We start from the raw sequence: 69,067 nt of genomic DNA on the forward strand, positions 1-69,067 counted from the left end.
AGTTTCTTTCAGAGGCCAACTAAAACGAGCACAAAAGAGTGACGGGGTGCTGAGAGGAGATAAGGTGCATTCTCGCCATCTCTCCAATTTACAGGCCTTGAGAATCAAAGGGAGGCTGCGGCTCTTATATTAAAGGTTTAAAAATGGAGTGGCGTTTTTATTTCTTTTCCCCGGACCTCATTTTATCTGCTCTGATCCCGATGGTGCAATTGGTTTCAAGTACAAAAGTGTCTCTGCTCTCACTCCACTGCCTCGCTTTGTGTGTGTGTGTGGGTGGGTGGGTGTGCTACTATGCATCTCCACCCTTTGGCGTATGCATGTGCATAAGCTGTTTGTGTGCTGTTTACCACACTGAATAGCCCTTCCTTTGATTTGACAGGACAGTCGTTGCTGTAGGAATACGGGGTCAACTGGGAGGAGAAGGAGGACAACATTGCTTTGAAACCGCTGATACCTTTGAGGAAAGAAAGTCAGAGAGTGTGAGAGAAAGGGCATGTGATAAACATGCCTGATGTTTGAGCCGAAGACATGTCTTCAGGGTTAAAATGAGACACCACGCTCCTGGTGATAGGTGACATTTTATTGATCTGCAGCCAAGTTGGAGCTAAGCAGGACACAAGTGAGGTAGCGTGATTGGACACTTAAACTGTGACAATGATGGACTTTTTCCCACTGGGACTTCATCTCCTCTGTGCATCCGTCTTTCTGTCTGTCTCCTCCCCTTTATTACACTCTCACGTGTCTTTAAAAAAAAGTTCCAGAGTGAGCCAGGGGACCATTGTGCACTCTAATAGAGGCCTTGGATACTCTGCCCCTCCTGTGCCGAAGGGTCAGCCATGTTTATTTCATTCAGAACATGCCCATCTTGTCTCAGAGGCACACACAGGTTCACACAAACACAGATGAGCACAGAAGGAAAAAAAAAGAGAAAGGCGTCCTCTTCTCCCTTAGAGGCAGAGACCTTGAGACAGCTGCTGTGAATGGCAGAAAAACAATGAAGCACTTTTCGTCCTCCAGTGAAGAGGCGTTGCCAGGCAGCAGGAGCATGACGTTGTTACCCACGAGTAATACCCGGGAGGGGCCGGATGGAGGGAGAAGGTGTGTGTGTTTGTGGGTTTATAGGAACTGTACAGTCGGCCTTTGATGATAGTGTGAAGGGGAGGTTCTCTATGTGAAACACATGTATATAAGCCTTTGGGTCCCTGAGCTACATGTGTGAGTGTGTGACTTTAATTTTAAGTGTTGATGGAGGATCTCTCTGTGAATCTGCCCCAGAGTCTGGCATCATTGCTTTTAATAAGCACCTCAATCCGCCATGCATTCCATTTCTAGAAATGGATATTGATCAGGGTGGAGCAGCAAAGTGAGAGAGTGGTGGAGAGACACAGCAAGTAATATGCCTCTCTTATGTAAGGACATACTGAATGGAAGTTTGACATTATTCTTAAATATAGGGCAAGGTATGGAGCCTTAATAATTTATTCATATTGAATGAGATATGCCTGCAGGGAGGGAAGTAGCCATCTAGTAGTAGTAGTAGTAGTAGTAGTCATCTGTATTTTTTCTGGAATGTATAGTAATGATAGTAACTTTACTGCTACTATTCTTTCTCAGCCCTGGAACGAAGGGCATTTTCTGATGCCCCAAAAAATATACATTTAAATAATTTAATTAATACCAGAAACATGCAATGAGTAGTTAACTAATTGCTTCAGCTAACAGCTATTAATTAATATTGCTTTTGCAGGTTATGAGGTCATACACCAAACTACTGCACTGATTGGCCTGATGATGGCACCAGAGGAGCAGGGATCAGCGGTGTTATCACAGTTCATCCTGAGGGGGACATGAACGTCTGTCCCAAACTTCATTTAAATATATACAACTGTTGTAAACACATTTCACTTAGAACCACAGACCTTCCATCTCTTCATCAGTGATCCAGTCTTGTTTTCAGTTATTCAGTGTTTATCAGTGCAGTTTAGAACTGTACTGGGACTGTGAGGTACTCACTAAGTGGCTGTGAGTCACCTCAGAGCAGAGCAGCAGCCTTAGTCACTGTTCTATAATCCTCTAACTCCTCATTGGCTTCTTCACTCTTTTTGTGTGTTGTATATATATATATATATATATATATATATATATATATATATATATATATATATATATATATATATATATATAACATACTGTTTTTTTTATCTCTTAAATCACTAATGACATATAGCTGTTATCAGCCCGTGCAGCAAAACCAATTCAGTGGATTTGGAGTTGTTGCCTCTTAGCTATAGTTCACTGTGGAAGCAAAGACTCACAATGACACTGGATTAATAAGGAGGCTAAATAAAAAACGAGAGCGAGAGACTCAGACAGACAGACATCATGAAAAATTGAAGAAAGGAAGGGATTATGATAATATGTGCTAATTTTGTGTTAATTCTTGAGACTGTAGTTCTCCAGCGTCACAGCACCAACTCAGAGCTGATTTGTGCAGCTGTATCTCCCTCGGTCTCATCTCCTCACCACTCATCCACCTTGTCTGACTTCTTCCAAAAACCTTGTCCCTCCATTGTCTGTGTCTCTGCTTCACTCTCTTTCGCTTCCTCTGGTGCTGCAGAGCCTCATGCATGCATTAAATGCAGCTTCAGCAGGGTAGAGGGGCTGTGACATCACTGGGTTGATATATATTAGGTTGAGCGACCTTCACCCTCAGAGTTGATATGTTTTCCTGAAATGTGATTATGATGCAATTAAGGTAAACCTGAAGTCAAGCTGAGTAAACACTGCACTCTGATGATATCAGTGTGATTATACTTGCAATCAAGGTCTGCACAGTGGCAGCAACGTTTGTGGAATACTAATTTTATTGGCATTAAGTCAACATATGTTTTCCTGCATTTATAACCAAAGGTTGTTCAGTTTTATCAAAAGTTGTTCGGTTTCCATTGTATCCATGCACATAACTATAACGGAACAGCATAATCACATATCAATATTCATGATCCACACTTGGCTGTTACATACAATGTGATTAGTTGGCATTGTTGCCAGGCCTGCCCTCCGTCACTTCACCGCAACAATTGCTATTCTGCTGGAGACAAAACTGCATCTGGCAGTATGAATGAATAACATACTGAATATCATTTGTTTCCAGCGCGATGTCGCATTCAAGGGCAGCTCTGAAATGTTAAAATGCTGCATTCTGTCTCCCATACCGAAACACTGGTGTCATCTTTCACAGGATAATTAGAATACTGTGCTAATGTAATTTCACATTAAATGCATGCTTTTTATAGATATTATTTTGATGCAGTCACCACCAAAAATGATGTTTGGACAATATTCAGTATCTCATTAGGGAAACTTGGGAGTATACAATCACTAAGATGTATTTAGTTAAAGTTATCTGCTTTGTTATTAAGCCCCAAAACTGGCATGGTTAATGAGAAGTCCAACAGCTTGTCAGGCTTTATGATCAGCGTTTCACTGATCAATACAAATGTTTGTTGGGTGGGTTTGTTGGATTTACTACATTTGATGTAGCACCGCACATGACTGCTGTCATATCTGGCATTTCAGGTGTATTTCTGGTATCCAGATTTTATCCTGTGCTGTGTAGCCTTCGTCCAGGACAACGTCACAAACATATGCAAACAGGTGCAAAGTTGCATTACAAAAGGGTTTTGTAATGTTTTCCGGCAGGTTGCTCTATTTCTAAAAGTTGAAAATGTCTAAAGGCCGACTGGCGATCCAAATCACTGAGCTGTTGAGTGAAATGTTGATTCTCAATGAGTTTAGCAGTAGCAATAACCACGTTCACATTGCAGGGCTTCATTTGATTCAGTGTTAATAGCAAAAATATTGATCAAATTTGATATTGATGGCTGCATAGACACCTAGGCTGGACATATTTTATCTTATACCCCCAAATTTGAATCAATGTCTTTTCTCCCCGACCGTTCTCGTTACCTTGTGCGTCTGTTTGAGACGCAGAGGGGCGTGACTAAACCATCAGTATTTGACGACCTGGCAGTGAGAAAGAGTCGGTTCAACTCATTTATCTTGAGCTGAGGTTAGTTACAGTGATCCAAGTTCATCATGTTAAGGCAACTGAAGGGAGGTCATCAAGCGTGTTTGTAGAGTGGAAAGGCAGTTCAGATATTATGGCAGAGCGGAATTCAGTATGTCAGTATATGTATGTAGACTTCTCCTTGATCCCACAGAAAATTTTATAGGCCTTTAATAAAACTCTTTATTCGGAAGATTAAACACAGCTCTCCTGTTTTCGAAAGGATCAGTACAATATGTGATCAAATAGGACCATGGGATAACTCCACCTTTTAATCTGTTTTCAAAGACAGAAATAAATCAAAACCAAGGGCAGAATTTACTCAGAAATAATTTTTTTTTAAAGAGAAGCTTTAAAGCTTTTGACAATCCCTTTAGAGACTACAAGAACCCAAGTAGGAGCCAGATCTGATATTATTTTTAAAAACGTTTTTTCAGTCTGATGAAAGAAATAGATTACAGCTGTGCAGACGTCTTCAGAAATATATTACAAACTGTTTATGACTGAGGCTTAGTCATGTGTAAATAACTGTGTCTAAGCATTTCAGTCCCAAAGGAGCAAAAAGCACATAGTGTCTGTCTTTTCCCACAGTGGCGTACAGCAAGGAGCAGTTTTTGGTGAATAATACTATGTTACCTCCACTCATACACCTCTAGACTTTTGAAACATTTCCAGAATGCGGTGTGATTACAAGCAGGGGTCGCTGAGGTGTGACAAACCGAGTCGAGTTTCACAGCGTTTCTGGGAGAAATTTCAGGTTAGAAGAATACATGCACACACGCACACACACACACAGAATACTGTAATACTACACCGTCCCCCAAAACATTCACACAGCGCAGTAATGGCATGTCATAAAAACTGTAATTGGCTCACCAACAGGACAAGGTGTCACTCAAAGTGTGATAAGTACCGTTTGTTCAGACTGCGGCTGCCAGTTCCTATTAAAGACACAGCTTTTATTTGTTTGATTTCAAGGCGCTGGAGGAGATCAGGCTGGTGATGAATGCAACAGAAACTGCAGAACACTCCTATTATTAAAAGAAATGGCACCGTAACTAAGTTTACACGCTGTTTGATAGACTGACACCTCTTATATTTGTACCTTCTAAAACCTTTTGCATGGTGGAAATGTAAAATGTCATGCAGACTATCCGTTTTCTTTTTTGGGACTTTTTTTTAATCAGAGAGAGTGGGAAAGAGGGGGAGGGAGAGGATGGAGCAAAGGGCCACAGGTTGGATTCAAGCCCGGGCTGCTGCATTTAGGATGCAGCCTTACTTTCTATCAGGTGAGCTATCTGGATGCTAACACTGGCCGTTTTTTGCTTTTTACCTCATTCGATAGTGCTGACTATCTGTTTTCAACTGAATTAATTTCAGTTAAAAGTCAAACTATTTCAGTTTCTCTGGGGAAATAAGGCCAAATTCAGTTTCCCACATTGGGTTTGGAAGATGACTCATCATTTAAGACTAAGATTTAAAGGTGTTGAGGGGCATGAAGGATCCTCCCTAACCAGAGAGTCCCATGTGTAAAAACTTTCTCTAGCAGGATGATATCAATTAAAAGAACTTCTCGAGCATTATTGTTCGAGATCTTTGCTGCAGAGGACCATCTGTTTTTGTCCAGCCCTGCAGAGACTCCAGAACCCTGAAAAGGTGCTACGTAGCATTGTCCTCTGACTGCTAATGCGTGCTGCTGACTGACACGATATATTAGAAGCATTAGGCGAGCTCTCCGCAAGGTTGAGGGAATTTGCTCAAAAGGCTTTGTGTTTTTCTTCGCCTGGGTGAGCGGTGGAGTTATCCTCCGCTCGTGATTAGAGGCATCTCAGACCTCCTCGGGAAGGCTTTAAGAAACCAAAGATTTCTTCAATATAGCTGCCTTCATTCCTGTCTCTGGGATTCTAAAACATTTTCAGGTCACAAGGTCCTGGAAATAAAACCTCTTTCGTTTTGTTAAAGCCACCTTGCAGAGACAAGCCCTGGTCCTGGAAGAAAACGCTGGCAATGAATCCACTGAATTCCTTCGAGACGGGTTAAGTTAGCGGTGAGACCTGCTGAAAATAAATCGCAGGGATGACAGGGCAAAATGCTTTTTTGAGACACTGCGGATGATAAGTCCTCTTTGCTGTAGGTGTCTTAAGGTTGGAAAAATACAGCGCAGTGTGGTCACTGCTGGGGACACCATACATCATGGTAAGCACAGTATTTGATTAAAAGTTGCTCTTCTTCTAATATGAAAAGCTCTGCGCAGCTTGACTGAGATCAGGTTTGTTGATTTTAGAATTCAGTGTTGTGCTTTGCAATTTTCAGAGACTTTAAACAAGTCTTACTGCTCCGCTAATGAAAAAACGAAGGAAAGGAGAAGAATCTGCCATGACATATCAACAACATAAAGGGGCAGTGTGTGCCACATGGCAAACAGCAACCGAGAGGATATTGGTATCAAATAATTTAGTCTGTTTTGTGCTGTAAACTTGACTCCTGGTAATGTAGAAATATCTGAAGTCAGCCTGTATCAATTGTGAAATATAAATGTAACGTTGTATCATTTGGTATTTCACATCACCACCAGTCACACGAGTCCTGGCAGTATAAAAGTGTCGTCTCTCCATGGAAACGACCAAAATTTTTTATCTAAAATCAGTTTCAAGAGTGGGAACATTCGCCACTCAAATGTAGTGGTGTAATTGTAGCGCACGACGGAAAAAAGAAAAAGGTCTCAGCCTCTTTTTTGAATCAGAAAACGCTTTCAGAAAGCCCGGCGTTGTGTTCCTCCCCCTGTGACTGTTAGAAACCTTGACTCAAAGCTGTTCCTCTCTGCTGCACATCACCAACTCCCCCTGGACGCTCCCACCACTCCACTGTCACCACATGCTCTATTTCCCCTTCAAATGCGAATACTCCCAATACCTCTGTCTTCTGTACCGCTTAGTGACACGTGCTTCTGTGTCTGTGTGCCTGTACATACAGTAAGTGTATTTGTGTGTGTTTGTGTGTGTGTGTTCTGCTCCTGTCGGCATGAATGAATGGATGTGTGTGTAGTGTGTCGTCTGCAATTACATAGACTCCCACAGAATTCCACTAGTATCCGTTTCAGTTAGAGCTTGACTTTTTGGGGGATGCTGGGGGGGGGGGGCATTCAGCTCAGCTCTCAAGAGTTTTACTTTTTCCGCCATCTTTGCAAGTACTTGTTGATGCGTGTGTGTGTGTGTGTGTGTACACGTTGTGACCGGGGCTTTCTCTGGGGGAGCAGGGAGAACAGTGGGACTGGATGTCGGATATTTTGGATGGCTTCCAATCCGATACAGTGCAATACCTCGCTCCCCTCAGGCTTGGTTGACATTTAATTTCTCTATCCTGGTGACCAACGCATAAAAGAAAAGCTCCTTCTGCAATTACAGCCAAGGTCAGCGCAGTGGAGTGTAGTGTGCTGTGCTGTTAAGATGTTGAATGGAAGATTTCATGGCATCAATATTCTGTCATGTACACACAGAAACACACACCAGTATGCACACATGGGCAAAAGGGAAAGGCAGTCTTCCTTTCACTCGAACAAAGACATTATTTTTACCCAGTGGAAATACATCGCACAGGCCAAGACCTTCTGTGAAATTGCAAATGTAATGCAGCCTTCCTTCTACGTCAGTCAGGATGTTTGCATACTTAATTTAATCCATTTACAGCTATTTCAGTCAACTGGCATGAAACCATGCATGTCATGAATTCAGCCTCCTGCTAATGGTTTTAACATAATGGTTTGGCTTTTCTCTGCCAGCTTGATAAATATGTGGGATTTCGCGTTCATTAATGACCTGTCAGTCAAGGGGAAGCGGCACCAAGGCAACCACGGCCCTGTACACTCCGGCAAACAAACATGAGCTAAACACACACACATACAAAGACATGCATCTTACATGGACATACTCATACAGTGCATGCAGGTACAAAGGCAAACAAGGGCATATGTGCATTCACTTGTCCGTCCATCTCTGCATGGTCATTAGCATGGTGTCTCTCGGCGTGCACTCTCTAATCCTGCCAACGCGTTACATAGCAGCCTAGCTTAACCTAGCCGACTGAAGCAACAGAGCAACACCTTGTTACTCCCACCCCCCCATGACTGCAGCTCTCTACCCCGCCAACTTTGTCTCTCTCTCTCTCTCCATTTCACTCTCTCTCTTCTTTCAGCTCTTCTTATCCTCTGTTCCTCTCCTCTCTCATTTTGCTCCCTACTGGATGCTCATTAAGAGCTTATCCTGGACTCACGCCTGGCCAGAGAGGCCGCCAGTCAAACTGGTAGGTGAGATGTAGTGGCGTTGAGCTACCACCAGGGGTCGGTAGTGTGCCACAAATTATTTGCATTTTCAATCAAGTGCTACTCCCATGCTCAAAATGTCCACAGAATAACTTGAACTCTCGTGTTTCAGCAGCAAATAGACTGACTGAATTAATAGGTGGGGATCACATTTTGTGGAAAAAAAGGTTTTCCTGTACTCTCTTGCAAATCCTGACAGTCAAACTCTACCTGTAGCAGCACAAACAGGAGTGACAAAGCAAGTGAGGCGGCTGTGGGTGAAATCAAACGGTACGTGAGGCAAAATGAGAGCGAGGAAGTTAGAGGGATGGAGCAGATGGCAGACAGATGGAGGCGGGAGGGCAGAGAAGAGACGTAGAAAGAGAGGAGAAAGGGCAGGATCCAGGGTGAATCCATCAGCGTCTTCCTGTGAGGCGTGGCAGAGCGCCGGACAGCTCGATGGATGCCTGTAGGTGTGCTCAGTGTGGGGCACAGCAGCTGGTTGTTCACTCCTCTATCTTTTGTTGGATTCACCTGGATGCCTCATTGACACATACGCTGACACGGCACCAGCACCACACACACATACACTCACACGTCCAGCCTCAGCTTGTCACAAACACACTTTAAATTCACAGTAAGTCCTGCAGAGCACAGAGCACTGGGGCAGACGACCACGGCATTGTTTACAATAGGATAAATATCAAGGCAGTGGCAATTTCAGGGCTTCACTCGATCAGCTATTGTAAATTGAAGTTTGCGTAACTGTAGCTTTTACCTGGCAGCAATCAGTCTGGAGAACAGCCCAATGGGTGAAACCTGGGTGAATACGCAATGCTAATAACGCCATGGTCACTCAGCTGGGAGGGTACAGCGACAGAAAGAGACAGAGGGAGATAAGTTGGTGAAGAAGTCGAATGCTGAGCAGGTCCTGCCTGAGGGCGGTGAGCCAATATCCGTCACCGTGGCATTAATTATATTCTCTATTCATTAGAGCACACCCTGGGGACTGCAGTTATTAGACACAGCCCAATTAGGCCTGTGGTGAGCTAACGATGCCTGGCCGGGGCGAGGGGCAGTGGGACGAACAAGGAAACCTAGAGGCTTGCAGCGGTGCCCCCATCACCCCCTTTTCTGGGGGTGGGAGGACTCAGAGCAGATGGAAAAGGATGATGTAAGAGAACGTGTAATCTTACAGGCCATATCCTCAAAGAAATCTATTTTTTGTTATTTTCTCTGCACATACACAAGAAAAAATGAGCAGGATTTGTCTTCTGTGGAATATTCATAGGAATGAAGGCGAGCGTCAGAGGATAAGGAGAAAGAATGCATTAAAGAAAACCCATCTCCCACACTGGCATTGAAATTTGCACCAGAAATAAACCTCTTCAGCAACAAAAGCTCGGTGACAGATTGTGAAAGCATGATGTTGATATGATGGACATGTGAATGTGTGTCTTAGTGTAGATTGTTTCGTGTCATCCTGTAAACCCTGGTGAATCTTCGTACTTCAGAGATTTCAATACTCTAAGTGCTAAAAGAAAGCTGCTTGGGAAAAGTTACTGTCCCATGAAAGACAATGACATCTTCTATTGCTCATTTTTAAGGTCCCTCAAGGATACAGTGGAAGCGAGACAGAGCCCTTGTATTGAGGAGATAATATCTCATCTTTATGATTTTGGTGAAGAGCTTCCAAATCGAGCAGCATTAGCAGATGAGGGGATCCGTGCAGTCAGCGTCGCAGGCTGGCTGTGGCACTTTTTAACGTCACATTTTTATATTAATTCGTGTTTCACGGAGACCGCAATTTCAGGACAAAGCTGCTGTTTGAAATTAGGAGCCCGGACTGCACAGGAGGTCCAGATCAATTCCATCCTGTTCTGCTGACAGAACACAGCAGTGCTTCAACACCTTATTGATCTTCTAGCAGCAACATCTTTTCCTGCTTAATATATTCTCTTTCAGGTTATCTCTCTGTCATGACAACTGTATGTGAGCACGTGGCTGCCCCGGATCAGGCAGAGTAGATAGGCTGTTATGGCTGGAGGTGAGGTGAGTCAATGTATCAGCACTTCTTTGATGCAGAGCCTGTTTCCCTATAGCGTGTCTCTGGTTGATTAAACACATCGACTGGCCTGTCAGCGGGCTGGAGGGATGGCCCACTGCAGCACTCCATGGCACCGCTTCTCCACCATCTCTGAGCCTTGGCTGGAGGCTAAAAGGTAACACTGGATGAAAGGTGATGTCAGCGCTATAAATTTGACAACACAGGAAAGCGTGTCTTCATCTCCTCTGTTTTCCCTCTGCTCGCCTTCTTTCTGCTTGCACAAAATCTTCATCTTTTTTTCCTCCCCTTCACATCCTGCAGCCTTCTCCAAGCTCCAAGGCTAAACAATCTCACTCTCCATGGCAATAGCAGTGCCATTTGAATGCTAAATAGATGGTCATATTCTATAATTGCTTTGGTCTGCTCTCTGTCTATTACCGAATTAATGGTTTTAGACTTCCCTCTTTCTCTCTCTTTTGTGTCTGTCTCTGCCTCTGTCTCTCTGAGGGAGAACTGACGTGATGATATCGATGACTCCCAGACTACTGTGCATCCATGGGCTGATTATACACTTTTCCCTCCAATCTAATCCAGCTAATGATCCAGGGATTTCATATTTATTAGGCATCACAGCATCATTTATCATTTCACAGGCCCACACATAAATAGCCATATTGGCTTTGAATAAATGAGAAGCAGGCAAAGGCAGACGCTAACTGTCTGGAACCTGAGAGGGATAATGCCATGATGTACTGTAACAGGCCCAAAGCAGGTATTTGTCTCAAAGAATCATTGTCTGATTTCCTTGCATGCGTGACAGGCTGGAAGGTGTTGTCGCATCAACACATCTGGTCCCTCTGGAAAGGGTAAGCACAGGCAGACCATAAGGTTTCATTTAAACTGGCACTCTCATTTTACAGAGTCAAAGTTCATTTATTCGTGACAGGGAGTGCTGCTTGGCCTGTGAAAATGGTCGTATAATGTCTTCTGGAGGAGCTTTGTCATGTCTGAGAAAATAACTCCTACTGATTTCATCTGGGTTTTCTGCAGATTGGTTTTGGAGACGGCATTTTCATAACAAACAGTACAAACTTGGCCTTGAAAGACAAAGGCATTTATCAGTCAGAGAGGTCCTAAACCCGACACGTCGAAGGGCGCCCACCCGGAGCCAGGTTCTGCTTGAGGTTTCTGCCTGTTATGAGGGAGTTTTTTTTGCTTGCCACTGTCACCATGTGCTTGCTCAGGGTGGGAACTGCTGGGTCCCTGTAAGTAATATTATAAAGAGTACGGTCTAGACCTGCTCTTTATGACCACTGAGCCTGGTCTCATTCGCAGATCCTCAAAAACTTTGTCACTGCACAGCGTCTCAAGCACACCCACAGCAGTATTAGATGCTCACAACAAGTTGGCATAGTATAAAGAGCAAGCAAGTGCGCAAATGGACGTTCGGTATGTCATGGGGACGAGAACGTGGAAAGCCAGACCATGTCCTTGTCCATATGTATGTATGTATGAGACGCTGAGGGTGTAATAAATAAAAAAGCTGCAGTGGGGAATATAAATAAGGCTTGAAACAGCATGAACATGTACAATACACCTGTTTGGTGCTGTGGTGGTGCTCGAAATCCAGCTTCAAAATCAGGATATTTCTGTCTATGCAGCTTCTTTAAAAGCATTCTTTTAAAACTCTCTCAGTCCTGAGTGTCTCCACCATATGGAAGTGCAATGCTAAATTGGTGGAGTACCCTTTTAACACCAGCCCAGTGATGCTAGAGTCCCTCATTGCTCTCTCGAACATTCATAATGGTTGTCCTATAGGATTGTTGGCTTGTTTTTTCTTCTGCTGACTGGACTTCTTTTTCTTTATCACATTTCATCTGCTCAGGCTGGTCTTCTGTCAGTGAAGGGAAATTACCATCTATTTTTCACTGCATACCGGATGCTGATCTGAAGTATGCACATGCGCCTGTACAAACATGCACACCCACACACGTAGTGGATTACAGATGGATTTGATATAGTGTTTGCTTTCACTCGGGCCCCATGTTAATTGATCCCATTGATTCTGTCAGGCTGATCCAGAGCCTGCAGGCTTGAAGCCACCCCGCCCCCTTCGCCTCACATCCCCATAGACCTCCGATTCCTTCAGCCAACACACATCCACAAACACAGCATTTCATACAAATACATATTTCACAGGTCATGGAACTTCTATTTACTTTACTCGTGCCCCATAATGGCCACACACTGTTCTGTAATGGGAATTTCTGTAGGCTCATCAAGTATGTGCAGCTCTATGCGTTCATTCATATGCCTGAGCAGTTGTAATGCAATAAGGGGCTGGCCAGGAAATATGGCATGTCACATACGCTAACCTCACACCGCTGGAGAGATTAGCTCTGCAGAAGCAGCAGAATAGAGTTATGAGAGTGCTTATTGTCATGGTCTGTGTGAAATCTGCTGGATCAATACTTCATAAGGTCGCATCCTGGTCAGAGAGATCAGCACATGAATGACACTCACTGGTTGACTGGCTCATTATCAGCTGGCGTTCAAGCTGTCAGTGTCGGACGGCAGCTCCGCTCATTGTGCCCAGGACAAACTTCTCAGAGGAAGTAAAAACAAAAGGTAAAAACTACAGCGGGTGGGGTCACATACGAATGCATAAGTTTGTGTGGGGAAATCAGATTTTGTTAGTATGCAGCAAATGTGGTGACTGATCCATATTTTGTGTAGCCATTCTAGTAATATTCTGTAGTAAGCAAAGAGCAAAAGGGGTCAAATGTGCCCTGTGGTGCTGAAATTCTACATCTCACAGTGACCATTTTGCGTTGATTCTTTGCTCCGACATCTTTTCAGGTATGCTTTGCGTGTTGCACACAACCCTTCCCTCTCTCCCATTCAGTCCGACTCTCCACCTCTAAGCCGGCACACAGATTAGGGTGCAGGGAGATGTGGAAAATGAAATCTTTCGGATGCAGTCTGCTGTGATATTGCAAACTCCCGCTACCCTCACACCTAGACACATCCTTTTACCTGTACGATATTCATCATACACACACGCAAAAGCAGATTCGTGTGCTGATGGATGTTCCCTCCTCCCCAGCTCAACACCACCAGAAATGCATTGCTTGTACGTACACTGCAGGCTACAATTGTGATATTGTTGCATTTTTTACAATGGAAAGCTGATACTTTAGCAAGCTAACTAAGCTAGCCACCGGCACCTACCTGTCCAACAGTAAAGACACCAACTTTGCATTGCTTTTCATACCCATCCTGTGGCCCACACCCGCAGTCCTCGCCTGCAGGTAAAAGCAAACCCCAGATTCACTCTCATTTTCAAATGAGCTTTGTCCGCATGGGATTTCACTACAACTGTGTTTTTTTCAGCACTGTGTCCGCCATTTTTTTCCTCTTTCTCCTTGTTTACTGTCTGGCACCTGGTCATTACCTTATTATAAAGTCCCAACCTCATCTTTGTGCTGTTAGCTGGGACCGACACACACACACACACACACGCACACACACACACACACACACACACACACTCACTGCCCAATGGTTGAAGCCCAGCATTTCCCTGAACACAGAAAAAGACAAATGTAAGAAATACAGGCATAGAGCAGAGTCTCAGCAGATAAATACATGATTTAGAGGGATTGTTTTGGATGAGTCTATACATTTTTTATGGAAAATTATGTGTAGTATACCTTTAAATGAAAAGATGTAGGCAGCATTTCAGTTGAGTTCTCTCATTTCACTGTGACTGTGACTAACAGTGTAAGCAGAAGAAGAACACAGTGCTGCTCTATCTTTTGGTGACCTGTTATAATTTCTACCACTGATAAATAGCTGTCCTAACTACTCTACGGAGGTCCAGGCCAGATATGCAAAGTGTTTGGCTCATGTCCCGCTATCCTGCTAGAGAAACAGATGAGGAAGGAAAAAAGGAAGGACAGAGGGAAGGACGAAAGGAGGCAGAGAAAGAAGGACAGAAGGAGTAAGGAAAAAGGTAAGGTAAGGAAATGTATGCCACTTGCAGTGGAGAGCTAGATTACAGGAGATAATGATGGACCTGGCTGGGTTGTAGATTCAAGGGGACCAGGTTAGATTTACTCCCCAGCAATATAATCTAGACAGTGAACCAGGGTCTTGATGTATCGAGTCATGGCCGGACAGAGAAGAGCCATTCAGAGATTGTCTGTAATGAGCTCACCCATGTTGAAGTGCAAAGTAGGGTGACGTTAATTTTTAATGGGAGCATTAAAAGCTTAGTTAATGGAGAATAGTGAGCAGTTGTGATTAACTGGCCTAATTAATAGCTTCACATTAAAATTAGCTGAACTCAATCTGCCTTCCTGTCCGCAACACAGGGCTTTCCAGATGCAATTAGAAGGGACTCTGAGTGTAGAGTTGGAAATTCCTCCTTAGAAAACAGAAGCACAACTCGACTGCTCACAGGATAAAGATGCCATTATTCTAATTATTCATTACTGTCAAGAAATTACATGAAAGACCAAAAGCAACAGTTCATTTTTCCACTTCTCGTTTTTTCCAACTTCCCCACCCCGTCGCGACTCCCTTCCCCTGGCCCATTGGTTCCTACTGGAGAGTGACACAAAGGAGAGGGTCAAGTCATTTTCTGAAACAGCAGGGCACTGTAGTTTTTAGCACATGTTAATCAATCAAGAGGTAATCGTGCATTTGTTTGGGACTATTTTTATCTGAGGATTAATACATGTTTTATGCTCAAGTAAATATTCAAAGCAGCAGGATGCTGTATGCGATTGACTTGTGTTCTTTTTGTCAAAACCTGGCACCTACATTACCCACAATGCAACCCAACTGCCAGCAGTTCAGTCGCAAATGTGGTCGTGCTGTGCTAGTAGCAGCTAATGTAGCCATGAGCCGCTAGCCCCATGCAGGGATGAGGAGTGGGCTGCGGAGGTCAGCTCAGCTCTCTTCTTTCTAGCTCTTGTAGTCCTCAGTCTCTGAAGCTGACTCATGTGACATCACTTGAGATGGTTTATGAGATTTTGCATAGCTCCCTCCCTTCATTCAACGTTTTTCACATATGCAGTGGTACTCCCCAAGAGCAGCAAATACTCCTGATGTGTCAAATCAAGTTCCCCTTTAAAGCTGTTGTGCTCTTAATGTGTCTTTTTTTGTGCAAGAAAACTGGAGCGGCTTGATCGGTTTGAGAGCTCTGAAGTTAGCAGATTTCTAAATTCAACCTTCATTGTTCTGAATAGTACACAACACAATAGCTGATCCCTCCCTGTCAGCCGTTGTACCTGCCTGCCTGCCTGCCTGTCGACACTTCAAGCTTTATCTCCAACAGACAAGACGTTTCATGGCCTCCTTTGTCTCGAACTCTGCAGCAATCTTTTTCATGCCTGCAAATCTGCAAAAGTCTGGAATTGTGTTGTTGTGGGGCAGTGCCTTTAGAAATGTTACACAGAAGAGTGGTGCATCATTACAGGTGATCAATATCAATTTAGAAGTGCTGTTTTCTTTATCAGTACAAAGCTTTTATTTTCCAAAGACACTGGCCGTTTAATAGATTCCCTGTTTGCTTTCCTCCTGTTTATGCCACCCGGTGCAGAACAGTTCTGATGAAATGCTGCATGCAGCTGAGCCACCCTGACCTCACTCAAAAGAATTTCAAAGCTGGAAGCAGCACGAGTTCGCTTCATGCTTTTAAACAGCTTCTTTCGTGCTAATATTACCAACCTAAGGGGAAGGTTGTGCATGCCATCAGATGCTTAATTAAAGAGTCTTTTATATTATTGACATTACCGGTCTGCATGCTAACACATTATTCCTCTTTCTCACCACGTCTTGCATTCTTACGTGATGCACGCAAACAAGAACATGTTTTATATGTTCCAAGTATAATCAGTGTGACAGTGTCCCATGTTTAGGAATATTTTTTAATACATAGAATTTCTCCCTGTGGATCTATAAGGAATTCACTCTCAGTATTTACTTGATTTGCTAGTCAGAGCAGTCAAAGATAAGCAATCCCACTGCACAGGTCCGATAAGAGTAGTAGTGCATGCATTAAGCTCCTGTAAGTACTTGGAGATTGTGTTTGTGTGTATGCATGTGGTTGTGAGCGAATGCAAACTTGCATGCATACTGCCCTGTGTGTCACTTCCATTTGCGGTGAACCAGGAGACGACAAGTTAATGCATTGTTGAGTTTAGACAGAGATTCTCCAGAGCCTACGCTTTCACTTGCACACTCAACAAACAAGCAAACAGCAACTGAGGCACACACACACACAAACCAACACACACACACACACACACACAAGTACTTGTTAGATCGTAGTTGAGGCATACTGAGAAAACGCACTGCGACCCTGAACCTGGAACAGTTGGTCAAATTCAATTATTGACCCTGGATGAATTGGTCAAACTATTGCAGCTGGAGACTTAACAGGTAGCAACTGTGGATCTGCAGCGAGACCAAGCGCTTCAGAGCATAATTCGGTCGCAGTCCCGTTCAAAAACCTAGACTTTCTCCGTTTAGCTGCTGCTGAAAAACTCAGATCAGGCACGTACAGGAGCGACAGTAACCCAGGAGAACTATCCACCTCTCAGTCGTCCTCACTCCATGGGACACTCTCTATTCCTCTCCACGATCTCCTCTTAGACTGAAAATCAATCCCCTCGTGGAGCAGCGGCCCATTTGTCCTTGGCTTTGACAGAGGCTTGGGTCAATAAAGGCACTGCATCACTACTCCCTCGTTGGGCCTCCCAGCAAAGCCTCTGCTTGGCACAGCAATACTCTGACTGGCGTCCATGATAGATGGCACAGGCATGTGAATGGAATCACTGGACCCAGTCGGACCTATTGGACTGCTCTGACACATTTTGTTGCCTCTCCTGCTTTTATCTCATGCTGGTGCATCAGATGGTAAAATGACAGTGAGTTTGACTCAGTCCTCTGGACAGCACAGCAGATAACAACACTCTAAATCTTTTCCACCGGTGTAAAAGCTGTCTGCAGTCATTTACTGTTGTTGTCTGTACTGAGGAACCAGGGGCAGTAATTTAATGGAAACAATTCATTTGTTTCATTTAAAGGTTAAAATGCTCAACGCAGTTGTGCTTTGGCTCAGATGTACTTTTGTTAAGAGCTATTTAGCATTAGTACACTAACACACTCAATTAAGACGCTAAATGTGGCTAGCATCATACCTGCTAAACACTGGTATGTTAGCAATGTCACTCAGGGCATGTTTATATGCTGATGTAAGCATTCAGCTAACAGCACTGCTGTGCCTAAGCACAACCTTACAAAGCCACTAGCATAGCTGGAGACTTTTGTCATGGCAAACCTTTCACCCATCCCACCTGGGATTACAAGACACATGAAACATCAAAACAACACTTCTTCCATTAACATATACACATATATAAAACAAAAAAACATGAATTATATCATTACAGTGTGTGTACTTTTATATACTTTTACAGGTGAATTTGCAAAGTTTCACTGAATAAATACAAAAATACAAGCCTAAAATTCATCCTGAGAAATGTTTTTATCTCATCTCCCAGGCCGTCTTCTTCAATGTAATTGTGTCGCATGTAAACAGCTAACTCCATTTTTGTGCACCAACCACCTTTTAAAAAATCTCTTTCTGTTCTTATCTTATTAAATATGTATTCTGTACAGATTGTAAAGCCCCCTGAGGCACACTGTGATCTGCGATATCAGGCTATATAAATAAAATTGGCTTGACTCGACAGAATACTGCCCGCAGGTTCCCGTTGAAAAAGACATAGTGCAGTGACGCTGACGGGTTTCGCTGATAAAGGTGCAGCAGATTTGTTCCTATTTACCCTTGAACCCTGAACATAAACTATGAGAGAGAGCAGGATGTTTACATCTGAGCCACCGATCTGCAGCTCTTCTTTCTGCCATGTGGCAGGCAAATCCTTTACCACAAGTGGCCTCGAATCTCGTGGACGTTGGGGGAGGAGAACGTGTAGCAAACAAGGTCAGCAAATTAATTTTCTTAGCGTTAATAAAAGACAGCTTAGCCTGACTAAGAGAACATAATTAACAAAAATCCTTTAATTTCCTCGATTTTTCCCCGGATGAACATGTGATTTCCCAATTAACCTGCTGCAGCCCACTTCCCTCGATCCCAGTAATGAGCAGACTGGTGAATGCAATCAGCCTGACCCTATCATTATTTGTCAGGAATAAATGTATGCGGAACCATTATTATCAATTACATGTCCTGCAATATATAATCATGCAAAAATTATGCATATCTATTCCACTCTCCCGCTCTTTCGTGAATGGCTCATTTAAAAAACATAAGATAACAGCTCAGCTAACAGGTAACAGTCTAACAACACACACACACACACACACAGAGTCATGTTTCTGTCATTTTGGGGACATTACACAGACTTACATTCATTTCTTAGAGACTTACCCTTACCCTTACCCTAACCATAACCACAATTTGCCTACCCTTACCCAAACCTTAACCAAAGTCTTCACCCTAAAATTTCATTATTTGCATGATGGGGACTTGCATGCACTCAAACATACTGAATGGGGTTTCGTAGATTTTCCAGATGATGTCAAACCAAAACAACATGTCAATTCAGTAAACATTCTGAGTACTGTACAGTCAGACTGCGTAAGGTCTAAAACTGTTCACCGCAGTGGGGCTGACCCTCTTCAACATAAAGCTGCATAAAACGGTTGCCAGTGTCACTTCCTATTCTCATAAGTTAGCATCATGTGGCTCTTGGTCCCGGCTACTTCCTCTTTTGCTACGTATCAATACTGACGACACTATTTACTTTCCACCACATGCTTGGCGGAGCCTTTAGGAAGAGAAACGTCGGCCTGCGTTTTAATTTTCTTTCAGACTTTATGAAGATTTGATCTATCATGGACGGGGATGTGCTCTCTTTGTCATCTTGCTCATCATTGCCATCAGCAGCAGCAGGAACGCAGAAAGATACGTCACCGAAGAATGACAGCAGCCTCCCTGAGAACCAGCAGGAACAAAAATCAGATCAGGAATTATGGTACGTACAGCATGTTCCACATCGCCACAAACAGAGGTGGACACAAAACAGGAATACATAATAGTAGGATATAAAAAATTACAATATGAAAGTTCACCAATTATATCAACACATGTTAAACGTCAAGTAATAAGGTAGTATTAATTGTTATTGTTGTATTATACTGTGATACAGTGATTCTTGTAGTTGTGTCTACCCCATGTTTGACCAAGCTTCCTGAAATGTACAGTTTGAGACTAATCCGGCCGATGTGACCGATTGGAAGGTTTCATTTTGACTGTGGCAACTGGTTGAAACCTACAGTATATATGAATTCTGTTTCTTCATTTCTTATCACCGTGTCAGAGACGCCCAGACGGTTCAATGAAGAATTTCACTTCAATGATCAGAGCAGCAAAGAGAGATTACGGAGTTTCCCGTGAGGTCATAGAGATGTAGGCTTCAGATCATTATTTCACAACACTGAGACCCCGTCATGTTGTTACAAAAATGCGAGTAAAATTATTTCTGTTACATAATATCAAGCCATCAACCTGAAATAGCTTTAGTGTAAGATCACTTCCTTTATATACGAGTGACGAATAGTCATGCTTCTTAATGCAGGCACACTTGGTAAATGACGTGCACCACCTACAGAAATGATTAGTCTGCCTGAAAAGTAACCGTGTTGAAAGTCCACACTTCTCTGTAAGGGGATCTGACTGTGGCCATCGACCGTTTGCACACAGAGACAAATCTAGAGTGATATTTGTCAGGGTTGCCACCAGCAAGAAGGAAAGATATTATCTCCCTCTTCATCATATGCCATGGCAGTGAATTACCATATTGCTGCGGGAAGCAGTGGCATTTTGGTGTCCTTCCAAGACGGATTGAAAACTTTGTGAAAGTGGGTCACGCAGTGTGTATCGGCTGTCAGAAAAGCGGAAAGAGAAAAGGCTCTGGATCGGGGGGAGATGTGGAGCATGGTGTGGTCCCAACAGGATGGCTGAATACACAGTGCTGACTTGCCAAGACAGGGTATTGGACATGGGTATGGAAGCATTTTGTGCTCATACTGGCCACTAAAATTAGACTTAATTTCATCCGTTTCAGCTTCTGCCTTCATCCTACACTTCCCAAACTGCAGAGCTGTTGGTTCTGTGTGGATGATTCACTCATTAGTGGCCACAAACTGCCTTCACTGAAGCTCAGTCCTGCCTTGTTGAACCCAGAGGAATGACAGATGGTGCAGAGCGTAGATTCAGACAAATATTTTGACTCTGTCCTTTCATGTAATAGCCCTTTTGGATTATCTGATGAGGCCATGTGAGTTTCATACACATAGTAATGCATTTTGTGGGCAACGTGACCTTAGGCCTCAGCACGGCATCTTTTCTGAAAATGTCACCTCTTCAGGAAATAAAGAAAATGCCCTTGTTTCGAGCTCAATAACAATACAGTTATTCAGAGACTTTGAGAAGCTTTCTTAAAGAAATAGTTCAACATTTTAGCGAGTGTGTTAATTCCCTTTCTTGCCGCGAGTTAGATGGTAAGACTGATACTGCACTCATGCCTGTACATAAAAGATGTGAAGCTACAGGCAGCAGCCAGTTAGCCGAGTATGAAGACTGGAAACAAGGGGAAACCGTTAGGTACCAAAATCCACCGCCATCAGCACCTCTGACTAACTGACGCTTTGGATAGTAATTGTTAAAACTTCAAAAATCCAAGTGGATTTTGCGATTTTTTCGGGGGGTTGTCGCTGTAAGGTTGCCAGGCAGTCAGCAAAAACCCCCGGTAGTCCCACACATAATCCCCTGTAAAACCACGACTTGTTGGGGGGTTTTGTGTGTTTGTTGGTTGGTTTTTGTTTGAGCCAGTCGTTTGAGCTGTTTCCCCCTATTTCCTGGCATGCTAAGCTAAGCCAACCCGCTGCTGGCTGTAGCCTTACATTGAACACACAGGCAAGAGGGTGGAATCAAGCTTCTCATTTAAATATGCAAATCAGCATGTTTCCTAAAAACTTTTCCTTTAAGCTTGAGAGAACAAGGTATTCCATATTTTCATATTCTCATGATCCCCCCAGGGACTATATGTTGTGAACAGCTAATCCTGACTTTTAAAAAGATTTGTCAGGAATATGTAACGAAAGAGGAACTTTTTGTACATCATTTTGGCATTAAAATAAACCCGCATCTTCCTATTTGCACTGCCTTGACCCGACGATACGGCACTCTAAAATTGTGTAATACTGGTTTTCACATAGCAGGACACCGTGCGTAAGTGGATGAAAGCATGTGTTTGCGGGGGTGTTCAGCCTTCAGGGGGTTGAGAGGTGATCGCAGATTGTGATTCTTCATAGTACCCAGCTCTCTCAGGTTGCAGTGGTTCTACAGTGTGTTTGTGTGAAGAAGCCCTGGGGGCTACATGCCGAGTTGTGTGTTCTTCCCTGAGCAGATTCCCCCTGGGCTTTAGATCTCTGCTGCCTGCCTGTCAGCTACTCCTTTTAGACAAGACCGCACAGCAGAGCTGCTGCAAAGAGAGCTAGTTTGGCTAATTAATCTTTGCAAATATTTCTCTCCAAGTGGCTCAATAGAAATCAACATTTTCCAGGGATCATCACCCACATTGTTTCCAGAGGCTATCAATATGCAAACACATTTGATAGTAAACAGAGATTTTGATTGCCTTGGAATGGATGCAGAGATACAGTGTGCACCGCGCTGTGTGTGTCTGTGTGTGTCTGAGTGTCTTGAGTGCATAATGTGACTGTGCATGCATGTGTGTGCGTGGGTGTGCATAATAGCCCCGATTCAGTTCTCTGTAAGTGCACTCTGTGCGAGTGGGTGTTCAAAAGTACTCTGACGTTCTTTTGTGTGCACATGTATTTGCTTATAAATGGAAATCCTCGGCTAATGTTCTTCATCATGACTTTATTTCTGGCACATGTTCTCCGTCTATACTGTATTTGCGCGTCGGTGTGTGTGCAGGACAGAGGATGTGAGTCCCGTGGGCGACCGGCTGCTGTCCACGGAGGAGCAGGTCACGCTGATCACTGAGAGCATGACCGTCACCTCCACCGACCAGGAGAAACTGCTGCTGCTCAACAAGAACACCGAGCTCCGCAGAGTCAACAAAGAGGTACAACTGGTGCAGATTCTCCACAGGGCCGCGTTTGTATTGCTGATGTTGGCAATTACATTTAGTTCTCTCTGAAAACCAGAGGAGGACTGTGGGCGTTGTGTGAAAACTGCTGCTAAGCTGTGAGGAATCATCATTAAAGTTGCATTTTTCACAATTATACATCCCTCACTTCTTGATTTTAATTAGGTGCTGCTCAATAAAAAGACAAAGAGACGTGGGAAAATGATTCCCTCAACTGCTGTAAACTGTTATGTATTTAGAGAGCGCACAAGTAGAGAGTGAAGAGTGAGGAGTCTTACCACACTGACCTAAAATCACTTCCGGGTGCTCGTGTTGTTGTGGGGACAGACTGAGGAAGGCGGCGGCAGTGATGGCATGCGTGATGCTATTGATGGGCGCGGTACAGGATAGGGGCTAATGATTATGTGACAGTGACGATGGTGTGTTACAGCTGATGAAGCTGAATGAGGACTGGGACCAGGTGTACCGCAGCGCCACGTTCAGTCTGCAGCACAGAATGGAGGCTTTGGAGCTGGAGAACACTGCCATCAAACAGCTCAACGGCAGGCTGCTGCTCAAAGTCGAGCACCAACAGGTAAACTCACAACAAAGCTTCGGCCTGTAAATGTTCACACACGACCGAGAGCGCGTGCATAAAGTTCACTGCTCTGGTATGAGCGCTGAAATGTGGACATGGATACAGTGTGTGGGGGGATTCCTAAACTGTGGGTTGGGGTTAGCAGGTGGGTGATGGATGTGGTTTACATGTCTGAGGTTAACTGCTCTTTTTGGGGTTGCAGAGTGCAAAGGAGTACTACGAGCAGGCGCTGATGCAGGAGCTGAAGAAGAACCAGGAGCTGCAAGAATACATACGACTGCTGGAGAGCAGGATGCACCACCCAGACAAAGACTGCACACCTGCCAAACAGGTATTAAGCCTGTCACCTGCCTGTACACCTGATTAGTTACTAATCCTGTTTGTGCTCAACTGAAAACACTGCAACGACAATATATTTACTGTTTTATCTCATCAGCTTCATTGAGTTTTAAATCTCTGTTTATTCTAAATTTGATGCAACAAAATATTTCAAACAAGTCGGGACAGGAGCAACAACATACTGGGAAAGTTGTGAAATGTTCCAAAAACACCTGTTTGGATCATTCCACAGGTAAACAGGTTGATTGGTAACAGGTGATAGTGTCATGATTGGGTATGAAAGGAGCATCCTGGAAAGGCTCAGTGGTTCACAGGCGAGGATGGAGCGAGGTTCACCACTTTGTGATCACATGATTGGATAAAGGATGTTACTGCATGGACTAAAACTGTTGTCAGTAAACACATGTTGTTTGCCAATGATTGTATTCTCTTTTATCATTATTATTATCAGCTTTCTGGGCTACAGGGGTTGTGTTCTTTCATCTCTGTCGGTATTCTCTGATGGTCAGTATCGCTCATCAGTTTGTCTTATGTCTTTACTAAAGGGCAGCTTCAGTGCTGTGACACACAGTCCCGTGCCATGCCCCGCCACTAATCATCCCGGACGTCCCAACCTGTCACCCAGTCACGTCTCTGGGTACAACCCCTCATCCTCCTTTTTCCCAGCTTCTTCCTGCCCAGAGGCAGGGCGGCAGGGAAAAAGCCAGAGCAGCAGTGCCCTGCCGGGAGCACTGGGAGACCCCCAGCAAGAAGTGCAGGATCTAAAGGAGCAGCTGGAGGCGCTGAGATGTCAGGTGGGCTTCTCTCCTCAGCACAGCATCAAAAAATGTTCCAATTTCAGACGTGATGAGAACAGCACGGATGTCAACTCACTGTTGCCAGGGGAAGATTTGCTTAATGCTTAAATCTGAATTAGGTGGTGAACTGCGCCACCAAGTGGCGGCTCTGTGCTGTTCTGAAAAACGTGCTCACCGTGCAATGAGAAGTATCTGCATGTCACAAGATAGGGCTCTGATATTGGCTCACCGCCATACTGATGTCTTCTGTGAGCAGACCCAGATTTACGAAGCAGAATATGAGACAGAGCACAACGACCACAAGCACACGCTGCAGGAGAACCGCAGGCTGAAGAAGAAGAGGGAGGAGATGCGCCAACAGGTGGCACTACTGCAAGAGCAGGTAGTGTTTTAATTGTCTGTACAAGCATGCATTCACACTTAGACCTTGTTAATCATGTCAAACTAGACACTTCAGTGCCTTGTTCGATTGGTGGAAAGTATGAGTTAAATATGAAGTGTGTAGGTAGTGCAGTTGCAGTTTAAACATACTGTAGTTGTGGTCTAAAGTGAAGCTAAAACAAAGGCCTTTCTGACAAAATGTGGAGGCGACTCCACTGTGAGCTGCTCTGTGAATTTGTTAACCATGTGTTTGTCGCTGAAATGTAACACTTTCATCCCTGATTTTACTGTCTGCGGCAGCTCAAGGTGTATGAGGATGACTTCCGACGGGAGCGGTCTGACAAGCAGATGCTGCAGCGGCTGCTGTTGAAGAAAACGCCTCCCAACAAGGACCCCGTGCTCATCCACCGCTGCAATAATGAGCAGCAGCCACTAGGAGGAGACAAGAGGACACAAAGTGCAGAGAAAAGGAGTCAGCACCACCCACTCTGCCCCAAGCACCCAAACAGGGACAAAGAGTCAGACTGAGGAGGGAAAACAAAAACAAGCACAAGCACACAATAACATGAGGTTTTAAATAATGTATGAGTTTAACATGAAGCAATATAGCATCATTACACAGATGCTCCATGGAATTCACACCACAGGTGAAATTGGACAATTTTAGCACTCTGTCACACTCACAAACAGCACTTTTATCTGAGCAAAATGCACCGTTTGCTCTTTCAGGGTTCTGCTTGTTGCCCTTCTTCATAAAGAAAGGTTACACATAAAGATTATAGTCTGCATTGTTTTTCTGTGTGTTGCTTTACAGAAACAGTCACCACATTTTGTATCTATACATATTTAATATATCTAATATAGCTCTTTCTAATATATCTCTTTCTCTAAAGTTTGTCGTTTGCTTACTCTTATTATCATACATTAACAACTATGAGTACTGAAAATAATAAGACAAATAAAGCGTGCTAAGTCTGCTGGTGTTTTTTTTTACCTGCCTCACCGTCTATGTGGCGGAGGAGGTTACCCACAGCTGACAGCTTGTTAATGATGATTGTTTAATTACTTCTAAGTAATTTCTTCCCAGAGTGTCTTGGCTCATTAAAACAGCCGACTGCATGATAATTCTCAAGAAAGTGTGTTTGCAATGACATCAGAAAGTCAGACAAGGAAGTTGTATTCCAGTTGGTGTCCCCCACCCGACCAGCTGTCAAGGCGCGGACGATGACTCTGGAGGGTGCTGCCGAGTTGATGTTTCCTCCTGCTTCTTGGTCACTGGTCCACATCTGAGCTGGCACACTGACACATATCATCACACAATAAAGAAGGGACCAAAAGGTTATCTGGGGGGTTTCTTCTGTGAATTATTTTTCAAGGACTAATGCACACCCACTGGTTTCTGGTCACTGTGAAGGAAGTTAAAATATGGATACTGCCGATTCTTCTGCGGTTTCCTCAAACCTGGCTCCCACAGTTTTCTCAAAAAGAAACTGGCAACTTGTGCGCACACTGTGAAGTATCTTCCCCTTTCACATCTACAAAACAAAATAAAAGGAACTGGTCAATAAGTAGACAGAGATAATAAGTGATTGCATGAAAATGATTACTGGGAAGGGAATGAGAGGTTTATGTGTTTTTCGTTTTTGCTCATCCACACGTGTTGGGAGAGCAGGTGGTGTTTTATAGTTTTTCTCATTTCTACATTTTTTTGTTTTTAATTCATTCTGGGGCAAAAATATTGTGATGCTCAAGTTTTAAAAAAGAGTTGCTGCATTTTCATTATTTTGTTGTTTTCCATTAATATGTGTTTTGAGATATTGTGGTTGGGTTGTTTTAGATAAGTCAGTAAGAGGATCCAAAGGAAATACTGGAAGGCCTTTTTTTTAATTGAATAAAATGTAAGGTTCAGTTCTCCTTCCAAATCTGCTTTTTTGTGACTAACCTTTTATTTACTTTTTATACCATTTATGCAGAATGGCATCAAAAATGCCTGATTTTCAACATAATGTGGTGTCACATCTACACAATCACTCACATAAACCAAAAATCTTTGAATACTTGAAATGAAAATAACCCATCATCATATTTACTTGTTGGCCAAAATGTCATGTGAAAGGATTTTCTCTCCTGTTAATCATTCTTCACCTTGCCCCCGTTCACACACCTACACATCCATCATCGTTCCTCCACTAATTCCTGGCAAGGAACAGAAAAGTTGAATATGAGGTTGCGATGACTTGGAATGCTGAGTGAAAATGAGTTCCTGTCAGATAAGAATGTTTCTGTCACATCAGTGTGGGCCACTGTCAAAATGACAAAAAAAACAGCCCTCATGTCTATAAATATTTGAGTATCTGTTTCCTGGTGGTGAAACATGATGTTAGTCATGTCAGTAGAGATAAAACATAGCCTCTGAAAAAGGTGTCATGTTACATTAGTTGCTAAATATCCTAAAATGCCACACCACACCTGGACCGCACAACAATGCATGTCAGACTGCATCACTGTGTCACGGGTTTTCCCTCTCAGTTATCTTCCTTCGAAACGTTAAATCACATGTGACATGATTCTAGGGAACTGTGAGGTGCGGACAAAGGAAGAGGAGTTTCCAGAAGGTGCTCTGTGCAGTATATAACCTCTGCCACAGAAGAGCTCGACAGTATCCAGAGCCCAGACTCACAGAGAGAGAAGAAGGCTGAACAGCGGACAGGTATGGAGACAACACAATACTACATTTTTTTTTTACTGAATAGTAGTATAATATATATATATATATATATATAAAAGGCTTTACGTCACTTTTGCATCACTGTGGGTGGAGTGTGTGTATATGGCTCACAGGGTCATGGAGGCCGAAGGACAGTTTTCACTCTTTGTCCACTATAATGAGTGAGCTGCTCTCTCCCTGACCTGTGTGTCAACAGATCTCATACCTTAACAAAGAGACTCAAACATAGACAGTAGAATGGTTCACACAGGCACTGAGGTGTAGTCGCCAGGGTTATATTGGTCTTATAGGGCAGGTGGAACACGACCCACCTAAATGTGGTTAGATGTTTTCCCCATCAGGTGAGCTGGGCAGGGCACACCTTCTTTTTATGTCTGCATAAACAACTAAAATTCAACTAGGTGGAAAACACAGTCTTAGAATATGTTTAAACGTCGCTTTCTCTCTGTTCTTCCCCCTGACCTCCACCACAAACAGTTCGTACCTTATAAATTTTACAAGCAGACGGCCCGAGGCATCAGCAGAGAAGCAGTCTAATGGAGATGATTACACCCATGGATGAACTGCAAGAGATCTACAACCAGCAGGGCTTCCTCTCAGCGCTGCCTGTGTTGGATGAGATGCAGCTGAGGGAGGCCAGGAACGCCTTTTCTGAGCTGGAGAGGGAATTTGGTTAGTGCCGCTGGAAGAGGAAGGAGGATGAGGAGGGGAGGGATGAAAAGGGACACGAGTTAGTCAGTAAAAAAGGGAGAGCAAGCAGAAGTAATTGAAAATGATAACTAATTAGATCCCATTTGGTTATCAGGAAAGTGGTTGTGTGTCTGTGTGTTGTTGTAATCCTCAAAATTAATCCTCACTCACCATTTAGTGTCTGTCTTGCTTTTAGTTCCACATAAAACTTAATGTAACAGGATCATTTGCCTGTGAATGGGTTTATATTATATGTTTGCATGTTTCCAGGTGAAGCGTACACCCAGTACAGCCTCCACAATGTTCACCTTCAGTACCCATGGGTAAGCAACCTGACCAAACACCCTCAAATCTTGCGAGTGGTCAAGGCCATCCTGGGCCCTGACGTCATCCTGCTGGACTCCCGCTTCATCTGTAAATACCCGGCGCTCAAACCGGACATCGAGGAGAATGATGCACAAACCAAAGCTGATGGGAGCGGAGGAGAGAATGGACTTCCGTATGTGGCCTGGCATCAGGACATGAGGTAGATTCACACGCTGAAAACACGCTGTAAGGTTTTGTTTTGCTTTGTGTTGGTTTCGTCTCACTGTAGCTGTTTTGCTCGCAGGTATTGGGGGATCGATGGTGGGCCTGTTCTCTCTGTGTGGCTCGCTTTTGATGACTCGCTGGAGGAGAACGGTGCCCTTCGAGTCATCCCAGGTACCCTTGGCCACTATTTTTTTCTTCTCCTGCAAGTTTATGCCTTCAGCCACTGTCCTGGTTGGACCTCAGATAAATAAAAGCAGACCTGTCTCATGAAAATGACTCTCACCACAGACTATAAAAACATTTTGGACTTTTTTTGTCCTGTAGGTAGCCACTGCGCTGGCATGTTGCCCCATCACCAAGCCATCCGCCCTGGAAACATGCTGTCAGTCAATCAGGAGATCCCAGAGGAGCTGGTGAAGGCTGATGAGTCTGTGCTTTGCCCTCTGCTAGCCGGCCAGATGTCTGTGAGTGGTTTCCTGTTAATCATGGCAGGTTTTATGAAGAAGTTTGAGCGCGATGCAGGTTGAGTTAATTATTTATTTGTGTTGATAGATTCATGATGGATTCCTCGTCCATGCCAGCGACCCCAACACATCCCAGAAGAGGCGCTGCGGGTTTGTGATCCGCTATGTTCCCACCCGTGCATACCCGATACATGTGAGACAAACCCAAATGTGTTCATTTTTACTTTCAGTGTCAGATTTGCTCCATTTATTGATCCTGATTCTCTCTGCAGGATCCTGATCGTCCCAGGAAATTTCATGCGACACAGTTGGCCTGTGGAAGTGATCAGTTCCATCACTTCTCCAGCAAAACCATATGAATACTGCCCTCACTCCTCACACTTACTTCTGCACTTTACAGGAATATTTCTGACTTAGGTCAAATATCTACTTTATGTTATGAATAATACAATTAATCAAAAATAGGTGTAAATTTCTACGGCATCATTGGTACTATACTGTATTGAAATGTCTCAGCTGTGAATAGATGATTGATAAAATGTTCTTCCAAAGTTCGGAATGTGTGGGCATTGTATTGTGCCATATATGGATGCAACTGTACTGTTTTAAACTGCTTTAAAATAAACTGGCAAAATAATCTGACACTGTTGAGTCTCAGTGTTTCTGTTTACTCAGTTTGCTTAAGTTAGCAAATTATCTAGGACTTGTACAGCTTTACCAATGGCAATGAAAAGCTGATTTATGATATGAACACTTCAGTCACTGAAGCCCAAACAGCTTGTTGTGATGGAAAATCTGTAAAATATCTGCATATAAAAGAGTTAATGAAGTTGATTAGGAGTTCATTAACTTACTCTAAGGGACTGCGATTTGCACAGCAACTCAAAATCAGAACAAAAAATGGACGATATGACATCAGGTGAAAAAACAAGTGTTATAGCTTGATATAAACACCTGCTTGTATGAATTCAAGGTGTGTTTTAAGTAAATAAACTTTAGTATTTTGGATCCATGATTCACTCAGCAGTCATGAATTCAGACCAGACTCAGTGAAAGTGTTCTTGCACAAAGCACTGTTCCATTCCAAGCTTGCCTTTTTGCACATTTAATGCACAAAATTTGTCCAAATGTAGCATAGTGTACTGTATAATTTCAGATATTGAATGTTTTGAGTTTTCCTGTTCTGAGCTGCAGTCATTTATTGACTCTTTTGAGGAAATCTTGTTTCACTTCCTGCAAGAGGATTTCAGAAATATGGAGGAAACGTTTTAACACTACCGGAAGCTACAACTGCACTTGAACCATCGGTTCGAAGATTGTGGGTTGTAGCAAACTAGCAGACAAGCAAACGGAAAGGTGGTGCTGTCCCGAAGTTAAATATGTAAATCACCTATACACGAAAGCCACGTATGGGTCCAAAGGTTAAAAATATTGAATTGCTTCATTGTATTCATCTCTATGCTGGGTCCTTCTTGGTTAACATACAGGTGCCTGGAAAGGTCCTGAAACTGCATCATAAACCCCTCCATGTTAAGTTTCCTCCATGACAAGTACAAGACCATATAAAGAATATAGAAGAATATGAGAATATCATAACTATATTCATGCTGTGGATTTTCTGTGATTTTCATTGTTTGATTTGAATTAAAAAAAAGGAAACAGCAGATTTGTAACTTGTAGTGTGACCTTTATTGAAAATCTTAAAACAACACAGTGAGGATATAACATCAGATGAGTGCTGAGAGATAAGTGTTATAACTTGATATAAACGCCACACTTACACAGAAATCACAATTTGTTTTAAAGCAGATGAATACCCAGTGTGTGATTGGAGACCTCTCAAGCTAGTTTCAGTGTCTCTTTAACCATGACTCCTATTCCATCATAAACCTGATGAATGGGAGCGTTGCACATGAACGCACAAGTGGTGACCAGCTTATTTTTGACATCAACGTGCGCTTTCAGCACATCCGTGTTGACGTGTTTGCAGCCCAGCTCCTTCACGGCGCCTGCCGTCTGAGCGTACGGCCACCTGACGACCAAAAGAGAGGGAAGGTTAGAGCTGCAGATTGAGACGTGCTTGTAACCATAGACAATCTGATGATGGGAAGCTATTTCACACACATTTCACACTCTTTGTCCTGCCCCACAGTGAGCTCGCAGCTGGGCAGGATTTTGGCAGCGAGGACGGGAGAGATGCAGCACATGCCCAGCGGCTTTCCGGCTTTGTGGAAAGCCTTGATGAGCTTCTCGACTTGTGGCTGGATGGTGCAGTCCTTGTTCTTCACTGCCCAGTCGCTCAGGTTCTTAGCCACACCAAAGCCCCCTGAATGAGAACACGTGGTGCAGGTGAGAAAAACGGGAAGAGGTGTGAAATACTTTGTTTCTCTGTGTTCATTTATTCATCTAACCTGGGAAGATGACGGCATCAAATGCTGAAACATCTAACTTAGCCAGATCGGCGACGTCTCCCCTGGCGATGCGAGCACTTTCCTGCAGGACGTTTCTTTTCTCCTCCGTAGGCTTCCCCTCACAGTGATTCACAACATGCATCTGATCTACATTTGGAGCAAACATCTGCACCTGAAATGAAACATGTGACGCTTTTAATGACAGTGCTCTTGCATTGCTGAAGAAGTCCACAGAAACACAGATGTGAAAGCTGCAAGGTCCCTCTAAATAGGGCTGGATGCAGAGGTTTGATAACAGATAAATACACTGTGGTACATTTACTTATCTTACTTTTGCATCAGCCCGACTCAGATGGACGAGGACGGCGGAGGCCTCGTGGACCTCTGTGCCATCATAGACCCCACAGCCGGAGAGAATGACTGCAACACGCTTCACCATGGTTCCTATGAAACACAAATGAAGCACATACGTTTGGTGTCATATCGTGTTTATCCCCCACCAGACATGCAGAGCGCTGCTCCTGAGCCACCTGTTGCACCTGAGCCAGGCGACAGAGGGGTAGCAGGAGAGCTTCTGCTGCTGCCAGGCAACACATCTGACACCAGTAACCACCAGTTACTGGAAGTGTCTGGAGCCTGCAGTGCTCCTTTAATCAAACAATCAAGTCTGAAATCAACATGTGCTTGTTCCTAGAATATCAGGAGGAAGCACTGGTTCAGTCTGGATAAAAGGAGAGAAGACAGCGTAGGTAGATCTCACCTTGTTTTGGGGCTGCTGGCCTGGCTTTAGACTCTGTGTGATGGAGCTGTTCGGCAGCGGTGTGCTGGCTGAGCTCTGAGGCAGACTCTTTATAGTCCTGCCCGCCTCTCTGTCTCCTCCTCCCACAACCTGCAGTCCTAAACACTGACATCACCAGACAGGTAACCAGGAACTCGGCGGTGGGGAAATGCTGAATCATTCTTGGTTATCGATTAACAATAAGAGTAATGTAACGAGGGAACTGAACAATCACACTATTTGTTTAGTTTTTTTTTCACATTTGAATGTACATGCTCTAATTTTTGAATGTTGAAGGCAGATAAAGATTTAGAATTCATTCATTTATGACTAAAGTGAATAAATGTATAACTGGTGCTTTATGTAGGATATGAATGTCAGTCTTGTCCTTATTTACGTTTTATTGAGCACAGCTGGAGGAAAAATATTCACCTATAAAGATAATAAGATTATGAATGGAGTTATGATCGCATTTGCATCACCCGAGGCTACAGGTGTGTCAGGTGCGTTTACTGTGATATGAAATTGACAGCGATAGTCTCCTCGGACCGTGACGGTACTTTCCCCCGGCCAGGTGCAGCTCCTCCTCCTCTCAAGTTACTCCTGCGTGCTGACGTCACGCGGCTATATAAAGCGCTGCCTCGCGACCTCAGACATGTACTCCCGCTATGGCTCAGCGCTCGCTGCACGTGTCCGTCGGCATCCTGGGCATCGCTGGAGGTAAGCTTCTGTTTTAATGTTTTTTTATTTTTAAGTTCAGTCGTGCCAAGCACGCATAAGCTGCTTCCTGCTGTTATTCTATGTTTTTATGGTTGTTTTATTTCAATATTCTAAAAAATAATGTCTGGGCTTCACATTTTTAAAAATGATGCTGTGCTGTGTGCGTTTTGGAATCTAACACGTACAAAACTAAAGCAGCTGCTTCCACCATTAGAGCAGGCAAAAATGCACCATCTTTTTGACCAGCTGTTTTTAATGTTAAAATGAAAGTGCTGTAACGTAGTAATTTTCAGTTTGTTTTCAGTTAGTTGGCTCGAGGTAACAGGGTTTTGTTCTGCCTCATAGGTTCTCTCCTGCTTTTGGTGAACGACTATGGCAGCACACCTGAAAAAAACCTAATCCCCTATACTGCACTGGGGATTCTGCTCCTCATCATTGCCGCCCTCTTGGCTTATACAGGTTGGTTTTGCGCATCAATCCGCTCCTTTCTCATCTTGACTGATTTGTGTTTGTGTATAGGAATCCTAATCCGCCCTCTCTGTTTCCTCTTTGTCTCTCAGGTGTCTGTCGCAGTCTGTCCCATGCCCAGCTGTTTTCCTCTCTGTGTCTGACCGTCTCTGCCCTGTGGTGTGGTTCAGGTCTGGTGTACATCCTGGTGGGGCAGGGGGTGCTGCAGCCCACAGAGCTGAGATCATCACTGGTCCCGGGCCTGGCGGCGTTCACCTTAGCCCTGCTAATAATAGCCAGCGTAGCAGTCGTAGCGAGGAAAATAGTTCTTTTTCTCTTAGCTCTTGGCATTAGCTTAGCATGTGCCCATCAAATCGCCGGTTTGTCAGCTGCAGGTTTTGGTCAGTCTGCCACGGCTGCTAACTACTTTATCGTGTGTCTGGTGGGTCTTTACTTCGGGTCTGGACGCCTGCTGTCCACCATCACTCAAGGTAAAGTGGAGCCTCCGGGAACAGGCCTGAAGAGCAAAGCTGACCTGAAAACAGAGCAGAGTCGGAGCTGCGTTGATGCAGTGTCAGTAGGTCTGGTGATGAACTTGCTGTCCGCCTCTGTGCTAGCCTGTCCACTGTTAGGTGTGGTCCCCCAGCTCTCCGTCGGTCACGTCCCCTGGCTGTGGACAGCTGGAGTCTTCCAGCTTGCCATGTGTGTCCTCTTCTACCGCGCCATGGACACACTAGCTGCCACCTTCTATGGCTTCACTGCTGTGCTGAAGTTTGCAGAGGGCTACAGTGCTCTCCTATCATTTTACTCAATTGAGCCTTACTCCCCTGTCCCCTTCCCTGTTGTCTTCTCTGTGCTTTTCTCCGTCCTGGCTCTGTTCAGTTGCCAGAAGAGCTTACTGGAGGGGCTCTACCAGTTATTCTTTGTAGCTTATTGTATCTCCATCGCAGCCCAGCCTCAAGGCTTCTTCCAAGGAGGCACACAGGGTGTGCAGGCGGCTATATTTGTCGTCTCTGCCTGCATGCTTTTAATTACCACATTCAATATGGTCTCAACTATGATGATTCCAACAGGGCAGGGCTACTTCAAGGCTTTAGTAACAAGGGTGCAGGGTCTCACTCTCAGAGTTCATGACAAAGAGCTCCATGCGCCTCACCTGGGCTACTCCAAGTATGCAGACGCAGAGGTGTTAGGCCACGCCTGCAGCGTGCTGGCTGCTTTTGCCATCACAGCCACAGTTGGTGACAGAAACCCTCTGTCTGTGCTGGTTCTGCCCTGGGTGGTGGTGGCTGGAGGGGCACTCCAGCTGCTCTGCGGTTCAGTAGCTTTTGCTCGGGGCAAAACCTTTGAGAGCACAGTGTTCATTCTCTACGGGATGATGTGGACAGTGTGGGGGCTGACACGATACGGCGGCCTCTACGGTGAGAGCAGGGGCTTTGATCTGGCGGTCGGGATCATTAGCTTTATGCTGTTTAACGTTTTAGTGACAATCGCGGCGCTGTTCCTAAGTGTCGCCTGGTTTGCTTACTCCTTCACCTTCCAGCTCATACTTATTAGCTTCCTGCTGCACGCGGTAAATGCACTGCCTTACGGCTACGACATAGGAGTCACCATCATCTTTGGTCTCGTCAGTTTTTATTGTTTCCTGGCGCACATTTTCAACAGCACTTTCCAGTCCCCCCAGATCCCCTTAGGAAGACCTTTAATCAAGATGAGTGGGGTCGGGGGAGGCGCAGATATCTGTCCGCATGTACCAGCCCGCAAGGCCACGTCTGTCCAGCAGATTGCAGGTGAGAGTCTGTTAAAGAAATCAGTGCTGATTAAAAAAAAAACACACACATTTGTTACATACTTGATGTATCATTTTTCTTCATCCTCCATCTGCAGAGATCATGAAAAATGGGGGCATATGTGGAATGCCTACCGACACCGTCTATGTGCTGGTGGCAGCTTGCAACAGGCCCGACGCAGTCATCAAAGCATACAAGTGAGTTTCCATTTTATGAGCGTGTGCCCTTTTCTGCATTCATTTATTGATTCAGTCTCATTTACTCTCTAATTGCTGTGTTTGGCTTCAGGGTGAAGAAGCAGGCAGAGGACAGACCCATGTCTCTGTGGATCTCCTCCATCAAGCAGCTGGAGCCGGTGCGACACCTGCTGAGCCCTCTGCTCCTGGACTTCATGGAGGCTGCCTGGCCCTCCTCCATTAGCATGGTTATACCTAGAGGTAAGCATGCCTTTGTGGGTGCACATTTGCATGTGTACCATTGCATACTTGTGTGGGTTTTCTGAGCATCATATTGGTCTCTTGTCTCACACAGGCCCGTGGATGGACCCCTTTGGGTTAGGAGATGCGGCCAAACACATAGGGACTCCACAAAGCATTGCCATCAGAAACCCAGACTGTTCTGTGGCCACACACCTCATTAATCTGGTAAAAGCTGTGGAAAATAATCTTAAAGTGAGTGAAACCAATTATCACTCCTTTTAAAGTAAACACAACAACCTTTTTCTTGCAGGTGGGGCCCATCGCTGTAACCTCAGCCAACCCTACAGGCGAGGCAGACACAACTCACCACAACCAAGTTTATGCCAAGCTGGGCAGCAAGGTGAGGACAATATGTCAGTTTTATTAAACACAAGAGGTACTGGTGTTTAGATTTTTTTCTTGCAGAAAACCATATGTGCATTTTGTTTGGTTAGGTGGATGGAGTGTTATGTGATGGAGCCTCCCCAGAGAACATTGCATCTACTGTGGTTGACTGCACTAAGATTGAAACAGGGCATATTGGTTTCTTCAGAGTGGGTCTCATTCCTAAATCTAAGGTAAAAAAATATATATATTTATATCTCTTCTGGTTGTATTCACTCTGAATGAAGCATTTCAGCTCAGTGTATGCGTAGACTAACAGCTTCGGCTTTGTTTGGGTGTTCTGAAGGTTCTTCAGATCTTCGAGGAGGTTCAGCAGCGGCACAGACATGGGCACACGAATGATGCTTTTGAGTTTGATGTGCATCTGCCAGACACACAGAGGGACAGAAGTTCAGGAGGATCGGAGTCAGGAAGAGGATCTGGAGACTCAGCGCCATCCACAGTGTCATCTGAACAAAGTCCTGTCCTCAGAAATGAGTCATAGTATCAGCACACTACTTGAAGATTCTGCCAAATGTAACCTTAATTCAGATGACGTGTACACAAAAGGCTGTTATTAAATGAAAAATCCACATGGACATTGGATAGTTGCCACACTGTTGTTTGTACCGCCACAAGCTGTTCGTCTCAGTGTTTTATGGTGGACAAACTGATGTTTTTATCATGTTTGTCTGTTTATCTGAATGTTTTTTGCAAGAGAAAACTTTGTATTGGTATAAAATTTGTATGATGCTTTATATGCACATGGACCTAATGCACTCTTATCAGTTGTAATATGACTAACTGAACAACATTATTGTATGTCGCGTGCTATATGTAATATATTTTAATTGTTATTTTTTGCACTGTCTTCCCTTTTGTCTGGAAATACGTGACTGTACTGTATATAATTTTCATGATAAAATATACATTAAATTATTTCCAAAAGCAGTTGCAATTACTTATATAAAGTTGTTTTCATATATAATTGACCATGTGATTGTTATTATTTTATCACCGCCTAATATGAACGGGCAATATTACTTATTAACTCAGCTGAAAAGAGCAGATGCATCGCCAAATAAAGTATGTTCGATTAAAGTGTCAATTTCAATACACTCACAAGTAACCCAAAGACAAAATAAATATGATAGAATTACACTGTATTATTACTACTAATGAGCAAGAGTAAGTGTGTGGGGGTGCGGAGCTTTAACGTAGAAACCCTGAAATCACATACATCTAATTTCATGAAAGCACAAAACAGTTTTGCACAGAATTCCTCCACTTACAAAAGTGATATTTCATTATATTTATTAGTAGAAATGTGACCATTTTAAAGGTAAAATGTCAGTTTATCCAGCACTTGTCCGAGACAACTTGAGCTTAAATTGTGTGTTAACTGTCCAAACAAGAATCAGCTTCTGCCCCCCTGATATGAGTTGCATTAAGGAATACATTTAAAGACCATTGTGAAGCTGGACACCTTTATTAAAATTTGTTCCCCATTATTTTCACTTCAAACAGTCTCTCTTCTGCCACTTACAAAATGTGTACAATATATAATTTGTTTTGAGGTAATAATGTAGCTATAAAAACCACTTTAGTGACAAAAACCACAATACAAGCCAGAAAACCAGCTGACCTTTTATGTGAGACGTGTCAAGACGTTGAGAGTGTGTAAAAAGGCCACATGAGGTGATAGACGTACTCCACAATCTTTAGATTACGAGGCAGGCTCAAACACAAACATGCACACATATCAGTGCACACACTGAGTCAGACACAGCAGCCGTTAAACCAATATACACACACGTACACACACGAACGCAAACACAAACACACACACACAGTGTCCTTTGAGGGTAGTGCTTGTGATCTATCTAGCGCGCTGATGCTCCAGTGGAGACGCCTAAGGATTATTTTAACACGTGCTGCCCAGTTCGTCTCTTCTCGGACACTGTGAAATATGTTTGCTCGACAAAGCGCAACATGAGTAAGATCACCTGACACACTGTCCTGTGACTGCAGTGCCGAGCTCACAATAATGGGGAGTGTAATCTATAGAAAATCTGTAAGCAAAACGTGTTCAAGTGTTCATATGGACACCTGACTGTTATTTTAAGACAGGCTTGAAGAACCTGTTTATCCCATGACACTGCTGGCCTGTTCTGGAGTTCCCCAACAGCACCCCAGTCTTTCTTCTTCTTCTTATTATTATTATTATTATAATTATTATTATTATTATTATTATTATTATTATTATTGCTGTTGTTAGTAGGAGCATTAGTGGCAGCAAAGGTAGGATTAGTATGAGTGTTTGTGTACATTTTAATTTTTTATTTAATTCAAGCCTTTTTTTAATGTATATCCCTTAGTTTTCCTTCTTTCATCTATTCACCCTATAGACTGACACACACACACACACACACACACACTCACACACACACACTATCACTCTGTTCTGTTGTTACCTGTTAACTGGCCTGCGTTCTCTGTTCTTGTCTTCCTCGTGTGGTTTTGTCAGTGTTTCATCTTTTGTCTTGCAATCAAAGAAAAAAAAGACATAAAATAAATGTGAAAGTATCCTGTGAGCTCAGGAATCTGAATTCAGGACGTCTGTGTTACAGCTGTTCATAAATTGGCTTTAAGGTGGTGAGACAGATCTTGACAAGCTGTGGAGTGAAGTGATGTAGTGATAAAGTATGAAGAGTAAAAAAAGTTCATATGGACACCTGACTGTTATTTTAAGACAGGCTTGAAGAACCTTGTTTATCCCATGACACTGCTGGCCTGTTCTGGAGTTCCCCAACAGCACCCCAGTCTTTCTTCTTCTTCTTCTTCTTCTTCTTCTTCTTCTTATTATTATTATTGCTGTTGTTAGCATTAGTGGCAGCAAAGGTAGGATTAGTATGAGTGTTTGTGTACACTTTTAATATTTTATTTAATTCAAGCCTTTTTTTGTATAAACTATATAAATAGTTATTTAAACTATTTAAACTATAGTGAAGTGATGTAGTGATAAAGTATAAAGAGTAAAAACAGTTCTTAGAAGAAAAGTTTCTTTCTAAAAGAAAGCTTTCCTTTAGAGAACTAAGTAAGTTTGATACCTAAACCCAACATTAACAATGTGTTAGAAAGGTATTCCTGCAGGAATGAGAGAAACAATGTGTGCTACTGATGCTGCTCTGGACGTCTAACATCGCTGATGGGTTCGCTGTCAGTGACGCTGTGGCAATGAGAACAGGTTGCATATTTCTACAAACGGCCTCATATGCACAGAACACTTTGTCGCCCTCAGAGACAAACGATTATTCTTTAATTAACACAAGGCTTTTCTTTGTTCTGTGGGGGATTTCTGCACCTGCCTCTTATCAGCTTCACTTAGACAGTGCACACAATCATTAAACGATAAGAGGTGTCACTTAGAGATGCAGAAAATGCTTCTCATTCTGTGCCACTATTTGCTCAACTAAATACTTCCTACATCTTGCTGCATTTTCTGTCATTGCTGGCAGCCTGGGGTTTTTCCTTTTCGTAAGCCAGCAATTCCATCCGTCAGGCTGTCTGAACAGAAGACTGCAGTGTGTCTTCTGTTAACCCACTGACAACCTGAGGGCATCAGCACCCAGAGCCTCAGACTGCAACTTCTCACAGTGGGGATGCTGTCAGGAAGGGTTTGGGCATTTACCGCATGCAGACATGTGTTAGGTCATGATGCATGTATAAATATTTGCACATATGTTGACAGTCCAACCAGCTGTAACATTTTCAGGCTCATTGCGGTGTTTTTCTCTGCCACCAAAACATCAGCAACCATCCTCGCAACCGCATGACTTCACGCTGGGCCTTACTCTCATGCCTGTGCTTGCCCTCCTTCAGGAAGCGCATGAAGAAAGCACATTAATGTGAAAGGAGATGTTCTTTCTAAGTAATCTATCTATCATTTAATGCCGCTTGAAGGAATGGAAGGGGTTAATATGTCACCATACAGACCTTGAATTGCTCCAAAATATTTTCACCTGAACACCTTTTCCTCCTGATGAGTTACTCATTAACTGGTGTCTGATCATCGTGAGCCTATAATTGTTGTTCAGACAGGTAAAATCCCAAGGATATGTTCATCAGTGCAGCTTTGAGATACTTTCTGGGTGACGTACACTACCAGTCAAATGTCTGGACACACCTTCTCACTCCGTGGTTTTTCTTTATTTTTATTGCTTTCTACATTGTAGATTCATACTAAAGATATCAAAACTATAAAGGAACACATATGGAATTATGTAGTAAACAAAAAAGAATATGTTTTATATTTTAGATTCTTTGAAGTAGCTACCTTTTGCTTTGATGACAGCTTTGCACATTCTTAGTTTTCTCTCAATAAACTTCATGACACAGTCACCTGAAAGGGTTTTCAGTTGTGCCAGGCAAAAGTTCATTTGTGGATTTTTTTTGCCTTCTGAATGTGTGTGAGACCATCAGTTGTGTTGTGCAGAAGTAGAGTTGGTAGACAGTTAACAGCCCTGTTTGACTACTGTTATAATCCATATGATGGCAAGAACCACTCAGCTAAAACAAGAGAAATGACAGTCAGTCTTTACTCTAAGACATGAAGGTCAGTCGATCCGGAAAGGAAGACCAGGTGTTACCTCTGCTGCAGAGAAGAAGTTCATTGGCCTTAGATTAGAGCCCACAGAAATGTTTCAGAGTTCAAGTAGCAGGCACATCTCAACATCAGCTGCTCAGAGGAGACGACGTGAATCAGGCCTTCGTGGTCGAATAGCTGCAAAGAAACCACGACTAAGGAAGAACAACAAGACAAAGAGACTCGTTTGGGCCAAGAAACACAATAATGCACATTAGACCGGTGGAACTCTGTACTCTGGTCTGATGAGTCCAAATTTGCCCGCCATGTCTTTGTGAGACGCGTGCTGGTGACACCGTTGGTGATTTATTCAAAATTCAAAGCACACTTAACCAGCATGGCGACCACAGCATTCTGCAGCGACATGCCATCCTATCCGGTTTGCGTTTAGTTGGACTATCATTTGATTTGCAACAGGACAATGACCCCAAACACACCTACAAGCTATGTAAGGGCTATTTGACCAAGAAGGAGAGCGATGGAGTGCGATAAGCTGGCCTCCACCATCACCTCACCTAAACCCAACCTAGAAAGGTGTGAGATGTGTTGGACCGCAGAGGGAAGGTGAAAGAGCAAACAAGTGCTCAGCACCTTCAGTATGAATCAACAATGCAAAAACTAATAAAAATAAAGAAAAACCACTGAGTGAGAAGGTGTGTCCAGACTTTTGACTGGTAGTGTACGTGAAAAACAACAAGGAAAATTCACAGATATTTCCTTATTGTTACAGAATCCCGTTATCAGGAAAATGATAAACCTCAATAAGAGGTTTCTGTGCTCCGATTAGATTTTAAGGATCCAGGATCCTTATCATTACGTACAGGATAGCCCCACCTTTCAAGCAGTCTTAGCCTGATCTATCAGGAAAATAAGATTTCTTCCTGTAAAGATTACTTTGTGATGAACTTTAGAAATGATATGATTTCTGTCATTAAAACAATTACATAAGGCAGCACATATAACGATGACCACACAGAAAGTAGGGAGACATTTTTCTCCCTCGTTAAGTTCAAAATGAGACTATTTGCTGACATGTTGAGCTGTTAAACCTCAATAAGAGGTTTCTGTGCTCCGATTAGATTTTAAGGATCCAGGATCCTTATCATTACGTACAGGATAGCCCCACCTTTCAAGCAGTCTCAGAGTGATCTCTCAGGAAAATAAGATTTCTTCCTGTAAAGATTACTTTGTGATGAACTTTAGAAATGATATGATTTCTGTCATTAAAACAATTACATAATGCAGCACAAATAACCATGACCACGCAGAAAGCGGAGTATGTAGTCACGTGACGTAAACAAATTTACTTGGATTTATTTATTTATTTATTTATTGCATTTTTCACATAACCCAATCAATTACATGTAGACATATGGGTCTATGTTAATTATGAAAGACAATTTATTTGGAAGCAGTTTGTGTTGTGTGGCCTGGCGGCATCAGTCTATCCCCCTCCACTCTCAGGAGCAAGTTGACGTGACAACGAGAGCACCCAAGCGCCCTCTCAGCTAACTTGACATGGAAATAAGCGGTAGTCTAGAAAACCAGTGAGTTTTGTTTTGACTTTAGTTTATTTGTTTTGTTTTGTTTTTTTGACGGCGCTCGGGCGCGGCGCCCTCATACGCCCTCACATAGATTGTGCCCGGGCGCTCGCCCACATTGCCCATAGCAAAAACCGGCCCTGCAGAGGTGTGTCATTAAATCTGCCGCACCATCGTGCCAGAAACGCTGGATGCACCGGAAGAAGCCTAAAAAATAAGTTTCCTTTGTTTGCAATCACACCTTAAAAATGAAACGCAGTGACTCTAAGCTGTCTTTCTGGATTTCTTAACTGATATGTGCCTTATAATAAAAGACATAACACTTCATTATAGCATGATCACCAAAATGGCATCACACATGAATAAACATTGATTGAAATTTATGTCAGCTCTCGTCAGGGTGTTAACGTCCTGAACTTTGTGAAATCAGCATGAGCTGGTTCACTGCACTTGTGTGGCTCCAGGGATGGAGACGCGAGTCTGTCAGTCCTCCATCACTGTAGTTTCAGACGCCTCCATCAGCTTCAGCTGCGCCTCGTGTTTGGTGTCAATCAACAAATGTTGGCATGATAACGTACTAAACTAAAGACGGTGAACATGGTGAACATCATACCTGCTAAACCTGACTTTGTTAGCATTGTCATTGTGAGCATGTTAGCCTGCTGATGTTAGCATTCATTTCCAAGCACTGCTGTGTCTACAGCTGTAAGCAGAGTGTGGCTGTTTGGTAGTTTTTCATTTAAAATGACAGTATGGGTTCAGTCACATTATTGTCACATGTAAGTCTTTCTTGTTTGTTTAATAAAGCTCTTCGCCCGTCTCTAAAATGCCTTCAATAGCTTTTTAAGCTCTTTTCCACCTGATTCAATGCTTCTTGGTAATGAGTTACTCAGTAAGAGCAGTGGCTCTGGGAAACAACAAGGAAAATTCACAGATATTTCCTTATTGTTACAGAATCCCGTTATCAGGACAGTGATTAACTAAATAAATAAGAGGTTTCTGTGCTCCGATTAGATTTTAAGGATCCAGGATCCTTATCATTACGTACAGGATAGCCCCACCTTTCAAGCAGTCTTAGCCTGATCTCTCAGGAAAATAAGATTTCTTCCTGTAAAGATTACTTTGTGATGAACTTTAGAAATGATATGATTTCTGTCATTAAAACAATTACATAATGCAGCACAAATAACCATGACCACGCAGAAAGTAGGGAGACATTTTTCTCCCTCGTTAAGTTCAAAATGAGACTATTTGCTGACATGTTGAGCTGTAGTCTACAATGTGCAAAGTCGGCTCTTTTTCTGCAGTGTAGTGCATGCTTCTCTGCTTTCTTTTTAGTTTTTATCAGTAACATCTTGTAATTTTTAGTAACATAATACATTATTTTGATATTATATATCTATGCATATATATATATATATATATATATATATATATATATATATATATATATTACAAGAGGTGTGTAATTTAATCTGCCGCACCATCGTGCCAGAAATGCTGGATGTCCCAGAAGAAGCCTGAAATTGAGTTTCCTTTACAAACGAATAACTATTCATAGAATTTATGGCATCACAACTGATTCAAACTCGTTATTTGTTTCCACAGATTTATTCAGCGCCAAAATGCACAGTGAGCTTAAAAACATGCAGTAAAAGGAGAGAAGTTTTCTGTTCCACCCTCAAATTAGCATTAAATTAGCAGTAAATTACAGTAGAATTTAAATCTATCAATGAAGGTTTAAAGAATGATTAAACATTTACAATTGTCATTTCATAAAGACATTGGGATATTATCTTAACTTATTTGAATCAAAGTTCTTACAGTTTTATTTCTGCCAGAATCAAACAGCTCAGAAACAAACTGTTAATTCATTTTTCAGAGTGCACGCTTCCTCTGTTTTCATTTTTTGTTTTTATCAGTGACATCTTGTTATTTTCAGTTGCGAAACAAATTCATGAGAAACGTCTTGTTAAGTTACTCAGCTTTGCTGACAAACCACAACAATCAGAGGTGCAGAGGCGGTTCTGCCTAGACTAGCGCCCTGGGCAAACCATCGCTAGACCCCCCCCGTGGTAGACATGTTATTCACAGCATTTATAGTGTTTACAAAAGTAAAAAAAAATTGCAAAAATGCACACATAACACCACCCACCCACACACAGTCATGCACACACACACACACACCTGAGGACTCCTGCAACGAACATGTTGCTGAGGAGGTAGATGGCTCCTCATCAGACTCCAGGACCATGTCTGTGGCTGCTGTGCAAGCGTCTGAGCCTCATTTTGGCCAGTGGGTGCTCCAGCCCCAAAATATTGCAGAATTGCCCCTGAATTTACAATTAAGATACAAAATGCAAGTTAGATCACACTGACATCACACATGCATCAGTTACCCAATTAAAATGACCATAATGCACATTTTATTAACATTTGTTAACATTCTATTAACTAAGCATAACATACTACAAATTATTTATAAGCTATATCACATGTAGCTTACAAAATGCCATGTCAATGTATGTTAGAAGTTATTAGCATATAGCGTATAGGAATAATAAAGTCCACAGTCAGGACGGCTGTGTGAATTTGCACTTGTTGTGTTGCAAACACAAACTGGACTAGGTTGCTCATGGGTGAAATTAGTTGCATGACATGATGCCTCAGTTCTAATAGTTGCTAGTTCAGCAAAACTAAATATCAAATACAGTCGTCTTCTGTAGCTTAGCAACATATTGCTAAGCTACATACTGCATACCTTTTTCTTTTGCCCGTTTCTCCTCTTCTTCTTTTTTTCTTCTTCGAAACTGGGCACCTGATGACTTCTTTGGTCTTTTAGTTTGATCCATGATCTTCATTTAAGGCACAACTCCATAACATGACCTTTCACATTACCTTTTGCCAACACTGTCAGTCAACCGGAGTATGTAGTCACGTGACGTAAACAAATTTACTTGGATTTATTTATTTATTGCATTTTTCACATAACCCAATCAATTACATGTAGACATATGGGTCTATGTTAATTATGAAATACAATTTATTTGGAAGCAGTTTGTGTTGTGTGGCCTGGCGGCATCAGTCTATCCCCCTCCCCCCTCCCCCCTCCCCCTTGCCTCTTCGGACAGTGTCCGAAAGACACACACAACCTGTATAACTCTCAGGAGCAAGTTGACGTGACAACGAGAGCACCCAAGCGCCCTCTCAGCTAACTTGACATGGAAATAAGCGGTAGTCTAGAAAACCGGTGAGTTTTGTTTTGACTTTAGTTTATTTGTTTTGTTTTGTCTTTTTGACGGCGCTCGGGCGCGGCGCCCTCATACGCCCTCACATAGATTGTGCCCGGGCGCTCGCCCACATTGCCCATAGCAACAACCGGCCCTACAGAGGTGTGTCATTAAATCTGCCGCACCATCGTGCCAGAAGCGCCGGATGCACCGGAAGAAGCCTGAAAACTGAGTTTCCTCAGTATAGCCCCACCTTTCAAGCAGTCTTAGCCTGATCGATCAGTGACATCTTGTTATTTTAGTTACATAACAAATTACTTGAGAAACTTGTAAAGTTACTCAGCTTTAATGACAAACCACAACAATCGGAGGTGTGTCATTAAATCTGCCGCACCATCGTGCCAGAAATGCTGGATGTCCCAGAAGAAGCCTGAAAACTGAGTTTCCTTTACAAACAAATAACTATTTCTAGAATTTCTGCAGTCACAACTGATTCAAACTCGTTATTTGTTTCCACAGATTTATTCAGCACCAAAATGCACAGCGAGCTTAAAAACATGCAGTAAAAGGAGAGAAGTTTTCTGTTCCACCCTCAAATTAGCATTAAATTAGCAGTAAATTACAGTAGAATTTAAATCTATCAATGAAGGTTTAAAGAATGATTAAACATTTACAATTGTCATTTCATAAAGACATTGGGATATTATCTTAACTTATTTGAATCAAAGTTCTTACAGTTTTATTTCTGCCAGAATCAAACAGCTCAGAAACAAATGGTTAGTTCGTTTTTCAGAGTGCACGCTTCCTCTGTTTTCATTTTTTGTTTTTATCAGTGACATCTTGTTATTTTCAGTTGCCAAACAAATTCATGAGAAACGTCTTGTAAAGTTACTCAACTTTGATGACAAACCACAACAATCTGACGTGTGTCATTAAATCTGCCGCACCATCGTGCCAGAAACGCTGGATGCACCGGAAGAAGCCTGAAAACTGAGTTTCCTCAGTATAGCCCCACCTTTCAAGCAGTCTTAGCCTGATCTATCAAGAATTTTTTTGTTTTGTTTTCATCAATGACATCTTGTTATTTTTAGTTACATAGCAAATTACTTGAGAAACGTCTTGTAAAGTTACTCAGCTTTAATGACAAACCACAACAATCAGAGGTGTGTAATTTAATCTGCCGCACCGTCATGCCAGAAACGCTGGATGTCCCGGAAGAAGCCTAAAAAATAAGTTTCCTTTGTTTGCAATCACACCTTAAAAATGAAACGCAGTGACTCTAAGCTGTCTTTCTGGATTTCTTAACTGATATGTGCCTTATAATAAAAGACATAACACTTCATTATAGCATGATCACCAAAATGGCATCACACATGAATAAACATTGATTGAAATTTATGTCAGCTCTCGACAGGGTGTTAACGTCCTGAACTTTGTGAAATCAGCATGAGCTGGTTCACTGCACTTGTGTGGCTCCAGGGATGGAGACGCGAGTCTGTCAGTCCTCCATCACTGTAGTTTCAGACGCCTCCATCAGCTTCAGCTGCGCCTCGTGTTTGGTGTCAATCAACAAATGTTGGCATGATAACGTACTAAACTAAAGACGGTGAACATGGTGAACATCATACCTGCTAAACCTGACTTTGTTAGCATTGTCATTGTGAGCATGTTAGCCTGCTGATGTTAGCATTCATTTCCAAGCACCGCTGTGTCTACAGCTGTAAGCAGAGTGTGGCTGTTTGGTAGTTTTTCATTTAAAATGACAGTATGGGTTCAGTCACATTATTGTCACATGTAAGTCTTTCTTGTTTGTTTAATAAAGCTCTTCGCCCGTCTCTAAAATGCCTTCAATAGCTTTTTAAGCTCTTTTCCACCTGATTCAATGCTTCTTGGTAATGAGTTACTCAGTAAGAGCAGTGGCTCTGGGAAACAACAAGGAAAATTCACAGATATTTCCTTATTGTTACAGAATCCTGTTATCAGGACAGTGATTAACTAAATAAATAAGAGGTTTCTGTGCTCCGATTAGATTTTAAGGATCCAGGATCCTTATCATTACGTACAGGATAGCCCCACCTTTCAAGCAGTCTTAGCCTGATCTATCAGGAAAATAAGATTTCTTCCTGTAAAGATTACTTTGTGATGAACTTTAGAAATGATATGATTTCTGTCATTAAAACAATTACATAAGGCAGCACATATAACGATGACCACGCAGAAAGTAGGGAGACATTTTTCTCCCTCGTTAAGCTCAAAATGAGACTATTTGCTGACATGTTGAGCTGTAGTCTACAATGTGCAAAGTCGGCTCTTTTTCTGCAGTGTAGCGCATGCTTCTCTGCTTTCTTTTTAGTTTTTATCAGTAACATCTTGTAATTTTTAGTAACATAATACATTATTTTGATATTTGTGTATATATATATATATGTATGTATATATATATATATAAGAGGTGTGTAATTTAATCTGCCGCACCATCGTGCCAGAAATGCTGGATGTCCCAGAAGAAGCCTGAAAACTGAGTTTCCTTTACAAACAAATAACTATTTCTAGAATTTCTGCAGTCACAACTGATTCAAACTCGTTATTTATTTCCACAGATTTATTCAGCACCAAAATGCACAGCGAGCTTAAAAACATGCAGTAAAAGGAGAGAAGTTTTCTGTTCCACCCTCAAATTAGCATTAAATTAGCAAGTGTGAAAGTCATGTCCATGTACAGTAGAATTTACATCTATCAATGAAGGTTTAAAGAGTGATTAAACATTTACAATTGTCATTTCATAAAGATTATGTGATATTATCTTCACTTATTTAAATTAAAGTTCTTACAGTTTTATTTCGGCCAGAATTAAGCAGCTCAGAAACAAACAGTTATTTTATTGTAACATACACATTTAAATAAATATACAACCAGCAACACTCTGTCTCTCACTCAGTGTTTCTCATATTGTTCATAACGTGTGTCTGAGATTGTTGGAGTTGGGGAGCTGAGTAAGCCGATCTAATATGGAACCAGGCATGAGGAGGCTCACTGAAGGAGAGGAGCAAGGTACAGGACAATCACACCATGGTGCTTTTCACTCTGTCAAAGATCTGTCGGACTTTTACTGCAGGGACGCAGCCTTCCCTCACGATGGTGATGGTCCCTGTGAAAACAGTTTGACAGGCCTGAGTTAGAAAGTTCCTGTTAAAACACACAAAAAAGAGGGAATGTTGTGGGAATGTTTTGCATTTTACCTTCGTCGATCTTCAGGCAGTTGACCACAGTGGATGCAACCACTTCATTTGAGTCCCCGTCACACAGAACCCCTTGGATCTTGTGTCCCAGTCGACTGTGGCAAACAAGACGGCAGGAAAGTGTGTGAGTGTGTGAGTGAATGCGCATGTAGTCGCCACCCATGAGCAATGTATTGTGATAGACAATGAATGACACTTTTGTCCCACAGCTACACAAGATTAATCTGCTGTAAATGGACACTGAAGATGACACATGAGACTTGAGTACAGTAGAGTTCTGTTAGGCGACACTTACTTGATGACCATGCTGTGGTGGGTGCTGTCTGCTTCTCCGCTGGGATTGGCTGAGGTGATAGCAAGGGGTCCAGTGATGTCACACAGGTGGCCGGTGACGGTGTGGTCAGGGACGCGGATCATGATGCTGTCCTTGGTACCGACACGGTCAAAAGCTGGTCCCACTCCTACATGAGAATGATGGAAAGGTGAGGTAAATACTGATCATTGATATTAATTTAAGATAAGCTGAAACAGTTGTAAATTGAATCCAGTAACGCGGCATTTAAACTGGTTTGAAGAGTTTACCTAGTCTGAACAGCCAGTCCCCTTTGCTGACGATGCAGCTGATGCCTCCGGGATACACATTTCTCATAAACTCCCACAGCAGAGGACTGAAGGGAGGCTTGGCTGCCACCAGCTGCTCCACATTAGAGATGCAAATGCAGATGGGCTTCTCTGCCGGTCTGTCCTGGATCAGGTCACAGATAACAGGTTGATGAGGTTCACATCAAAGACAAAATGTTGAAATTGGATTTAATGATCAGGCTCATATTACGTGCTTCCAGCTTATTCTCACTTTAATGTTGTAGATTTTCTCTATAGCTTGAGGATTCTTGCAGGAGGCGGCCAGCGCATACACAGTGTCTGTGGGAATACCACATACTCCTCCTTCCTCCAGGATGCCAGCGATCTTCAGGAGACCGCTGGTGAGCCGTGAATTAACCGCAGGACAGGGTAGCACTGAAGCAGACTCCTGCTTCACCTCCTCCTGAGACAGGCCACAGAGAGAGTGACATTTTCACAAAATGAAAATGGACCACTACAAATTTAGAGGAATGTAAATGAGTCTCTTAATTGATTACCTTTATTAGAGGAGGGCCCATAGGCAGCAGTCTCTGTGAGAAGATGCAGTTCACCAGTGACGCCAGAGCTCCATATATGCAAATTGTTGAAAGTATTGCAAGCATGGCTACTGTAAAGACAATGTCAAAATGTTTCAATTAGCAGATGTCTTTTTCAAAAGATTCAAATTTAAGCCTATTTCTAGATTTAAAAACCGTTAAAAAAATGTGCTCACAACAAGGCTTTGTCTTTACTTACTCTCGAGCCCATATGGCAGTCGCTGCAGAGTGGAAAGGAGGAAACAGACCAGAACAACCTCCATGATGGTCGTTAGAAACAGCAAAACTAGGTTCCTATAGGCAGCTGACATAAACAATGGAAGGATGAAAACAAGCTCAAAAATGAACAAATTGATGAATTCATCTACAAAACAATAATCTTGTTAACCTTACCAATCAGCATTAGGAAAGCATTAATGACCAGGAGAGCAATGGCTCCTGCTGTGAAACCGTAGGCTGCCTCTGTGGAAAGCTGAAGCAGTTCACCTAGAAAAGAAAAACTTGGGATCAGAATTTTGTGCAGTTCACTCAGAACAAATCTTAATTTTAAACATGTTTGTACTGACATACCTGCAAACCTAAACCAGGTCCAGGTGGCCCACACTACTACATAGATGGATGAGATGACTGACCCAAAACGGCCCCCTCCTGTGACTTGCAGCCGGCTGACATAGGCCTGGATGATGGCTCCAGAGATAAGGACCCAAGGGACAGTCAGATGAAGGAATGCAGGATTTGTGCTGGATGATCTTGTGTGAAGAGCTGAGAGAGCTGCAACCCCATTGGAAAGGTAGAACATGGCGTCTGAACCCTGGTCGGTATGGGCCCGTGCCTCCTGGACTCCCTGTTTGGCCCTGCCGCAGCTCAAAGCCTTCTTCAACTGGTCTGTGGAGACGGGCTGTGGTCCTATAGGGATTAGAGACTTCTCTGCTATGGTGTTGATGAGACGTGAGAAAGTGCTATACAGGGAGGCCGCGGTGAACAGGGAGCAAGCTACGCCAAAGAAGATGTAGTATCCCCGTGGAGGGATCTGGGGGACTGTTGAGACTGTGATCACAACAAACAGCATGTTGTGGATCAGTTCCAGAACATCTGTGTTCAGGCTTGCCACACAGAGCACCAAGCCCGCTGCCACAAAAAACCAATTCCCCACCATTGCTTCCCTCCCTGAGACCACTCTAGTGTTCTCCACAACCAGAACAGATACCACAAACTCATCCCAAGCCTGGATCAGCCAATATGTGGCATGAAGACCAAACTTAGTAGTGTGGTAGCAATCTTGACGTAGATAGGCGTAGTAGCTGGACAACAGCTGGCCAAATATGGTGATTGAGACCCATGCAGCCCCCAACCCAAAGGCCTTCATGTACCCAAAGCTGTAGAACGCAAAGATGAAGGAGGCAACAGTGTCACAGAAGACACCCAGGGCCATGGGCTCTGCGTATTTCGTGTTCTTCTTCTTCTCTTGGCCAATGCTCTGGGCACTTGTTGAGTTGGTGGTCCCTAGCAGGAGAACATTAAAGAGGGGGGTCCCGAAGCCTTTGAGGGCTAGACGTTGAGTCAGACCTTTGGCGAGCAGTGCAGCTGCTCCGTAGATGGCAAAAATCAGAATGAGTAACTCTAGAACCCCAGAGACCACGAGAGCCCAGGGGCTTGCTACTAGACTCACTGCTTCAAAAATTAAGGTGGCTGTGAGGGCCCCAAAGACAAAGGGCATGATGTAGTTGACTGTGGCAGAGCAGAAGGCTATGAGAAAGGACAGAAGGATATAGGGCACCAGACCAGCGATCGCTGACTCTTTCAGTGACAGGAAAATTGGGATCTCTGTAGTGGCATTCGACAACACGTTGCTCAAATTTGCAGACAAATGTGCAGGAGGATCAGCTGTGGCACCAAAGAAGATTCTGGTGGCACCATAACTGCCCCAAAGAGCAGCATAGCCAATGAAGGCAGTGCCACTCAGATGATCGTATTTTCTAAAGGAAAGCAGTCCAGCCACCAGTTGGCATAAACCACCAATCAGGATGAGGTGAACACCTATGAAAAATAAAACTGAAATTACTAAGACAATTTTGTGTGAAGTTTTATTACATTATTTTAGCAGATGTTCTAAAAGTCTAACCTGCAAGTATGTTCTCCACTCCCACTGGTGCATTGCCGGTGTGTGCTGTATTGAAGTTCTGTAGAAGCACGAGGAATGCACTGATCCCATTGGATAATATGCCTAACACTCCTGGCTCACCATAGAAACTGGCTGGAAACCCATCTGGTGTTGCCATAATGTTGTTGTTGTCAATCTACAGTTTCACTGAAACAGTGAAGCAAAAAACACAGACAGCATATTCATGAATATATATACATATATACTGTACATCTATGTACATTTTCTTTGAATTAAAGATGATGAGCACTAACAAATGCAGGAATCAACCAAAAAGACAAATGGAGACTTTACAAATACTTTCTCAGTCTTAATTATTTTCCTGTAAATAATAACTTGCCATAGTGGTAGAGAACTATAAGTATTACTGTGGTGCTAAAATGTACATGCAATACCTCATGCAAATTGTATGCACAGAGAGAGAGGTCCCTGTTGTTTTTTAATGAAAAGCAACACTTGACACTCTTAAAACCCCAGAAAAGCCGACCACATGGAGCTAAACTGCATCATACAAAAGTAACATAATTAGCTAAGGCTAAAAGCAAATTATGATACCTTTAAGGAACATAACTATACCATAAAGCAGCAATGACAAACTGTAAAGTCCTAAATTTTAAGTTCTGCTCTCTCTGGCTCTTTTCTGTCTTTTTTCCTTTACGCTCACAGAAACCTGAGAGTATTTGACCCCACCCAGTCGTAAATGGGCTAATCTAAGGTAAAACAGCCGAGTAGCTGTGTTCAACTTTCCTGCTCTGTGACAACAAAGCAGCAGGTGTCTGCTTCAGTGAGCATTTAATCCATAACTAACAGAGTAATATTTACCCAAAAGACGTGAGGTTTTTTAAGTTGCCAACTATTTCAGAGTTGTAATTTTGGTATTCTTTTTGTCAATCTTATAAATAACTTTACATTGTGATACTTGTTCCTCTTTCAACTAACTAACAGATATTTGTATAGTCTTTGTGCCGGCTGGTAACAAAGCAAATGAAAATAAAGTCTTACCTGGTGAAGACGCTCAAACACTGCTGAGTTGTTCTGAAGCAGGGATGAAAGTTTGTCATAAATAAGGGTGGGTGGAGGAGGAGTTCATGAAAATTCCCCCACTCGATCTCACAGCCTGCTACCTGACAGGTGACCTCACTGCTCCTTAACCAGATGATTACATACCACTCCTCCTCTTTGAGGAAGGTGATGATTGTTATGACGGTGATGATGATGGTTACTGTGGAAATTCCTTCTCTTAATCTGATATGTATTGTTTTGTTTTTTTTCAAGGATTCGTCTGAGCTTCCCTGTTCCTCCCATGTCAGGATCAGCAGCCTGGTCTATATAAGGGCAGGTACTCCCTCAATCCGAAAAGCATCAGCATCCTTGACAAGCTGTTGACTGCAAACCTGCTGCATCAAAGACAAAGAGAGAAATAGAAGAGCAACAAGAGAAACAACTGACTGGGACCATGATCTCCACATTACAGGTAAAGATTTAAAGATATTTTTGTGATATTAATGGAGATCTATCTACCCCAGACTGGTATTAAGGGCATGAATCTTGTTCTTGCTTGAGAAAATCAAGTAAACTTGCTGCCATGCTTAAAACTTCATCCAGCCTGGTGTAGAATGTGTCACTGAGCTCTAAAATCATAATTAAGCTTGCACTGCGTGCCACACCTGTTGCAGCTCCGTCTCAGCAGCAGCTCTTTTACAAGAGACACACAGTAATATTCATTATGGTGATCCCAGAGTCAACTGAAAGGTTCATTTAACTGCATCTGATATGTAAAAAAAAACAAAAAAAAAACTTATACTACTATTTAAAGAAAAATACACCAAATGTTAGTGGTTTACAGGTGTCAGTAAAGATATTCTGTACACTTTGTCCTGCAGAAAACCATTAGACCAGTGTGGGCTGTCAGAGGGCTGCATAAGTCTGCAGTGGAAGGTAAACCTAACTTTTGGTACACTCTACTTTACTCTAACTTCTTGTCAAACAACAAGATGTATTTCACATGAACTAAGTACTTACCCCTGACATTTTTCCGTCTCTCTGCTCACCTCTCACTCTTTCCCCCGTGCAGTCTTGAAGCTGCCAGCCTCTGAGGACACAGTCACAGCCAGCTATGGGAGGTTCATCAGTGAAGTAAAGCCTCAGCACTTGTCCTCTGTGGTGCTCCACCGCAGCAAAAGAATGGTGCTGGACAGCATTGGAGTTGGTTTGATTGGCAGCACGACAGATGTGTTTGAATTGGCCCTGCAGCACTGCCAGGTGAGGCAGCACGGGTGAAAGGAAAAAAAAGAAAGACATATCTCAGGTGTCTACGAGGCAACAAGACAGATGAAAGCAATTGTGTGACCTTATAAAAAGTGTAGCTGTATGCCAGTGCAACAGCTGTGTGCGGACAGATTAGAAAAAAAATCAGAGGTTATCATTATAGCTGCTGGATTTCATCATATAACTTGGGAACAGGCAGGAGTTTTATGTGCGGTGACCTTTGTCTCCAAATTTCTGTTTGACGTATGACTTACAAAGAAACTTATTCAGCTTTCAACTGAGGAGTGATACACCAGAGCTTTTTAAAGTTCACTTTATGCACGCGATGACACAATCTGCGACCACAAAATGTATTAAAAAAGTCTTTGTGACAACACCCTGTGTTTACCTGTCTCCGTCTTTTCCCCTTCAGCACATGTATGCTCCTGATGACATCAGCTCTGTGTACGGACGCAGGGGCACGAGGCTCTCGCCGACACTGGCAGCTTTCGTTAATGGAGTGGCGGTGAGTATAAATAGGTGGAATAGATGTGTCACAGCTGTCCACTAGTAGTAATTTCAGACGCACTAAACCCATTACAGCTGTGTTATACTCTGCTGTCTGGGCATGCAACCACAGGAGGGGTTGATGAAAATACTGAATTGACCCCACATTACCCTTCTGCAGAAATGACCGTTATGTCTGCAAACATTATTTTCCTTCCATTCCTAAAGAAACCATCATGATGTCAAGCTCATTTCTAGAACCTGCAGCGGTTGAGGCCTGTTATGGCAATTAAAGGAATTTTCCAGTTTGCTGAAAAAGGAGATGGGTGTAGAGAGCCAAATTGCAGCTAATTATAAATATTGTTTACAGCTAGTTAGTGTGTTATTGCACGAAGCACAGCAGCATCGTGTTTGTAACACTATGTACTATTCACAATCATTTAATTGTTGAAAATTTTTTTTTTAATGGTCTGGTTTTTTTTGCTGCAGACTCACTCCATGGACTTTGATGATACATGGCACCCTGCCACTCATCCCTCAGGAGCGGTCCTTCCTGCTGTGTTAGCACTCAGTGACATGATGCCTGCTAAAAGTAAACCGAGCGGCCAGGACTTCCTGCTGGCATTCAACGTCGGCCTTGAGATCCAGGGCCGACTGATGAGGTTCTCTAACGAAGCCCACAACATCCCCAAGAGGTGAGCGCCTCAGAGCACGAGTCAAACTGGATGCTGTCATTTACAGGCTAATAGCAACATTGCAGTAGGTTTTGCACTTTGCTGGGTCTCCCTTGGTGATCACACGTATAAAGCCAGCTCCTTGTTTAGGGGTTGCTTTTTGTATTCTGCATGGAAAAGCAGCCTCCACATGAGTCTTCAGGGATCCATATTTGACTCTGCTGATCTCTGCAGTGTGGTTTACAAGGAGGCTGGTGCAGTGTAATCTGCAGTCTCTTAGAGTTGTCAGTGAGCTGTGACAGGTGTGCGCATGTTATTATGTTAATCGCAGGGACAGCAGAGGCTCTGTGGGTAGTGTTTGCACAATTAGCCATGTCAAGGTAAATATCACACAAGGCTCCTTTTGGCAAGTGTTTACACCAAGTCAAGTGACCCACCAAATTATTTGTTTGTTTATTCAGAAATACTAAGAAGGCTTAAAAACAATTTCCTCCTACAGGCCTGAAATAAGCTGCATGTGGAGAGTCACATAAAAGAGTAGCTGTTTGTGCAAGGAGACACCTTCGCACACAGGAGTTCTGCTGGAGTCATAATGACAGAGTTGCATGAGTAAATTGTTCCAAAACACCTCACCAAAGTCTCTTTGTCTCTTTCTTTCTGTCTTCCCCGTCGGCAGGTTTCACCCTCCCAGTGTGGTGGGGACCATGGGAAGTGCAGCCGCCTGTGCTCGGCTCTTGTCTTTGGATCACTCCCGGTGCAGTCATGCCTTGGCTATAGCTGCTTCCCTGGCTGGGGCCCCAATGGCTAATGCTGCCACTCAGTCTAAACCCCTCCACATCGGTAATGCCTCACGTCTGGGGCTGGAGGCTGCTCTGCTGGCCTCACGTGGCCTAGAAGCGAGTCCTCTGGTCCTGGATGCTGTTGCTGGGGTGGCTGGCTTCAATGCATTTTATGAAGACTATGTGCCACAGCCTTTAGAATCACCAAATGACAATGGCCATATGTTCCTGCTCGAGGAGCAGGACATAGGATTCAAGCGCTTCCCCGCCCATCTGGGGATGCACTGGGTGGCAGATGCTGCAGCCTCGATCCACAAGCTTCTCGTGGGGTTAAACCCTGGCACTGTCTCCCCTGCTCAAATCCAAGACATCCTGCTCAGAGTCCCAAAATCTAAATACATCAACAGGCCTTTCCCTGACTCTGAGCACGAGGCACGCCACTCCTTCCAGTTCAATGCTTGCAGCGCTCTCCTGGATGGTGAGGTGACCGTGCAGTCCTTCGCGCCCGCTGCCATGATGCGCCCTGACCTGCTCGCCCTGCTGAGCCGTGTTCGCGTGGAGCATCCCCAGGACAACCCAGCTAACTTCAACCGCATGTACGGCGAAGTCCAGGTGACGCTTGTTGGCGGAGACATCCTGACGGGACGCTGTGACACCTTCTACGGGCACTGGCGCAATCCGCTGACCAATGAGAGCCTGAAGAAGAAGTTCAGGAACAACGCAGGGGAGGTGCTCCCCCCAGAGAAGGTCGAGAGGCTGATTGATGTGGTTGAGGAGCTGGAGAGACTCCAAGACTGCAGGGCCCTTCTCTCACAGCTGCAATGAACACTCTCAAACATGCACAATAACAGCAAAACAGAACGTATTTATAGTAAAGGTAAAGGGGTCACATGAAAAGCAGCCACTGCACTGTCTCCATATGCCTCGCTTTTACCAGTAGTGATGATGTCAAAACATTGTACATTGTGTTACATTATTTTATTGTATCATTCAAATGTCTTTCATTTTATTCAGAAATCAGTATGGATTGCAAAATGTGATCTAGTTAGATAGCAATGGGAAAATGAAGGAATATTTATGGACTGAATATTTTTCAATTGGAACTTTATACATACGCTGTACATATAAGTGGCGCAAAGTGCTGCACTGTTTTTTTTTGTGCAAAACAATGAGTTGTTAAACAATGTAAATGCTTGATGCCTGTAATGCAACATTATTTCCTCTTTGATATTTTAACATTTTATTACACAAATGTGGAATGTTTCTGTGTTTTTCCTTTAATAAAACGACTCAAAAACAAAGTCTGAGAAATGAAATTCATAACGGAAGAAAATGCTTTGAGAAAACAAGCGTATGTTCTTTTAGGCTCAGGAAAATACGCAATCACATCTTTTCTACTTAACCACACTTATTTAAACACATAATAAAAATGAAAGCAGCGCAAAGGGTAAGAGGCAAAAAACTGGCTGTATTTTCCTCGAAGAAAGGATTCTGCAGTGAAACGCCTAATGAGGTCATAAAGTACACTACATTAGTCTGTTGTTAGGTTAATCATTGCCAGTCAATCATTTAAAGCCAACCGTGCAGCCCTGTTTTCACGATAAAGAACAAACATTCTTTTGTCCTTCAACTGAAACAAGCAGGAAATTTGCGTGATAAAAAAATGTTATAATGGTAACCTGCTAAAGGTTCTTTTCTTTTCCTAGTGTGTACATTTGGAGTGCAAACAAAAACAGGGCGTCCAAGTATCCAAATGTGGAGCAGTGCTGGGAAAAGAGAGCTGTTTTCCTCATCCCGTCATGTTGTCCTTTAGTTAATGTGTGGCAGGACGTCTGCACAGGAGGAAATGCATGAGGCCCCTGTTTGTGCACCTGTCCAGCTCGGTCCACACAGGTAAACCAACACATGTCAGGCCTGTCTGGGCAGGCCTTTGTGTGTGTGTTGAATCCAAAAAGAAGTGCTTTGTAAAGTGTTAAGGAGGGTTGAGAATGTACTAAAGAAAATGGCAACATTAAGTTTATTATTAAAGTGATTTGTGGGTCTTAAGTCTAAAAGCAGCACTACTGGGTGCAGAATACAACAGATGAACATGCACTGTCTGACAGTCTGAGGTAATGAAGTAATTTGCAGTATTAATCTATTAACTTTGGCCACTTCTCAGAGAGAAGACACCATCCATCTTTTCATGATGTGCATTTCATACAAAAAAGCAGCAGAGATGGTGCTGTGGTTAGAGTTCTATGCTCTGAAGCCAGATTGATGACAGCTGAAACAAATAAGTGAGCCACTATGACTACAGTAGAGACAACAAAAGCACATTAATTTAAAGTTATTGCTAGGGTTGACGTTTTCCTACGTGGTAAATGAAGCAAGGAAATACAAAGTCTTTGACAAGTACAAAGGGAATAACGTCATTACTGGTCACTGGCTTTTTGACCAATAAGGGAATGATGGAATAGATGAAAAAGACACTTTTGTACTTTAGAAAAAGGAACTGTTGTCACTATACAGCATGGAGAGATAAAAAACATTCCCCAAATTTACTGCAATGAGGAAAGACTGGCACTGTGAAATACTGCATCCAATACTAAGAAGCAATAAATACAGCAATAAATGCAGGCACTCAAATTCCTGAGTAGCCAGGCAATGAGAAACCAATATTTACACATGTAAGGATCATCTTGAGGATTGCTAGTATAACTATACACACCAATGGTATGATGCAATAATGGGGACGTTTTCCTGTAGACACTATCTGCACTGCTGTGCTCTATAATAACAGAAAATTCCCATAAACTACATCAAGTGTGACAAAAGATCCTGGGTATCTAAAAATATCCCCTTAGATGTGCGTCATAACCAGGGGACTTTTGTACTGGGACACACTCGACACAAAGGAAGGGACTTCAGCCCCAATAAGGATGGATTTCAGGTGTGTAGTTCTCATATTCTGGGAACAGGGAACAGGATGACACGATAGTCATGCTAGCTCCGATTTCAAAAGAATCTGCCCTTTCTACTTGTGTTCTATAGCTGTGACATAGATGGAATTTAGTCACGTCAGAGGCTGAGCAGGTCGTTATTGATTGGTGCCAGTAAGACCCAGTGTTTACAATCAGGAAATGGAGAAATAGTGTTCCCCTTCCTCTACGGATAACTCATGTGACTCATATACATTTACATATACAGTCTTCACACAAACAGTGGGTGGGTAGGGTAGTGCGTACAGCTAAAATGCAGGTCATCCTGTCATCAACATACTGTATGAACAGAGCAGGAACAATGACAATTCATAGAGGGCCGTGAATCGTTTCTCTAGCTCTTTTGTACATCATACTTCAGGAAAAATAATGAATATGGGAAATTGTGAACTGAAAATGGGAATATTCAGTAGTGAGAAAATACCTGCTTGGGAAAAAAAAGGTACTTAATGGCCTTATATTGGGGCTACACTGATGACCAGTACCGTAAGTGTGGAGCTCATCATGTCTGTACAGTTGTTGCGACAAGCATGATGTGTCCCAGCAGCAGGCAGTTTTAAGAAGCATAAAATACTGTGGAACACAAAGGCCGAAATGTACATATTTACACTAAGACAACTCCACCGCCATGTTCAGCTCATACAGTGGCTTATGACTGATGTGCAAAAGGTCCTCTTTTCCTGGAAACTCTCTATTTTACTTAACACTAACCCATGCAAACCCCTCCTCTCTAGCTACTTATGCATTCTCTTACTTCAATAGATAGATAACTAGATATTCAGTGGGAACTGAACATGAATGAAATGAGTGAAAAATGTTTGTGTTTGTATGTTTCAGGTCCTATCTGACTGCCTAGCCTGTGTGCTGTACAGTAATTAGTGTACAGTGCACAATAATCTCAATGTCTCTGCCACAACATAACCGAGGAAAAAGAAGGTATTTTAGATAAGATTAGATAGTTTTATCTAATCTTATCTAATCTAATAATCTCAATGTCTCTGCCACAACATAACCGAGGAAAAAGAAGGTATTTTAGATAAGATTAGATAGTTTTATCTAATCTTATCTAATCTAATAATGTCAATGTCTCTACCACAACATAACCAAGGAAAAAGATGGTATTCTGCAACCGCCTTGTAACTGACATTTCTGGCTTTTGTTTTTCACCATTAACCTGATTAGCAATTGCAATTATTTTCTCTATTCTAATGGGCTTATCACTTAATTGAAAGTAAACTACCATAAAACTGACATAGTGCAACAATAAATGTCTTAAGCAACCATAAATGACAATATGAAGACTTAAAAGCAAAGGTTAATATAATCTAAAAAGTTTCTTTACTTTGGGCCAAAAAGCCAAAATAAAAGAGACGTTAGTGCACAGAAGAACCTTTTATTTTGTGCTGAACAGGCAACAATTCTTACAAGTGTTCAGTTTCTCTTCACAACGTAAAACAAATCTTCTTAAGTGCCCATTTCGTCTAATAACTCCATAGATTTTTTATGCATAATTAAAATAGCAACCACTGGTCAGCAGAACTACACAGGAACAGTGTCTTTGCACAGCCAACTGATGTTATCCACTCTAGCTTGAAAATAGTGCATGTGTTGTTTGAATTACAGCAATTTTGCAGTCAAAAGTGCGCTAAACTGTGCAAAGTTGGTTCAGCAGACAGAGTTAGTGCAATGATTGGATGAATTTACGTGCACAAAAAAGGGAAAGGAGTCTCAAGAAGATCCCTCTGATGTTGCCTGGTTATAGTTTGACACTTCAATGAGATTGTGGTCTGGGTCTCTGAAGTAAAGAGAGGTGATGGCCCCCACAGCTCCACTCCTCTCCACCGGACCCTCCTCTATCTCAACTCCACAGACCTGCAAAGGAGACAACATTAACAGACAGTGAGCATTTCAGTGGCACCTTAAGCCAAAAATGGTAACAAAATATGACATACAAAGCCAACGAGAGGTGAAGCGGTTTTAAAAGAGTAATCACTTTACAGAATTAAGATTGACATTTGTGACTGAGGACAATCTGCAGGAAATGGATGAAAGACCTTCAGATGTGCGGCTACTGTAGCCAGAGGGGTTTTGGTGATGAGGCACAAGTCTGCAGAGCCGGAGGTTGGAAGCTTGGCTTTGGGCTCGAACTCCTGACCCAGCTGGTGAAGGTTAAACTTCTGCTGCCCAAATCCCAGAGCCTTACGGTTTCCCTTGAAAATGCAGAGATGGCAAGCGTGGGTGTTGAGAAGTGTTTGACAGCTCAAGGTCCCTCATAACTGACTGACTGTAGAAGGGTGCCATCAGCTGACTTGCAATCAAAGCCTGCCACCTAGCGGATGGTCTCTTAGACCAAAGGTACAAGAGTACTTCACTTTCCCTGTTTCCGTCTGAATAATGCACTTATAATATTACTGACATTGTTAATAAAGTAATTAGAAATACTGATTCCTGCTATTAGTACCATCATACAACTACTACGTTTCATGTACAAAGCACCTTGCATACCTTAAAAGTGATGACCTCCATGCCAAGGACTGAGGTGTAAAAGTTGACGGTGTCAGGCACACTCTTCACTGTTAGGACCAAATGATCCAAATGGCTCACTTCAACTGGACAGGTTGTTTTGAATCTGACAGCTCCATGTGTTTGGATGGAGACAGTCTACAAGAGATAATACAAACAATTTCTAGAGAATTAAAAAAAATACGTATCTTATTAGCAATTTAATTCACCGTCGCAGCGCCGCGCCGTGGTCACAGTGTAATGCACCCTGGTGAAAGGTGGAATCCTCGTGTAGTAACGCCGATTTACAAAAACGATGATTTAGCATTAGCCTAGCCAAAAGTTAGCTAAATAATACCATCAGTTGTCGACTGTAAATTGAGTAGCGCTATATCACATGAACCTATTTTCACGTCGGTTTCGATTCTTCTAATGGACTGCGATTTCACTGAGCAATTTCAGTCCTGACAAAGTGAGACGCGAGTGCTAACGGGAGTAGACGTAGTTAACGTTAGCGGTTAGCCAAATTAGCAGATAATGCCATAACTGACGTTAATTTACCTTCCAACAGTCCCGCTGAATGAGCCACAAACGGTTCCCTAGTGTTCGGAGAGCCATCCTTGCCGTAGTCTGACTCGGGTACTTCCTCGTTTTTCCACCTCTGTGGACTGTGTTAGCTTCAACACTGCACTGGCCATATCACCGAATAACGTTAAAAGAGGACAGAAGAGGAAAGGTGTACATTTTCCAAACTGGAATATTTTCTAACGCCACCACACATCAATGTCTGTGCGTGGTGCTTCAACGTTGAGTACAACATTAAACAAACTGAACGTCGCTGGTTGTATTCCAGTCAAAACTGCACTGTCCCTCACGGTTCAGTGGCTGCATGATTAATTTAGCTGCATGGCTATTTTTGTTGAAGACCTTGCCAATGGCTTTTCTAGCAAAGATCATATTCATGAACGCATTCGTTTTTAATGTCAGTTGGAAATGATTGGGGATTTTCACAAATCCTACCAGTGGGGGCGCCAGTGATGACACTTCTTCCACAAGTGCAAGTGTTAGAGGCCAAATGCATCATAAACTCATTTTGTATGTCACACAAAGCACAATGGTTAATAAATAACACTGATGGGAAGGGAACGCCAACCATTATCTACCTTCAGTTCACAACATCATCACACTCATCATTCAAAACCGCTGGGCTCAGCTGTAGAGGAACATGCAATACATGTCATTTTAAATAGACCAAATATGAAAAATAAAATATCAATGAACCATCAGATCAAAGCAAACGTGGAAATAACAGTGCATTTGTATGGTTTAATATATAAAGGTATACATAGTAACTAATACTGTGTGCACCTGGATGCAGAATAAAATTACCCAACAGCCACTGTACAAAATGCATACCTGCAATCCATTTTGAAGCATAACAACATGTTTAATTCAGCGGTTAGTTTCATTTAACACCCAGTTAACATACTGCACTGGATGGGTCACAGAACAAGGCCAAAACTAAAGCATGGCCTAAAAGGGAACATACATTTCCTTTACATGTTTATGGTATTTAACAATGACAATGTCTTGCATTCAAAGTTTTATGTCCCTCAAAGGGAAGTAATAATTGTGGCAAAGACATCAAGTGAAACAAGAAACATGACAGGATGGCATTGACAGTGATGCCCTTTTCTTCCTTTAGCCAGTGTTCCTGTTCATCAACAGTGCTACTGAAACCTACAGAATCTCTAAATAAAATAAAATGAACTTCAACACATTTGAATAAGTCTTCATTTAAGATTTTAGCCATTAACAACAGTTTTCAACAACAGCATACATTTATATCATGTTTGTTTTTCTCTACTTTCACTTTAGCATGTATTGCACACTGATATGGAGCATCTGCTCATGAGGCAGGAGGGTACAGTGGGTGAGCATCTTGTCTTTTACTGGAGCCTTGCTAAGACAGGATGATGATGTGATTTTTTCCGACTTGGTAAATGTCACCCAAATGACACACAAACCTTTGGATTAATAACTTATCACTTGTACATTGAGGTGGATCTACAGGTAGAGAGATCTTCATAAGGCAAGTCTACATTTCACTTTAGGTCAATTTCTGGTCATTTGTGCAATACCGGCTTAGAAATCATCAGTCATCAGTCGATAATTAAAAACAATCCAATATGTTTGTCGAAACAAAGAATCAGACCAATAGGTGATGGATGACAGGACAAAATGATTGTGAAATCACTGCTGTACATTAAAAAGAAAATTAAATTTTACATGTGGGGGAGAAAAGAAAAAGTGACTATATTCAAATTTTTTGACATGTCATGCCTGTTAGTATAGTATTTTTGAAGTGGGAAAATTCACATGCCAAGTACTTGATATTAACCCAGTATCTCCTGCCAATATTGAGACATCCCTCAATTTCTGGTATGCATACTACTCGATTTTTAATGATCAATTCAATAAAGACGCTATATGATTCCAAAATAAACTCGGCTTTACAAAAGTAACCTAGTTGGATTTATCTTTCTCATGTATCTGTACAACATCTTATTTTTTAAAAACAATTTAGCACACTGAGAATTTTCATGGTATATGCTCCTCCAAAATAGTAGTTTGTTTCTTTCAGGTGAACAAAAAGGGAGAGTACAAGTCACACTATAAATTGCAAACCTTAATGTCCTATATCCTTTGGACATCACAACCTAGAAATAATTCTGCTGTGTACACCAATACAACCTACTTAGGGATTCTCTGAGAGAGTAATTGCGGCCAACACCACCCTAATCTTCATAAGAGATAATTTACAGTCCAAAACCGATTCACTGATACAAAGTATGATTCAAAATTAGTTTTTACAAGCTTATTTACAGCTAATACTTTGAACTGGTGTTCCAAAGAACTGTCCCAATACCCAACTTCTGGTATGTAAGGCGCCATTTAGGAGCTAATACAAAAAAGAAAATGTGCCTGAACTACCTGCAGGTGTGCAGCATTTATTACCAGGGGATTCTTTATGAGAAACAGGTCTGCTTGTGAGCATGGCTTGATGCAATGCAACAAACTGCTTGGTCACTACAGGTTGATTCAAACAGCATGCACTGCTTGTGCCAAACTTTGGACTGCAATAATAAATGTCTTAGTAGAAACTGAATATGTCCCAATGTCACTGTATGGGGCACCCCAAATCAAACCTGTGACTGCATTATGATCAAACTCACAAATGGTATGTAGAGTGAACAGTGGAGACACATTTCCTCAAAGCCATTTATGGACTTGGGATATTACTGGGAGATTACTGAAGCTGAGACAAAAGGCCTGCAGTCTTTTATGGGTTACACCACACTCTCTCGGTTGGCTGATACCAAGACAGCCCTGCGGCAGATGGGGCAAGTGGAGTTTTCGGACAGCCAGCGATCAATGCAGTGCACATGGTACTCATGAGAACAGGGCAGCTTACGTAGCTTGTTACCTTCTGCATACTCTGTTATGCAGACACTGCAAGTCTTCAGGGCATCACTCTCACCAAAGTTGCGCATGGAGAGGTTATCAATCTGCTCTTTGGTCAGCCCTTGGGGCTGGTCCTCATCGTCATCATTTAAGAGGAAGAAGTGAGCGAGCCGCAGTAGGGGCAGTGAATTGGACTCCTCTAGGGTATTAGGTGGTCTAGGTCGAGCCCTGCCACCAGAGGCTGGTGGACCAGTGGCAAGGCCCTCATCCACATCAGTATCAGCTGTCCTTGTTCTAACTGCAGCAGCTACAGGTGGTTCATCAACATCAGCAGTAGGAGCGGCAGCAGGAGTAGTATCTGAGTTGTTGAGGGCTTCAGCCAGATCCACAGGTGTGTTGGCTCCACGGTTTGAATCTGAAGAATCAGAGTCTGAATCCATGAGGTAGCCGAGTTCACCAAAACCAGTCATAATCTGTCGAATCATAGACTGGAGAGCCATTGAGGTTGCCTCTCCCAAACCTGCATCAGAGATTCTACGGATAGGGATGCGTATTGTGCTGACGTAGGTCCTCACACCAGCACGCTCAGAGCGTGAGAAAGTCCTACGAAATCCACCACGTTCACTCTCATAAAGAAATGTGTTGTTTGAGTTCTGGGAGCGCGAGCGTGTACGACTAGCAATGCTGTCTCTTTGGCGATATTCGCCTGGACGCACACGACGCACCTGGAGATCAAGCATAATAGTAGGGGGGCGGCGCCCTGCTGCACCCCCATCCCCCCCAGCAGCGTCTCCTTCCTGAGATGCGACATTCTGGACCTCTGGGACCAATTCCGCACCAGCCATAGATGGCTGAGCATCACTGTCAGCAGTGCTTTGCCTGGAAAGAACATGTTGTCGAGTCCGAGAACTGCCCTCCACTTGAGGCACAGGGGCTGCATTGGTGGCAGCGTTGGAGCCTTGAGAGCTGTGAACATGACGTGGAATAGGGAGACCATCCAGCTGATCCAAGTTGAGAGGGGAGCGGCTTCTGGCCGTACGGGCCCTAGTCCTGCGCTGTTCCGGACTGCGGCTGCGGGCTCTCCTTTGTCCTCTGCGTGGAGAAGGAGAAAGTGGGGGTTGTACTGGCAGTGCAGCAGGTGAGCTGGGAGTTTCTCCTAAAATCTCTTGTGAAACAACCTCTTCTAATTCAGGCTCTGGTTCCACTATGACAGCCAACTCCTCTACCACTGGTTCTTCCACTACTTCTGTCTCCATAGGGACCTGTGGCTCAGCATTTGCCACCACTTCGTGACCCTCTGGAGCCTCCTCTGGAGTATCTTCTGAAGCATTTTCTGGAGCATTTTCCGGAGCATCATCTGGAGGCTCCTGCTCCCCTTCAGCAGCTGCCTGCTGTTCAGCCAGGTTGCGGTTCACACTGATTTCCAGGCTGAAGCGAAAATCACCACTGTTTGGGTTGGTCTGGCTTACAGCCCGCCATGACTGGTTTCCACGATGACCAGTTCTGGTTGTGTTGCCTGTGCGTCTCACTGTGTTCAGCCAGTCCAGGAGACTTTCCCCACTGGCAGGATCCTCAGAGCTTTCTGGTGGGTCTGAAAATCAGCAGAGTTAAAAAGTGACACATCATATCTGAATTTGATAGTAAATCACAGAGTCTAAAAAAAAAAGAAGAAGAAAAAAAGCCAAACTTACCAACTGGATCTTCTCCACTTTCAGTACTAGGGGTGTTATTCTGCTGTTCTGGACCATCTTTGATTTGTTGAAGTCTACTAAACAGCTCATCCTCAGTTACCTCTCCTGAAAGAGACATTACAAAACAAAAACACTGTGTTGATAAAAAGAAAAAAATAATTTTTGGCAATCCACATATTCCTTTCTTGAAGGTTATAGTGTTTAGTTCACTTCCTCTTCTCTAGTCTGATCATCAATGTAAGTTGGGAGGAAGACATGTCAGGTGACTGAGAGGAGTTGAAGGCTTAACTCCCTACAAGAAAAAAACATTTTCTGATTTAATGCATAGAAAGAGGAGAAGTCGGCAGAAGGACACACTGTAACAGCTACATATCTGGCAAGATATTTGATGTACATGTGTCAAATAAAAGAAAAGAAAGAACTGGTGTTAATGTATGTACTGTACTGACCCATAGAGCTGTTTGGTTTTCTTTGAATACAGCAACAGGACATTACTAAAAACCTCCAGACTTACCAGGGCATGCCATTGTCCATTCAATGCCCTCTCCTTGCAGGTTGCTCCGCTAAAGGATGCTCCAAACTTACATTCCTCCTCCCACTGTCCTGAGACAGAAACGGATTGGGCGTCTTCAGTAGTCCGTAGGCTGTTGCATATCGAGCATAGTGACATATCCAATACTAGATGTAGCTACCTGAGCTTAACTTTCATTGCAAGTTCTAATTCTATTGGGCAGGTAGGATACGTATAAAGATGAAGAAGGACAAAGAAATTAACAAGAGGTCATAAAAAGTTTAAACGTTGATATCATCAACTAAATTTTGACCGAAAAGTTTGCAAATGCAAGCCCATAAACTGTCTTGAGCCACGTCTTTGTAGAGCTGGGCACTGTTATAAAACTTCTGATTAGCAGTAACTTTGAAGTAATACCAAGACCAAGCAAATAATTGTACTTGCAGGCTCTCTATAACAAAAATCTAGTAATCAAAACATAAAACATCTATCAGCTTAAAGCACTGGAGCAAGTTTTAATTAAGCCACAGGGTACTGATCTAATAAAGTTTTGATTTAAGTTTGTTAAAATGCATTTAGCACTTTTTATATTAACCTTTTTGTCAGCCAACAGTTTGAAGCTTTGAAAGGGAGGCATGGAATTTAGTACAGCTCAGACTCAAGCATAGAAAAGTAGAGCAAATAAAACAACTCCACTATTCTAATGAAAGTAATAATCTTTTGATTGTCTTAAAATCATACAAATGTCAGCGTTTCCAGAGTAAAAGTTTACTGTCACAAGACTAGTGTAATTAGATTAAGTTTTTTACCTGGGGTGCCCAAAAGGTTGTTGTCTCTCATAAGACGATAGTCCTCATCACTGAGATTGTTGACAAACTGATAGAAGGCCTCCTCCCTGCCCAGACGGTCCAGCTGCCTTCTGCGCTGTGACTCTGGCTGGTCACTGCCACTCTCTAAACTGTCAGACCCTTCCATTGATTCAGAAGGGAGGGGTGTGAGGGACGTTCTCCAATCTTCAGCAAGATCCAGCTGCTGCCAAAAGTATAAAGACAGTATGCATATCACAAATAGATGAATACACCCTGCTGATTGACTCTACATCTAATTAAAAGAGTCAAGATAGTACTAGTACTCCGATTTATAATGCATTATGCAATAGGGAATCACTACCAGTGGCACATGTGTGTATGCCTTATTTGACACCTTTGAGTATTTCCACTCTGTTAGATATGAAGAATGTAATGGTCGAATCAGTGTGTAACTATCAGCCAGGGAACTTGTCATCAAGTGGAAACACGGGTCACAATACAGCATCACGATGCCACACAATCAATATGTGAGGAGAACATCGAGCCAGTAGCTAACACTAGCACGATGTACGTACACCGGTTACAAAGCATACTGACATGCTAAATTACTCGCAAAACTGACTAGCTCAGCCAATGCGATTTTCTTAACGTAATTTACAGCGTACGTTCCCTGAACACACTGGAAAATGTGGCTATTTAATCGCTGTAACTAATGTGAATGTGATGGCTTGTGTGTTTTTAAGTCATACGGGAAAGCAGTATGGTCAAAGTCGAGATAAAAACA

The 69,067-nt window shown here is 42.8% G+C and overlaps 8 protein-coding genes across 10 annotated transcripts in view; 4 read left to right on the plus strand and 4 right to left on the minus strand.

Moving 5' to 3' along the window:
* Positions 1-19,239: 19,239 nt before the first annotated feature.
* si:ch211-153b23.7 lies at positions 19,240-25,697 on the plus strand. Its single transcript, XM_041944073.1, has 7 exons — positions 19,240-19,484; positions 22,454-22,604; positions 23,059-23,202; positions 23,408-23,536; positions 24,090-24,338; positions 24,598-24,723; positions 25,023-25,697. The coding sequence occupies exons 1-7, from the start codon at positions 19,345-19,347 to the stop codon at positions 25,248-25,250; spliced, it is 1,167 nt and encodes a 388-aa protein (XP_041800007.1). The 5' UTR covers positions 19,240-19,344; the 3' UTR covers positions 25,251-25,697.
* Positions 25,698-27,296: 1,599 nt separating this feature from the next.
* On the plus strand, positions 27,297-29,771 carry zgc:174917 (uncharacterized protein LOC565650 homolog). The gene is made up of 7 exons (XM_041944589.1): positions 27,297-27,432; positions 27,928-28,122; positions 28,411-28,666; positions 28,751-28,842; positions 28,996-29,135; positions 29,224-29,328; positions 29,408-29,771. The coding sequence occupies exons 2-7, from the start codon at positions 27,987-27,989 to the stop codon at positions 29,492-29,494; spliced, it is 816 nt and encodes a 271-aa protein (XP_041800523.1). The 5' UTR covers positions 27,297-27,432; positions 27,928-27,986; the 3' UTR covers positions 29,495-29,771.
* Positions 29,772-30,811: 1,040 nt separating this feature from the next.
* On the minus strand, positions 30,812-32,357 carry si:ch211-153b23.5 (uncharacterized protein LOC321177 homolog). Its single transcript, XM_041944493.1, has 5 exons — positions 32,307-32,357; positions 31,878-31,990; positions 31,547-31,718; positions 31,260-31,461; positions 30,812-31,167 (listed from the first exon to the last, which is right to left on the minus strand). Exons 2-5 carry the CDS (start codon positions 31,983-31,985, stop codon positions 30,975-30,977), a joined length of 675 nt encoding a protein of 224 aa, XP_041800427.1. The 5' UTR covers positions 31,986-31,990; positions 32,307-32,357; the 3' UTR covers positions 30,812-30,974.
* Positions 32,358-32,992: 635 nt separating this feature from the next.
* Positions 32,993-37,061, plus strand: si:ch211-153b23.4 (uncharacterized protein LOC335392 homolog). The gene is made up of 9 exons (XM_041944480.1): positions 32,993-33,044; positions 33,390-33,503; positions 33,605-35,281; positions 35,379-35,478; positions 35,570-35,718; positions 35,813-35,925; positions 36,011-36,100; positions 36,195-36,317; positions 36,431-37,061. The coding sequence occupies exons 1-9, from the start codon at positions 32,993-32,995 to the stop codon at positions 36,626-36,628; spliced, it is 2,616 nt and encodes an 871-aa protein (XP_041800414.1). The 3' UTR covers positions 36,629-37,061.
* Positions 37,062-48,209: 11,148 nt separating this feature from the next.
* si:ch211-153b23.3 lies at positions 48,210-53,150 on the minus strand. Its single transcript, XM_041944524.1, has 11 exons — positions 53,120-53,150; positions 52,079-52,264; positions 50,527-51,993; positions 50,350-50,442; positions 50,156-50,260; positions 49,918-50,027; positions 49,632-49,823; positions 49,361-49,523; positions 49,074-49,239; positions 48,779-48,873; positions 48,210-48,687 (listed from the first exon to the last, which is right to left on the minus strand). Exons 2-11 carry the CDS (start codon positions 52,233-52,235, stop codon positions 48,602-48,604), a joined length of 2,634 nt encoding a protein of 877 aa, XP_041800458.1. The 5' UTR covers positions 52,236-52,264; positions 53,120-53,150; the 3' UTR covers positions 48,210-48,601.
* A 313-nt stretch (positions 53,151-53,463) lies between these two features.
* irg1l (immunoresponsive gene 1, like) lies at positions 53,464-57,413 on the plus strand. The gene is made up of 6 exons (XM_041944605.1): positions 53,464-53,591; positions 54,001-54,055; positions 54,192-54,379; positions 54,798-54,890; positions 55,361-55,566; positions 56,222-57,413. The coding sequence occupies exons 1-6, from the start codon at positions 53,574-53,576 to the stop codon at positions 57,147-57,149; spliced, it is 1,488 nt and encodes a 495-aa protein (XP_041800539.1). The 5' UTR covers positions 53,464-53,573; the 3' UTR covers positions 57,150-57,413.
* A 3,276-nt stretch (positions 57,414-60,689) lies between these two features.
* Positions 60,690-62,522, minus strand: glod5 (glyoxalase domain containing 5). The gene is made up of 4 exons (XM_041944278.1): positions 62,369-62,522; positions 61,811-61,966; positions 61,360-61,515; positions 60,690-61,177 (listed from the first exon to the last, which is right to left on the minus strand). The coding sequence occupies exons 1-4, from the start codon at positions 62,423-62,425 to the stop codon at positions 61,034-61,036; spliced, it is 513 nt and encodes a 170-aa protein (XP_041800212.1). The 5' UTR covers positions 62,426-62,522; the 3' UTR covers positions 60,690-61,033.
* A 577-nt stretch (positions 62,523-63,099) lies between these two features.
* Positions 63,100-69,067, minus strand: part of rlim (ring finger protein, LIM domain interacting) — a 6,757-nt gene continuing 789 nt past the window's right edge. The window contains exons 1-4 of one of the 3 annotated variants that reach the window (XM_041944277.1): positions 68,284-68,407; positions 67,478-67,566; positions 66,964-67,068; positions 63,100-66,863 (exon numbers count right to left, since the gene is read on the minus strand). In XM_041944277.1, the coding sequence (XP_041800211.1) occupies positions 65,158-66,863; positions 66,964-67,068; positions 67,478-67,490 (1,824 nt within the window). In that variant the 5' untranslated portion in view covers positions 67,491-67,566; positions 68,284-68,407 and the 3' untranslated portion in view covers positions 63,100-65,157. Of the gene's footprint in view, positions 66,864-66,963; positions 67,069-67,477; positions 67,567-68,283; positions 68,507-69,067 lie in introns of those variants that run through there. The other 2 variants (XM_041944275.1, XM_041944276.1) reach the window with 2 other exon arrangements.

The sequence above is a fragment of the Chelmon rostratus genome, chromosome 9 (genome assembly GCF_017976325.1).
Source record: "Chelmon rostratus isolate fCheRos1 chromosome 9, fCheRos1.pri, whole genome shotgun sequence".
Taxonomy (NCBI): Eukaryota; Metazoa; Chordata; class Actinopteri; order Chaetodontiformes; family Chaetodontidae; genus Chelmon; species Chelmon rostratus.

Coding starts and splice junctions, on each gene's coding strand:
- si:ch211-153b23.7 (XM_041944073.1), top strand. CDS start 19,345: ATGGACGGGGATGTGCTCTCTTTGTCATCTTGCTCATCATTGCCATCA. Junction 22,605..23,058: donor TCCGCAGAGTCAACAAAGAG/GTACAACTGGTG, acceptor GGTGTGTTACAG/CTGATGAAGCTGAATGAGGA. Junction 24,724..25,022: donor TGGCACTACTGCAAGAGCAG/GTAGTGTTTTAA, acceptor TGTCTGCGGCAG/CTCAAGGTGTATGAGGATGA.
- zgc:174917 (XM_041944589.1), top strand. CDS start 27,987: ATGGAGATGATTACACCCATGGATGAACTGCAAGAGATCTACAACCAG. Junction 28,843..28,995: donor TGCCCTTCGAGTCATCCCAG/GTACCCTTGGCC, acceptor TTTGTCCTGTAG/GTAGCCACTGCGCTGGCATG. Junction 29,329..29,407: donor CCCGTGCATACCCGATACAT/GTGAGACAAACC, acceptor TTCTCTCTGCAG/GATCCTGATCGTCCCAGGAA.
- si:ch211-153b23.5 (XM_041944493.1), bottom strand. CDS start 31,985: ATGGTGAAGCGTGTTGCAGTCATTCTCTCCGGCTGTGGGGTCTATGAT. Junction 31,719..31,877: donor TGAGTCGGGCTGATGCAAAA/GTAAGATAAGTA, acceptor GTTTCATTTCAG/GTGCAGATGTTTGCTCCAAA. Junction 31,462..31,546: donor TGATGCCGTCATCTTCCCAG/GTTAGATGAATA, acceptor GTTCTCATTCAG/GGGGCTTTGGTGTGGCTAAG.
- si:ch211-153b23.4 (XM_041944480.1), top strand. CDS start 32,993: ATGGCTCAGCGCTCGCTGCACGTGTCCGTCGGCATCCTGGGCATCGCT. Junction 36,101..36,194: donor ATGCCAAGCTGGGCAGCAAG/GTGAGGACAATA, acceptor TTGTTTGGTTAG/GTGGATGGAGTGTTATGTGA. Junction 36,318..36,430: donor GTCTCATTCCTAAATCTAAG/GTAAAAAAATAT, acceptor GGTGTTCTGAAG/GTTCTTCAGATCTTCGAGGA.
- si:ch211-153b23.3 (XM_041944524.1), bottom strand. CDS start 52,235: ATGGCAACACCAGATGGGTTTCCAGCCAGTTTCTATGGTGAGCCAGGA. Junction 50,028..50,155: donor ACTGCCATATGGGCTCGAGA/GTAAGTAAAGAC, acceptor TTGTCTTTACAG/TAGCCATGCTTGCAATACTT. Junction 48,688..48,778: donor CTGCCTGAAGATCGACGAAG/GTAAAATGCAAA, acceptor CTGTTTTCACAG/GGACCATCACCATCGTGAGG.
- irg1l (XM_041944605.1), top strand. Junction 54,380..54,797: donor TGGCCCTGCAGCACTGCCAG/GTGAGGCAGCAC, acceptor TTTCCCCTTCAG/CACATGTATGCTCCTGATGA. Junction 54,891..55,360: donor CTTTCGTTAATGGAGTGGCG/GTGAGTATAAAT, acceptor TTTTTGCTGCAG/ACTCACTCCATGGACTTTGA.
- glod5 (XM_041944278.1), bottom strand. CDS start 62,425: ATGGCTCTCCGAACACTAGGGAACCGTTTGTGGCTCATTCAGCGGGAC. Junction 61,516..61,810: donor TGGAGGTCATCACTTTTAAG/GTATGCAAGGTG, acceptor TGCATTTTCAAG/GGAAACCGTAAGGCTCTGGG. Junction 61,178..61,359: donor CAGTAGCCGCACATCTGAAG/GTCTTTCATCCA, acceptor TCTCCTTTGCAG/GTCTGTGGAGTTGAGATAGA.